General features: G+C 49.0%; 1 protein-coding gene across 1 annotated transcript; it reads right to left on the minus strand.

Annotated features, from left to right (window-relative positions):
* Positions 1-29,240: 29,240 nt before the first annotated feature.
* On the minus strand, positions 29,241-50,734 carry LOC123022632 (TRPM8 channel-associated factor homolog). The gene is made up of 8 exons (XM_044428490.1): positions 50,581-50,734; positions 49,010-49,648; positions 42,413-43,410; positions 41,503-41,597; positions 39,681-39,894; positions 34,934-35,173; positions 32,968-33,305; positions 29,241-29,871 (listed from the first exon to the last, which is right to left on the minus strand). Exons 2-8 carry the CDS (start codon positions 49,624-49,626, stop codon positions 29,620-29,622), a joined length of 2,754 nt encoding a protein of 917 aa, XP_044284425.1. The 5' UTR covers positions 49,627-49,648; positions 50,581-50,734; the 3' UTR covers positions 29,241-29,619.
* Between the last annotated feature and the right edge of the window lie 12,217 nt (positions 50,735-62,951).

The following is a 62,951-nucleotide window of genomic DNA, read 5'->3' on the forward strand; positions in this document are numbered from 1 at the left end:
AATATAGGAGGAGAAAAGAGAAGGAAGAAGAAGTTGCCCTGGCCAGATCATATATTTTAACAATTAAAATGATGTTTAAATTAAAAGGTCTTTACCTGGCGCCGAAAAACCAGTAACAACGGTGCCAGGCGGACCTCTTTGGGGAGTGAATTCCATAGGTTGGGCGCCACTGCAGAGAAAGCCCTCCTCCGAGTACTTACTCTCCTAATTTCTTTCATGGAGGGTTCCCGGAGAAGGGACTCTTCTGCAGATCTCAAAGGGCGGTAAGAATCCTGCCTTTCTAGGAACATTCTTGAAGTTTGCCAGGGCTGCAAAATATACTCTTCCTTCTCTTGCACCACAATGAGCGGTACTTGGAATGTGGGGTGGCCAGGATGGCAGAAGCATTTGTTGTTATTATGTGCCATTGAGTCACCTCTGACTTAGGGGGATCCTATGAATGGAAGCCCTCTAAAATGTTCTGTCCATGAAATCCCTCTCAGCTCTTCTAAAGGCAAGGCTGCGGCTTTCCTGATGGAGTTGCTCCATCTCTTATTGGCTTTCCTTTTCTTCTTTTGCCTTTGCCTTTACCTAGCACGGTCTCCTCCGGGGAGACTTGCCTTCTCACGAGGTGTAGAAGAACGAAGCTGGCCACCCTACGGCTGAAGCAGTGGTTTGAGGAAATTAATTCAGGGACCCCTGAAGCAATATTCTCCAGCTCAAAATATACTTCCTTTTCACCAGCGGCTCCAAATGCAATTTGGAAGCCTCTTTGCTTAATTCCCCAGAGTTACACTTGTCACCGTATTTTTGGCCTGTGGTCTGGAGCTCTTTGGTTGAGCCCTTCACATACATAACACTAAAGGTCTTTAAAGCCTCCAGGTGAAAGCTATTTACAAAACTGACACGTGAAAGAAAGAAAGAAAGAAAGAAAGAAAGAAAGAAAGAAAGAAAGAAAGAAAGAAACCCAAAGGTTAAAAATTTCCAGCTTTGCCAACAGACTTCAAAAGGTTAAGAGAACATGCGCTGTCTCTGAGAAATGTCATTTCTTACCTCTGCAAGCCGGGGGGAAGCGATACATCCACTTGGCATGACCAGACTCATTCTTGCATTTCACAAGGTTGCTTTCTCCAGCTTTCCTACTGTAGCCTTTTTCACAGACGTAACGCACCAGTGTGCCGATGGCATAGCGCTCAGTGAAGAATCCTGCATAGTCAATCGCCTGGGGAGGAGAACATTGTCCTGCGAGGGGAAAGATGGATGTGCAAAGTTTGCATGCCAGAACCCAAAGCAGCCTGCCAGATCCGGGCAAGTCCGAAGAGTCCCACGTCTAATGTTCCAACCAGGCTCTTCTCTCGCTCTCAAGCCAGGCCCTTCTGGCTCACCCACTCCAGGATCTAGCGTCTGTAGCCAAAACAGCTGTACCCACACACAAGAGGGAGGCACTGACAGCCTGGGGGAGCCACCAAAGCTTGTTCCTGTGCAGAGGAATTCTAAACGGAGGAGCGAAGGGGCTGGAAAGCAAGAGAAGAGTGAGGCAGGGGCTGGAAGCGTGGGGAGCCAAACAAGAGGAAAAGCAGTGTTAGAGGCAGGGAGGGCGGGCAAAGGAAGACTTGTGTTGACAGACGGAGTTGGATGGGGCCCAGACGCCATACTTTGGTTTTCTTTCTGCCCACAGAACAACTGCTCAGCAGCGGGTTGGGGACAGGAACTTGGTGCCCGGACAGTTGTCGAGGTTTTGATGAGAAATAAGGATCTGTAACAAGCTACGCTGGCAGCCCAGGAGTCCCACTGAGTGGCTCCATAGAGCTATCTGTGAAAGGAAGAGGGAGTATACTTCCAAAGTGTGCACACTTTGGGGTGACTTCTTGAAAAGCACACCGTTTTCTTCTTACAAACTGCCGGCTTCAGAAATGCAGGGATTTCGGTGGCAAAGTGCACCCCGGTTCATGTCGCCATGTTCGGAAATAAGTTTGTGGGAGCAAGCTGGCCTCCCACTGGATGCCTAGCCACTGGGAGGATCTTTTCAGTTTGGAAAAAATGCAGCTGTATGGGAGGCGAACATGGCCAGGACATGGGGTTTCTTGACCCTTTTCTTTAAGGCACTTTTGCCATCCAACCCCCATTTCTCTGTAAGCTGCATTTCTCTCCATGTTGCACCTGAAGATCTCGGGAACTGATGCGGGTGGGGAGATTTTTAGTGAGAAAATAAGCAGGGAAGTCAAGGTGAAGGAGCACAGACGCACACCTATGCACTAGTGCCCTTTGGTAGCCTCTGTGTAAGCTTGCAACCTCTGTGAATGCGTATTTTGCCAAGAAAATAGCTTTGCACAACCTCGCTTTCCCTGGAGAACGCCTGTTTCTGCTATTCCCCTCCCTGACCTAGCCCAGAGCTGTCTCATCTTGGCCAGCGCATGATGGAGTCATGGTACAGTTTAAGCTGCCGGTTAAGCTCCCCAAAGGCACAGTCCTGGAGTTCAATGCCGTAAAATGAAAGGACGGTAGTCCCCTCCCAGCCTTCCAGCACAGTCGACAACCAGAGGGCAGGAATGAGAAGCATTAAGGGTGCAAAGTCATACTATGTCAGTTCAGGAAAGCTGGTGCTGAAGCACTTTTTCCTGTCTGACGTTCACTGCTTTAAGTGCCTTTCACTGCTGGTTGAGAAATCACTGAGATCTGACCCCACAACTGTGGCATCAGACCCTTGTGACTCATCTCATTAAGGTTTGCTCGGCAATGGAAGTTTCAGACAGAGAGGGCTGATCATTATTCAAAGTCTGCAAGTTTCAAGAGCTGATAAAACGCGATTCCATCTCCCGTCTGCTTCAAAGAACAGTTTGACGTTTTAACAGAATCCTGTCCAGCTTTCAGAGAAAGTGTGAGTGCCCCACCGATGAGTTTCTTTCCTTTACTAATCGCCCACCATCTCGGCTGAGGTGTGTGGTTAGAGTTCATCTGTCTTGCGGAAGTCTCTGAAAGACTGAAGAAGGTGCGGAGGAGGGGGGAATACGCAAAGGCGCTCTTCCCGGCCCAGGCCACCGCTCTCAACATTCCCCAGCCGGTTCTCATGCTATCCGTGGGACTAAGGCTTACGATGCGACTTTTCCTGCCAGCATGGTTGATGGGAGATGTAGTCCAACAACATCTCCAGACACTAGTTCCTGTTTGTCTACCCTGCCTTCTAAGTTGCATGGATGGTACTCCGATGGAAGATTTATGTACTAGAGTTTAGGCCGAGTGGTGAGTAGTAACACCAGTTGCACTTAGAAAATGTGTTGGACTAGTTCTGCTCTTTTAGAGTTGTTTTCAGTGTTTTGAATTTAGGTATTCTAAAATACTTTTAATGATTTACTTTTGTACACCCTGTGCAAGTTTTAATTGTATATGTTTTTAATGGGGTGAGCCGCCTTGAGTCCCAGCAGTTGGGAAAGGCAAGATATAAATATCAATACATCCATTGCCTTTCTAAACTATTCTGATTCTTTGCCAGTGTGGAGTTCAATGCATCATTATTTGTATTTTTATTTCATTTCTGAGAACCAGAGTGGTGTAGGGATTAAGTGTAAGGGACTGGGACTCAGGAGATCTGGGTTCTAGTCCCTGCTAAGCCATGGGGCCAGCTGGGTGACTCTGGGTGACTCCGCCCAGCCTAACTTGCAGGGTTGTTGTTGCAGAGATAGACTGAGAGCAAGAGGAGGAGAATGGAATCAGCTGTTTTGAGTTCTTTCAAAATAGAAAAAGGTGGGAAATAAAGCTAATAAACAAGTAAACTAAACTAATATAATATAAATTACTTGTATGGCTGTGAGAGTTGGACCATAAGGAAGGCTGAGCCCCAAAGAATTGATGCGTTTGAATTGTTGGAGAAGACTCCTGAGAGCCCCTTGGAATGCAAAGAGATCAAATCAGTCAATCCTAAAGGAAATCAACCCTGACTGCTCTTTAGGAGGACAGATACTGAAACTGAAGCACAAATACTTTGGCCACCTAATGAGAAGGAAAGACTCATTGGAAAAGACCCTGATGCTGGGAAAGCAAAAGGAGAAGGGGACGGCAGAGGCTGAGGTGGCTGGATGGGGACACTGGAGAGGAGGGTGTGGGCTTGGGTGGACTCTGAGCAATGGAGTGCACGATCTTGTCCATGGGGTCGCGGAGGGTCAGGCACGACTTCGCGACTGAACAACAACATAAATTACAGATGGCCCGCGGCATCTCAAAGGAGGCATTCCCATTTCCTCTCTGACCGCACGGAATGCCTCTTCCAAGAGCCTGCAATGCAACAATCCATGCGCAGAGCATCCACGACGGAGCTTTCTGCTTCAGGCCCCTCACTTGCATGCCTGTTCACCCCCATCCCTCATGCCACGGCCTTGAGCCTGTGCAACTGGTCAGCAGAGAATTTCGCCATGGGCTAGCAGGCAGCTGCCTTTACCCACCTTGCAGGTCGCCAAGCAGCTACTCCTTACCTTGCCCAGAGACATCAGTGCCCTGGAAAACTCCCCACAAGAGAAGCCACCCGACTGGAGCACGGAAACTGTTCATGCCTTCTTGATCCCCCAGATGGGTTTGGAGAGGGTGGGTGTCTGAGCTCGCCGACTGCGAGCTGCAACTGCAGAAGCAGCCGAAAACTGATAACGCTTGTCTGCACTTCGATCTGACTGTCTTTCTAACGTGACATCTCTTTCCCACCCCCCACAGCCACCGCGGCTGTTGCCCTGAGCACTCTGAAACTTCTTTCCTCAGGTGTGAAGAAAAGTCATGCAGGAAGTCACTTTTTGATAAAGTGTTAGATAGATTTGCTGTAGCACGGAGGAAGTGCCTCTCGCCTCATGGGGGAGTTTGGCCTGTGCGGTGGACATCGGCGGGCACCGCTGGCACTTTGCAAACGAGCCGGACCCGCAGCAAACATCCCCAGGCCGTGCACCAAGCAGCGTCGGCATTCCCAGAGGCGGCGTGCCAGGCAGCGTGGAAGCCACGCTGCCACGCCGGATCTCCCTCGCAGGGTGTGCGGAGTCCCTGTGCCGCCAACATCCTTCCTCCACCCAGTCAAGGAGTAAGGATGCATCTATCCTCACTTTTTTGCCCGAAATCTCCAAATTCCAGGCAAGGCAACGAATGCTTATCTCCCTAGCATGCCGGGAGAGAAGCCTCTGCACATGCTAAGAATGACTAGGGGCTTCTCCCAAAACCCTTCCAGTAACTCAATGGCTCTATCCTCGAAGCAGCTCCCGCTGTGGTGAGACATACTTTCAAAGAATTATACTGAATTAAAACAGCTTGAATTACATTGGAGTGGGCATTGGCGGTAGGGTCTTAATATAACATTTTTCTATCCCTATGGTTAAGATTGGGTTTGAGAGCACTGTGGATTCTGGGAGCTGGAGTCCTATCCTTCCTGTACCTGTGGACTACAGATCCCAGCAGGCTGTGGAAGGGTTTGGCCTGGCTCCTTGTAAAGAGGAAGATCTCTGGACATGGGCAGAGATTTGGAACCGAAACCTTTCTGGAGTTGTAAGGATCTTAAGTACCAAAACACAAACTGAGCTCCCATTTCCTTATTGCTCCGCAAACTCCCAATGCCAGAAGGAAGATAATGTTGCTCTTTTTTTAGGCATTGCTTTCTTTTCAGAATTACGCAATCCAAAGATTTTCTTCCGCAGAATGTGAGGTGTTCTGAACATGTCTTGTGAACTGGTTCGTCCCAGGTTCTGCCTTGTGCAACTTGGCTTGGGGTAAGGAAGGCCCCCCGGCTGCCTGAACCTCCGCGGGGGGGGGGGGCAGTTGCCGGCCCACGCCGCTGCTGCTGAGCAGGGGGCCTAGGCAGCCCCTCGCAGCCGAGTCTGCTTGGCCAGCACCAGTGACCAGGAGTCAGGGCCCACCGCATCCCCCAAGGGCTGGAGCTGGGCACCGGGGGGAGCAGCGCTCCGGTGAGCGCTCCTCCGCCTGGCATCTCGGGCAGGTGGGTGGCCGGAGGGCCGCAGCACCCGTGAGCAGCCGGACCGTGGCTGGGCCAAAGCCCCGTCCTGCCACGGCCGGACAGTCCGGAAGCCGGGAGGCGTCCTTGCAGATGTTTGAGTGTGAGTCGGAGGGGGCTGTGGGGGAGCCGCTGGGAAGGGAAGGGAAGGAAATGGGAGCAGGTGGGGAGGACGAGGCCTGGGCCACGTTCTCGCCAACGGAGCCACGGACGGTGCTGCCATCCAATGTCCATCCACTGTCCAGGTCAATCACCAGGGGAACAGGGGTGGAGTGGATGGAGTCGAGGGCAGCGGGAGCAGCGTGCTGGGGAGCCAGGTGCCGTTGCGTAGTTGAGAAGATGCCTGCCTGCACGCAGGAGGCCAAGAAGGGCTGTGTGTGTGTGGTGTGTGCTTCCAATTTTAATCTGGAAAGCAACACTAAATGCACCGCAACAGGAGTCTGGGTTCCAGATGCACGGGAGGTGCTGACTTGGGATGTGGGCAGACCGGAAGAGGAGGCGCAGGGCTCCCCCGTTTCTTCAAGAACAGCCTGCTCTGCACAGCTCAGCTGGTGAAGGTTGTAATTAATTTGCGCCACCTGCAGATCTGGCAGTTTTTAAAGCATGGAAGTGGCAGCTAGATCCCAGGGGATCCCGGGAAGCTGGATTCTAGTCCCTGTTCAGTCATGGCGCCAACTGGGTGACTTCGGACAGTCACAGACTGTCGCTTTGAGTTCTTTGCAATTAAAAAGGTGGGATGGAACTCTAGCAATAAACAAATAAATCCAGGCAGCCTTGAGTTCTGCTCAAGAGAAAAACGGTGGGCTGTAAATGCAATGCAATCATAATAATAGATTATGATTTTTAAAAAGCATTGTGCATGATGGGAACAATTGCTTTCCCCCCGCAAATCTTTGTTCCTCATTTGATCCACCCTCACCAACGGGGCCCTTTTCTGATCTCTCAGAAGAATTCCTGCGATGCACCATGACTGTGTGTGGGAAGCTCTCTAGGAAGGGAAACAAGAGCTCCCCTTTGACTCCCCTGTTGAAAGGGAGCAGAATTTGCATTACAGCGATGGAAAGAGCCAAGACGGTGGGATTTGGTTCTTCCCAGGGGCCCAACATCCAGCTGCCGAGGACAGTGGAAAGTAGTTTCTGGAGATGCCTGAGGCAAATTGCTGGCTTGGGGCCAGATCTAATTATCTCCCGTTCTAGTCTTCTGGTACCTTGTCAAATATATGCCACAATGTACTAGTACGCTGCTACTACAGGCCACCAAGTTATTAGTACTATTAATTCTTCTGCGGCTGCTTTAATGCAACTGGGCACGAACTGATTTGCTCTGATCCACCAACAGATCCTGATGCATTTTCTGCTCAGCCCCTCGGCGTTAAACTCTGTCATCTGTGCCAGCAGGGGGGTGGCACCGGAACAGCTTCTCTATATTCTCCAAGAACTGGTTTCATTTTGAGTCCCGTACTTCCCATCCGACAGAGAGCAAAGGAGCTAACCTCAATCATCGGAGCCCTAATTATTCAGATTAGAAGTATACTTCCGCCTCGCACTCTATCGCGTCTGCTGGCACCATGAGTCAGATGCCTTCTGAACCCCTGCAGGAAGCTCTTCTCCGCATGACTGAATTGGAAGGAGGCAGCTGTGGGCACCAACTCTTTGGCAATAAGCTGCAGAGAGTGGGCTGGCTCATCATGGGTTGCTGGCCCCTCCTCCCACCTCTGTCCTCCTGCAGGTATCTCAAGGGTCACCCTGAGAGGAACAAGCCTTGTATTACTGCCACTCTATAGGACTCTGGTGCGCCCGTAACCGGAGTACTGTGTTCAGTTCTGGGCTCCACATTACAGGAAGGATATAGCCAGGTTGGAATCGGTGCAGCGAAGGGCCACAAGGCTGGTGGCTGGATTGCAGGGAAAGCCGTATGAGGCGAGACTGAGGGAGCTGGGTCTCTTCAGCCTGGAGGAGACTCAGAGGGGAGCTGTTGGCGACATGCAGGTGTGTGAGGGGGTGTCACACGGAGGTGGGTAGAGACCTGTTCTCCCCTGCAAAGGAAGGCAGGATGCGCTCCAACAGAGCAAAGCTCAGGGAACCAAGATTCAAGGTGGGTAGCAGGAAGTTCTTCCTGACGGTTAGGACCCGGAGGGTATGGAATGGGCTTCCAGAGGAGGTGGTTGAGGCCCCATCGGTGAGGGTGTCCAAGGACAGGCTGGACATGCACATGTTAGGCATGTCATGAGTGGAGCTGGCTGGAGCCAGGGGTCAGACTAGATGGCCCGGGAGACCCCTTCTGACTCGCTCAGTTGCTATGGTCCCCTTGCCATGGAGGAAGACAGGAAACCAGCTGCCCCCATGTGCCGCTTGGGCACTTCAAGGGATGGTCGTCACTGCTGCTCTACTAGGAGCCCCATGGGAAGAGCAGCACAAATATATTGTTGCTTGTTCTGTGGGTCTCAGTGGCCACTTCCCCAGACTGCTATGGGCTCGGTCACCCAGGTGCAGCTCTTTGCCTCAGGTGGCATGACCTCTCCATGGGGTTTCTGGCCAGGCCCTTAACTCTACTGAAGCTAGCAAATATAACCTGGCTTGATCCCTGTACGGGATCACAGTGTGTGCTTTTAGACTTGCCAAAGCTAGCAAATCCTAGAACCCTGTGCTGACAATGACTAATCATGCCCACCTCATCAACACCTAACGGCCCAAACGCACCCAGCTCAATTTAGCTCTGTTGCCCAACAGCAAGATGTACCCTGCTGTACATTTGGACCACAACAACAGGAAACATAAGGCAGAGCTCAAGAAAATTGCAGCGGCTTGCGCTTTTCAGCAAGACATGAGTAGGGGTGGGAAAGGAAGGGGCTTTTTGCTTGAAGGGGGGGGTGGATGAGATAATGATTTTGCAAAAGGTGTAAAAATTATCTGAATTTGTACTGTGGTGTGCCAAATTTAGGTTGCATCCCCTGGTGTCTATTATGCACATGTTTAGATTAAAAATTTGTTGCTATCTGTTCTCTCTGCTGGGCGTGATTCCATTTGGGCTGTGCTTACCCAAGCTGTCCATTCCTGATTCGGAAGCCCGCCTGGGACAAGTGGGAGCAGACAGGACGCAACAAGATGACGCGACAATCTTGGGTATGACAACCTTTAGAACAAACTACTGGGGGTGAGGATCCGTTGTCCATCCAGAAGCCCCCCTGGGGAAATTGGGGTGGACTCGCACTGCAAGGCAACCTATTGTGGCCTGTGGTGTCAGGTGGATCCAGTCACTGAGAGACACGGTGGGCCGTTTTCTCAGACAATCTATTTTTTATTTAACAAATGTATGTATGGCCTGCCTTTGTCCTTCCAGGAAGTCAAGGTGGCTCACACAATTCTGCTCAATCTGGTCCTCACAATCACAGCCCTGTGGGGTTTGGGATTGGCTCAGAGCCACCCAGTGAGAGGGGCCAGTTAGATGCAGAAGAACGAGGGGATGCTTCCCCCCTGTGGAAGCAGTGGGACCTCTTCATGTAACTCTGCAAAGGAGACAAAAAGCCTGTCGAGTAAGGAAAAGATACTGAGGTTTGCCCCAGCAAAAGGGGAAGCGTGATAGTCGTGGGAGATTCCCCGTTGTGCGAGATGGAAAAATAGGTATGTTGTGACGACTCAGAAAATCACCAAGCGTGCTGATTCCCCGGAGCCAAGATTAAAGATAGAACCAGTAGAGCTGTACCTGTTGAATTTAGGCAGCAGTCCTGCATGAGAATTTTATTCAATCTAGTTATGATTAAGATTTAAATACCAGACTAAAACAATATGAGTTTTTAAAAATGTGGGAGAAAGTGTAACTTGCAGATTCATCATTTATCCTTCATTCCATACTGGATTATTTTCCTGCAGTTCTAATTTGTTTTAGCTTTAATTTAGATTTTGGGGTGACAGCATCTTCTTGCTGTTCATCTCTGGCAGTACTTTTCCCTAGAGAACTGAAAGTATTGCGTCGTAGACTGTGGGCAAGCACACACTCATTTCTTTTTCCCATTCTTGCCTACAGTGAATTGTATTTTGTAGGATTTTGTGGTGCACCGAAAACCCGCAGACTCTGTTGAACCGGAGTGGGATGGAAGAAATGAATCAAGCCACCACCGGCTTAATTGGCGAAGGGCATTCTCCAACTCTTGACGACCACTCCAGAAACAAAGCAGGAACAAAGAAGGAATGTTGCAAAACATTCCCAATACTTTGCTCTAATGAAGCAAAAGTAAAGAAGAAAGAAGAGAGAGCATTCTATTCATGGCAAACATCCACTGGGCTTTTTAACTAGCATTGTTCTCAAGAAGTAAAATCTCGCCATAAAAAATACACCAAGGAAATTTGGGTCCATATTCCTCCTTGGATACAAAGCTCAGTGGGGTGACATCCGCTTAAGCATTCTCACAAGGCAGAGTAAGAAAACCGGGTGGCCCATCCCAAACTCCTTCATGGAGAGAGTGGATGCTAATGTGACAGTCGATCAATAAATAAAGCCAGATGCCACAGAGTCGATGTAATTCTGTACAGTGCAGTTTTCTATTTCCGAGCAGCATAAACAGCATAAAGCAGCAGCAGCAGCAGCAGTAAAAACCTTTTTAATTCCTGTCCTTCTAAGAATTAGAAATTTTAATCAGTTTTAACATCCAGGCATTTTTTTTTGTTTTGCTTTTGTTGATTCTGATTTTTAATAATATTATGTTTTTCCTGTTTATGGTGGTCATTTGCTGTTACAAATTGTTTTAATTCTTGTTAATCCTATCATTTTAATTGTTATAATATTGTAAGCCATCCTGGGCCATTTTTCTCATCAAGAGCAATAGTCACCAGCCTTTGGCAATTGGTGTGGTCTTTGGAATTCTTGCAGAGTTCATGGGCACTCTTGGAAGCCACTGCTGAGAGGCAGAGGGCTTGCTTATTTGCCAAGTGGGACCTTTCCCGAAGGCCAACAGGTGAAGATAAACACAAATGTCAAAGTAAAAATAAAACCAAACATGTTTGACCCCCCCCCCCAACTTTTGCTTCGATGCTCCTTTTGCAGAAACTGAACTGGTGAGAATCAGAACAATCCTCCAGCTAGCGGACGGTTGGGCTGGAGGGCTGAAGAACTGCAAGATGCATCAGGAGAAGGAGTTGATCCACAAATATGAAATGTTTGGGCCTCATGCAAGCTGCAATAAAATACCAATGCCACGCTCAAAGAACCTCTCTCTCCCTTCTCCATACCCAAGCACACCCACAGCAGGGCACTCACCCGGCCAAAACATCCACCTACTCTATTTTGTTTTCTAAAAATGTCTCTGAAGCACGGCAGTTGGTGCTTGGCAGCATGGTCGCTTCCCAGCGAAGATGAATCCTTTAACAATACAGTTGCGACAAAGGAGGGGCTTGGTGGAGGCCAATGCAGGGATCCCACTTGGAGACCCCCGGTCAAGGTAAGAGGTCTTCTGGCGTTTCCTGGCACAATTCATTCACTCTGCTGTGGACCGTGTTCTGTAGACCATCATCATCATGATGGCCCATGGGCAGCTCATGTTTCTTGCTTCGCCTGGTTAATGGACACAGGATCCAGCCCATTGTGGGCATCACTCTTTTCTCTTTATGCAGTTGAAGTCTGCATTATCTAGAAGGTGGTGGGCACTATTCCGCACATTTATCAATGTCTAGGGAGATCATCAGCATGTTAGCTGGATCCAATTGGATCGGGAACTTTAAAAAAGTGTATCAGCTGCAGTGTAGGGCCAGCACAGGTGTGAAACTGGTCTTCTCTGAATAGTCATCCAGAGATCAAAAGGTAGCCGTTGCTAAATGAGCACAGCTCATTTTCCACCTTCCCTTCTCCACTAATGTAGTCCAGGAAGACATGGGGACATTATGTAATTATGCAGGCCTTAAAAATCCCAAACTTGCAGCATTCCTCAACCGGTCATACTAAATGAGCTTATTGCTAACTCATTTAACTGGGTTTGAACTTAACTGGACCTTAATGCATTCCCCTGAGAGGCCAGTTAAGCGGAACGTGGTGCAGTTGAACCCGGGTTGGGAGGTTTTGCAGGAAAAAGCCCAGATTTCTGATTCCTAGATCATGGCTAAAAGAAGCCAGACCTGCATTTCCTTCCCCATTCCCAAGGAAGCTCTCCTTGAAAAGTAAGAAAAGTTTGTCTACTCCGTTAATGCATCTCAAGCTTTTAGACACAGACACACAAACGTGCACGCACACGCACACACACCCAAGTCAGGTTTGAACGTAAGAAGAAAGTTGGCAGTACTTTTTTCTCCCTTATCCTCTCAGATAAGGATCGAGTTCTCTTCACATGTCTGTTATGATTTTGATAATGACAGAGCTTGCTTGGCATGTAATCTGATGTTGCGGTAGGGCTAATGTGAGCACATCTGTTGCAGCCGATGCAATGGAAATGTGCTACAGAGTTCCCACCATACAGATCAGAAACATTTATGCCCATAATGCAGAGAAGAGCTGGGTAGCTCGTTTGCTCTGGATGCGCTCATGGCTTTTATGTCCCTTGCATTCTTCTACCCTTCTTCGTCTGACTCACCTGTTCGACCTGATGGAGGTAGCCTTTGCTGCTTCGCACTAAGTCGATTTCCCTCCAAGGAAAACAACCTGGGGAATGGAGATGCCGTGTAATGCAGGGCGTCTGGGGAAAGGGAGAGAGAAAGGAATGGAAACCCTCTTCTCATGGCCTCAGTGTTGGAGCAAGAGCTGAGAGAAAGCGGCAACCTGTCTTTCCTCTGCAGAGCTGAAGGGAAGCAGTCTAGAACCATCCACTAGTTGGAGGCCAAACGGCTGTGTGAATGCGAGACCAAAGCCTGCCTAGTGTTCACAAGGTGGTCTGCGTGTAGTCCTCAGATAGGGCATTGATGCATTTATCTTCCCACGTGTGTTTCCCAGCACCTGGTATCCAGGTACATACTCTCATCATAAATAGCTGTGATGGCTACTGACCTGTGCAGGTAGGCTAACCTGCTATGAATCTGCCTGATCTCCTTTCAAAGCAGCCTGAAATGGCAGCTGCCTTTGCAAAGCCACGTCTATCCTGAGAAGCCTGCCAATCCTCTTAATGGAATGGCCCTCATATGCTATATATTATTCTTTGCACCATGCATAATTCTATCCATCTAGGTGGTGTATCCAAAAAGTAATGAGAATGAAGTCCCTGCACTCCAGAAGGGCTCTGTGAAGGGAGAAGCTGGCCAAGGCCACTCGGAGTGGGGTGCCAGGCGTAGTGAGAACACTCCCCAGCTGCACGCCAGCCCTGCCAGAGCCAAGTCCTTCTCTTTTGTGACACCCTGTTCAAGTGCCTCGTATTAAGAAAAATGCAAGTGCATTTGGAGCAGCGGCACGTGAGAACATTATGTGAAATTAGGTAAAAGTGCATCAGAAACTTTGGAAATGGAGAGGAAAGCTTATGGAGAAGCTGCGCTATCACCTGCACAAGTGTACCGACCGCACAAGTTGAGACCAGTACTCGTTGAGTAATCGGAGGTGCGTACTCTCAAGCCAGTGTATGCAAGACTGTATCCGTGCATCCAATTCTCTCCAAATTCAATGAGATTTACCCCCAAATGCACATTTCATACTTTACATTTATATCCTGCTGCTTTTCACCTTGTAAGGCAGCTCACGTGACTTCCCCTCTCCCCTCCATTTTACCCTCACAACCACCCTGTGAAGTAGGTCAGGCCGAGTCTAGGCGCGGGCCGGAGACTTGCCCACTTTGCTCAGTCGGAGTTACTCTCCGAGTCGGTGCGAAGAGCATCAGGTGTGATGAAGGACGCTAATTTAAACTGGTCTAGGATGGATCCCTTGGCAAGTCTGGACAGAAAAGGGCCTTCAGCTCCCAACAGTCTGGGAGAACTGCACCTGTGGGGCTCCTGATTCTGCACAGGACCTGGCTGCGAAACGCTCCGGGTGCGCGACCCTTGCGCAACATCCAGGGAGCAGCAGGCCAGCGGGGCCCCTGCGGCCCCTCCTGCGCCCCAGGGAAGCCCCGCGCAGCCGCAGCTGCTGGGCGGGGCAGGGGCGATGCCTGCAGATACTGGCCAACAAGCCTGGGAGGGGGTTGTTCCAACGAGAGAAAAAAGCGGGGGGAGCAGAGAGATTTGGATGAGAAATTGCCGCTAGGGGAGTTGAAGCTATGACGTGCTTGAATAATGGCTCACAGTGACATTTTCACAAGAATGGGCTGAGATGCCCAATGAATAATTTTTGGCTGGTAATGGCCCTTAAAGCAGAACTTCCACGCACTTCTACTCCCCTCGAATGTGACTTGGTATAGCCCCCCGCACTTTTCTCTGGGCTGCTCCGGGGCGCAGCGTTTAGAAGGGCTTTGCACTCTGCGGGGAGCGGTTCGGTTTAGTGTTAGGGCTGTTTCGCTATTTATCTTTGCCTTTTTAATAGTTTGAGGATGGGTAGTGGGAAAGGAAATTAGCATTTGGAATTAGAGCAAGAAGCTTATGTGTTAGTATTTCCGCGTTAGTACGTACCTGTAGTTTATTCATCGTGTTTTGGTACCGCTTGCCTTCAAAGCTTAGTGGGCAGTTCATAGCAACCAGAACCATAAATGCAACGTAAAGCTCATGATAAAAGGCTTGAATTTCGGAATAAGACTGCAAGAAAGAAAAGGGCGGAAAAGCAGCAATGCAGTATTTAAAATTAGACCATGGGTTTAGAGTAGAAAGACTAGAATACCTGGGAAATGGGAAGTTTTGGAAAAATGGGTTGTATGGAACAGGCTTTTTATTTTCCTGTTACTTTAATGTTTGATTAGGTCTTAATGTGGGTTTTATTGGAATTATTTGGTTGCTGTGCTTCATTTTACTCAATGCTGCTTTTACTGTGAGGCCATCCTGAGATGCTAGTAGTTGGATGGTATATAAAAGCTTTCAATAAATACAGTGCTTTTTGTTGCCCTGTATTTTTAATTTCATGGAAGGCTTTGTAGCAGTAGGGCTTCTCTACATGCCCATGTTTGGAGGTGCATGGTGCAAAAATTGGAGGTAGAAACAGGAAAGGAAAATTATCCATGCACCAAGTGCAGAAAACATTGTTCTTCGAGGGGAAGGTGGGAAAATGGGACCGGTATTAAAGGTTGTTATTGTCGTTGTTATTATTATTATTATTATTATTATTATTATTATTATTATTATAACATTTCTATGCTGCCCCTTGCCGAAGCCTCGGGGCGGCTTACAACACAATAAAATACATTGAAATACAATAGAACATAATAAATTACCACTAAATACAAAAAATACACTGAGATACAAACATAGTATAAAATTACTTATTTTATACTGTTAATCTTAAATAAAGAATATAGGAGGAGAAAAGAGAAGGAAGAAGAAGTTGCCCTGGCCAGATCATATATTTTATAACAATTAAAATTATGTTTAAATAAAAAGGTCTTTACCTGGCGCCGAAAAACCAGTAACGACGGTGCCAGGCGGACCTCTTTGGGGAGTGAATTTGATAGGTTGTAGGTGATGGGTGCTTCCAGACTTGTGCCTGGAGTTGGCTGTCTTGATGTTTTTCTGTTTAGATAGGCTCTCTGACAGACTCTAGAACTTCAAGAAATAGGTGGCCTTTTGAGGTCGAGAATGAGATGTGGTCAGGAAGCTACATGGCAGTGGACTTCAGCTACAGGGCTAGTAGAGACACTGCTGGTTTGCTTCCAGACCACCACCACCACCACCACAAAGGGGGTCACACTTCTTTTTGTTTGCCATATTTATTTATTTGACTTACATGCCACCCATTAGCCTGTGGAACAGCCTCAAAGTAGTTCACCTGACACCCACATTAACAGCCTTTTCTGTGCCAGGAGGAAACAACTCTATTGTCTAGGCATTTAAATCATTTTATAGTTTTAAATCAGTTGCCCTTAGCTGTGTATTGTTTTGTTTTATTGTCTTTGCTTGTATTTTAGCTACTTAGAGTTACTGATAAATTTTAATTGATCCTAGTTAGAGGTTTTTTAGGCCAATTTAGTTAAAAATAAGTTTAATAAATAAGGCTCTCTGGGTGTCTACAACATGCTGTTGCAACAGTTGATACATTTTGTAATTAAAAACATTTTGTAATATCAGTATTAAAGAGGACATGAAATTAAACAGCAAGTAAGTTTTAAACTACTTTAATAAGTTTAAACACGTAACAAAAGATAACCGGTGCAGGCAGGCTGCAGTAATTAGCAGTGTAAACCATTAAAACTGAACCAGAAGCTCAACCACCCAAAATGATGGTGAAAAATAAATGTTTTTCATGGGTGCCTAAAAGAATAAAGAGGTGGCAACAGCAGTTCTTCGATGGAAGAGGTTCATAACTGGGGTGCTGTTGAAGAAAAGACCCTTCTTGCTGTCTCCCCCTTGACCTCACTGGGGGAGAAATGTGGAGGAAAGTCTCAGACAATGGCCTCATTGATGGAGTTTGCATATATGGAGACAGGCACTCCTTCAGATACCCCAGCCCGAATCATTTTGTTGTTCGGTTGCAAAGATGTGCCTGACTCTACTGCAGAGTTCACGAAGTTCATGCTCGTTGTATCAGTTATACTATCTCATCCTCTGCCGTCTTCTTTTGCCTTCAGTCTTTCTCAGCATCAGGGTTTTTTCCAATGAGTTTTTCACTATTTGAGCTTGAGCATTTTTTCAGTATTTGAGCTTCAGCATCCGTCCTTGTAAAGGTCAAGGTTGATCCCCTTCGGGTTCGGTTTGATAGATTTGATCTGGACAGTTCAAGGGACTTCTCCAACACGTAATTCAAAAGTGACAAAGCCATTGAGGGCTTTGTGTGTTCGCATGAGTGCTTTGGGTTGGGCCTGGGCAGACAAGGCCTCATGGACAGCTACCCTCTGTTGAAGTAGCTGAAGTTCCCGGACCACATTCAAGGGCAGCCCTACATAGAACACACTGCAATAATTCAGATGCTAGGTTACCAGTGCATGGATAACCATGATGTCCAGCTCATTCAGGTAGAGATACAGCTGATACGCCAGATCAAGCTGGTAGCAAGTGTCTCTGGCTACTGAGTCCACCTGAGCAGCAAACGACAAATTGGGGTCCAGAAGCACCCCAGGCCTGCAATCCTTGTCCCTTAAGGGGAGTGAACCCGCATCCAGGACAGGTTGAAAATTCCCTAGCTGGACAGGCAGACTTCTCTCAGCAGTACCTCCATATATTCTAGACTGAGCTTCAGTTGATTGGCTCACATCCAGTCCATTACTGAACTCACTCTGGTTCAGAGCAGTCACAGCCTCAACCAGATTTGATGAGAATCGGGTAGAGCTGAATGGCATCGTACTGGTGACACTTCAGCCCATACTTCCTGAGGATCTCTCCCAGTGGTTTCATGTAGATACTGAAAAGTATGGGAGACACAGCAGAGCTCTGTGGGACACTTACTTCACAAAGCCCATGGTGCCAAGCAGAAGTTCTCCAGCTCTACCACTTGGAGACAGCCAGATAGGAGCAGAGCCACTGCAGAGTGGAACCACCAGCTGGCAACCCAGCAAACTGCTCCGGAAAAATCCAGTGGTTGATGTATCAAAAACCACTGAGAGGTGTCCATATGTGATAAACACTCCCAACAAAAACGCAGTTAAACTTAGCCCTACCCCCACCACATTTGTATATGGAAACCCCCTTGCCCATCTTCAGGAGATGTTCTCCCTGCCACTTCAGGCTTCTGGGAAAGGGGGGGGGGTGAAGAGGAAGCCTCTCGTGTACAGACCCCAGACACCTACTCCACCCTACCAAATCAGTTACATCTTTTTATTCTATGTTCAAGTTTTACTTCTATTTCAGTAATAATTTCAACACTAACAAGTACAATATATTCTATATTACATATAATCTTTTCATCATTTCTTCTGAATCTATAGAGAGGATGAACTTTCTGCTGTTGTATCCAGCTTCTCATCCTCCCTGTCCCTTCTCTTTCTTATTTATTTAGAAAATTCCTATGCTGCTCTATTCGCCAAAGGCTCGGGGCGGCTCAGAAACATAACTTCAATTAAAATAATGTGAATTAACAGTATAAATTAAGTCGCCCTGGTCAAAAAATAAAATAAATACTATTAATAGTTAAAATGACATTTGAATAAAAAGGTCTTTGCCTGGCGCCGAAAAACAAATAACGGCACCAGGCGGACCTCTCTGGGGAGCGCATTCCATAGATTGGGCGTCACCGCAGAGAAAGCTCTCCTCCGAGTACTCACTCTCCTAATTTCCTTCACAGAGGGTTCCCGGAGAAGGGCCTCCCGCAGATCTCAGGGCAGGTGGGCATATATGGACGTAAACGCTCCTTCAGGTAACCAGAACCCAAGCTGTTTAGGGCTTTATTAGGTCATCACCTACACCTTGAATTGGGCCTGGACTTCAGTGGGAAGCCAGTGAAGCTGACGGAGGACTGGAGTCATAACGCCCAGTCCCCGTCAGCAGCCTGGCAGCTCATTTTGAACCAATTGAAGTATCTGGACCGTCTTCAAGGGTAGCCCCGCGTAGAGTACATTACAGAAGTCAAGTCGGGAAGTCACCACCGCGTGTGTCACTGTTGCCAGGCAGTCGTACTCCAGATAGGGGCGCAGCTGTGATGGATCAGCCGAAGCTGAAAGAAAGCGCTCCTCGCCACCGCTGTCACCTGAGCTTCCAGTGAAAACTCCTTGTCCCTAAGAGGGAGTGCAATCCCATTCAGGACTAGGTTCAATTCACCCTCACCTAAGCTCGATCCGCCAGCCAACGGGACCTTCATCTTGTCTGGACTGAGCTTCAGTTTATTGGCCCTCATGCAGCCCATTACCTCAGCCAGGCACCAGTTCAGCACAGCCACTGCCTCACCTGGATTGGTGGAAAACGAGAGGTAGAGCTGGGTATCATCAGCGTACTGGTGATTCCGCAGCCCACACCTCCTGATGACCTCTCCCAGCGGTTTCATGTAGACGTTAAACAGCAAAGGGGACAAAATGGACCCCTATGGTACTCCATGGCATAGCTGCCATGGTGCAGAGCCATAGTCTCCCAGCACCACCTTCTGGAATCTGCCATTGAGATAGGAGCGGAACCACTGCAAAGCAATGCCTCCGACCCCCAATCCTGCTAGCCTATCCAGAAGGATACCATGGTCGATGGTATCGAAAGCCGGTGAGAGGTCCAGAAGAACCAGCAGGGACGCACTCCCCCTGTCCTCCCTGCACAGGTCATCATATAGGGCGACCAAGGCAGATTCAGTATCGTACCCGGGTCTGAAGCCGGACTGAAATGGGTCCAGATAATCAGTTTCATCCAAGAGTGCTTGGAGTTGTCCCGCCACCATCCGCTCCAACACCTTGCCCAGAAACGGGATGTTGGCCACTGGTCTATAATTAGTGGCCATCTCTGGATCCAGTGACGCCTTCTTCAGGACTGGTCGGGCTATCGCCTCCTTTAAAGGGGCAGGTACCCAACCCTCCCTCAGAAGCGTTAACCACTTCCAAGATCCAAATCCCAATCCTGTGCTTGGTGTGGTTTGTTAACCAAGATGGGCAAGGGTCCAATAGGCAGGTGGTGGGACGTACTCTTCCAAACACCTTGTCCCCATCATCAGACCGCAATAACTGAAATTCATCCGTCAATTTTGGACCAGACAGCGACATTGGTATCTCCCTAGAAGTCTCTGAATCACTAGTAGAGTCTAGCTCCTGACGAATCTGAGTGATTTTCTCCCTGAAATGCTTGGCAAAGTCGTCACAGCGGGCCTTCGAGGGTGGAACCACATCTTTCTTAGGGCCAGGGCGGACCAGGCCTTGTACCACTCGAAAAAGCTCCGCCAGACGGCATTTTGAGGAGGCAATGGAAACAGAGAAGAATTTCTTTTTCGCCTCCCTCATCGCCACAGCATAGGCCTGATAAGGGGCTCTTACGTGTGTTCGGTCAGATTCATCCCGTGATATCCTCCACCTACGCTGTAGCCATCTCCCCGCCTGCTTCATCGCCCGCAATTCAGATGTATACTAAGGGGAAGAGTGGGCTCTGCCCAGTGGGAGAGAACGCTTAGGAGCGATCGTGTCAACAGCCCTAGTCATCTCTCCATTCCATAGTTCGGCCAGAGCCTCGGCAGGAGCACCAGTCTTGTCAGCCGGAAGCTCCCCCAGGGCCTTCAGGAATCCGCGGCGTGGCAGGTGTTCCAGAGCGCGGAGAGCTCCAAGCTAGCCCAGCCCCAGGCCGCGTCCGGCAGGTTAAGCCCGCCCGTGCGCCCTGCCCCAATCTGGCATTGCTCTCACCGACGCCAGGGGGGGGGGGGGGAGCAGGGAGGGGTGTGGAAACCCACCCGGCGGCAAGATGGCGGCGCCCTTCTCCGTACCGTCGGTGGCCCTGGCGTTTTCCGTGCCCAGGGTGGCCCAGCTGGCCCCTGGCTCGGCGGTGCGCCTCAGGTCTGCCAGCGGCGGCAGCGGTGACAGCGTGGCGTGGCAGGTGTTCCGGGGGGGGGAGGAGCTCCAAGCCAGCCCCTTCTTGAAAATGTAGACTCCGTCTTTCTTCTTGAAAATGTAGACATGTCCTTTAATTTTTGCAATTGCGCTGCATCTTCATTATCAAAGATAACCCCAAGCGCCTTCGGTAATTCCAGTACTTCCTCCTTTGTGTCAACTTTTAAGATTTTCCATTATATGAAAATCTTATAAAAAAATCGGGAACCCCCAACTATATTTTATGGAACTCTTGTGATATTTGGCAGACTTGGGACATTTCTCCATTGCAAAGTCTCATTACATAAAATCAGGAAAGACGAATCTGATGATCTTTGAGCATAATTGATGTCATATTCCGTAAATTCTGCTCTTTTTTTGCATATGATCAAAATCTGACCACAATATGTCTTATTTTTCTTCCTGGGCTTCTTGGGCCAACTCCATGTATTGCGTCAATAGGCTTCGGCAAGGGGCGGCATAGAAGTGTTATAATAATAATATAATAATAAATAATATCTTGTAAAAGAAACATCTGGGAGAATAGATGCTTTCTCTTTCCCATCCTCTGGATATCCTTCAATGGTGCAAGTTCGATTTTGGTTGTCCATCTCGGATCTCAAATCACGCTTTTAGAGACATGGTCTACCTTGGTCATCTGATTTTTTTTACTTTATCTTTTTTTAATAAGTTTTATTCTTAAAAAGAACTAGGAAGTCATCATCAAAAACATCAGACATACTGGGTCAGCCCTCCACATTTTTTCTTTTTATGTTAATCTATAAACATATCTAAATCTATGCATAGTTCCATTTCTTTAGCCAATAATAAAAGTCCCAGGCTTGGTAGAAGTCTGTATCTTCTTTCTCCTTAAGAGACAAAGTCAGTCTATCCATTTCCGCACAGTCCAAGATCTTTTTTAGAATCAGTTCATTGGTAGGTGGCTCTTCACTCTTCCAGTGTTGGGCAAATGCAATCCTTGCCACGGTAGTTCCATGTAGAATCCTCATCAGGTACAATGCCTATGAAAACTTTCAGGTTTAAATATAGAGGTTTTTGTAACATTTCCTCAAGCCATTTGTGTATTTTAATCCAACACTTCTCTGCCTTATCACCACATATGATAAAAAGTACCTGGTTTGTGTTTACATTTCTTTATCTTGTTCTTTCACCTGAGCTTTCACTTCTGTAATTATTTGGAGATTCTCTTGATTTTGTTTAGCTAATTTTTATTCTATCCAAATTGTCTATTTCTTACTATCCAACTTCTTCAGATCATTCTTCATCTCTTCTTTTGCATCATCAAATCTTGACATCATTTTTGTCTTTGTTTCTCTTATTTCTTGTAGAAGTATAACAATTGTCCAGTTGTGTTGATGAAGTTGTTGATTTTTCTGGTGATGTTTTCTTTTTTCCATTCATCTCTTTTCAACTGCAAATCTGATGGATGAGGTTTATAAGAAGAGTCTTGTTTTACTTCGGATCTTTGCCAAACAGTCTTCGGCTCCTACCTTAGGTTGTCTGCATTTTTACTACATTTAGGTTGAAATTTTTTATTTAAATAAAACCATACTACAAAAGGTACAAAACGTGCAATGTTACAAAACTAGAAAAGTACACCATCCAATATCTACAAGGTATCAAAATGCCAAATGTACACACATTTACAGGATTCCCAAAATTTACAAATCAAATTTACAGAAAGAACATTCTACAGACTTCTCCTTGATAGGTTCATGCCATGCGTCTCACCGAAATTTTCCATGCAGGAGCGGTATACGTACATTATGTGATTGGGGCATGAGCCCCACACAACCACGGCCACAATTTCCTCCATCGACTGGGCGGCATCCTCCCTTTATCCTCGCGGCTCAACCAAAAGATCTTCTGTTGGACAAATTTGACCGAGCCGGCCATGTCAGCCACCTTTCGCGTCTTTATCTCCCTGTGGCGTTGGAGCGACAGCGCCAACAGAACGTACAGATTAATCAGCCTAATCGTGGACCACGGCACAGTCCAGTACGTCTCGGGAGCCGTGGTCTCTCTCCACAGCCGCTTCCTGGGCACTCTCCTCCTGGGTCCCTTCAATGGAGGAGTGGGTTCTGTGCCAGACACGACCGATTCCCAGTCCTGGGAGCCCAGGTCCGGCCAGTCCAGCACTTCAGACACCGCCTTCCACGTGGCACGTGCTGCGGGGCAATCGCTGACAAAGTGCCTCACTGTCTCCTTTTGTGCCGTCCCGCTCGCGACAGCCCCGCTCTTACACTGCAGTCTGGGGCAGGCCTGCGCCCTCTCGGGAAGCCAGGGTCTGGTCCCTTGCAGGTCATACACCTGATGATACAACCTCCACCTGATGTCCCACAGCCGGAACGGAACCCTCCTGTCGTGAAAATATTCTGTCGGGTAAGTCTGTTCCCTCAAGTATCGTAAGAGAGGTTCTCCCTCCTCGCATTCTTGACGACCTGCGGTCTGAAATAGGCCACCTCTAGCAGCTCGTCTATACACTGCTCGTTTGATACTCCGCAGGTCCCCCTGGCTAGTACCAAACCATTCTGCCTGGACTTTATGCTGCTTAATGAAGCTGTAGCGCTCCCTCAGATATTCAGGCCCCGTGCACTGCATCATGGCCGAGACGGCAAAGTCGAGGCAGTGCTCCCCGCACCAGGTTTCCGCCCACGGTTTACCCACCCAGTGCTGCGCAAACAGGACCACCCACGTGTGAGGTCGCCCCCCCCCTCCTCCCATTGAGCGTATCTACCGAAGTTGTAACTCAGGAAGGTGGTGAACATCCTCAGACGGAGAGCCGGGAGGTCCAAACCCACCTGGTCTATCTGTTTATAGGGCACCACCCTCACCAGAGGGAAGGTGGCCATTCCCCAGAGGAATTTGAAGAACTCCTTCTCCAGTTCCTTCATCACGGCTCCCGGAGGGGGGTAGACCACCGCTATGTTTACTACTATTTTCAACTAAGAGGAGAGAACTCTTGAATTTAGTGCATTTATTTGCAGTCCACAGTTGCAATTGTATTTTCAAGCATTATATGAATCTGTAGCTGCAATTTAACATCTAGTCAGCAGAGGGAGCTCAAGTTGCTATTCTTTACGGTATTTTCTTTGTTTATTTCACTTTATTCATTTAAAATATTTATATGCTGTTCTGTTGCAAAAAGCGTCAGGACGGCTTACAACATAAAATATAAATAAATTCCCGACCCAAATTGGCTACAGTTAAAAACAGAAAAGACAATATTAAAACTTATTAAAATATTGCTGGAATAAAAAGGTCTTAACCTGGTGCCGAAAAACATAACGACACCAGGTGGACCTTTCTGGGGAGCGCATTCTCTGGGGATCTGAAACACTTGTGGAGTCGGGCCAATGACATGTTGAGACAGCCCCTTGGCCGTCATGGGGGCCATGAAGTCCTGAGCTGCCCCGGTCAGAACCATCTCGGCGTGGAGATTGAAGTCCCCCAGGACCAACATCCTGGGAATCTTCAACACCAAATCGGAGACGATCTCCGTCAGCTCAGGCAGGGAGTCTGTTGGGCAGAAGGGTGCACGGTACACCAACAGAATTCCCATTCTGTCTTGGTTGCCCAACACCAATTAGAGGCACTCTAGTCCAGGCCTCGAGAGGACAGGAAGCCCCATGAGAGAAAGAGGCTTGGTAAACCCAAGCAACCCCCTCCCCTCCAGGCGTGGTCGGTGCGGGCACAGTTGAGAGAGGGAGACTTACCCTCCCTCTCCCGCCCAGGCCTCTGTAATGCAAGCCTGGTCAGCCCCCTTGTTCACGTAGAACACCACGGTAATATTGCCTGAAGTTATCAGAATAGTCTGATGTCGGAGCATATCCTTGAAGGATTGTAGAGCTTTGAATATTGTCAAAAGCTCGAGGGAGTTGATATGCTTCTTCGATCCTTGTTGGTCCCAAGCACCCTGAGTGCAAAGAGTGGAACACACTGCTCCCCAGCCAACCAGCGATGCGTCGGTACAAAGAGTCACTGTAGGTTGCAGGGGTCTTTCAAATTGGCTGGAACTGTCCACCATATCAGGGAGTGTAGTATGGAGAACGGAAGTCGGGTTAGTTTGGTAGGCAGATCTTGTGGTCGAAACATTTTGTTGAAAAAAAGTTGAAGAGGTCGAAGTCGAAGCCTGGCATCTGGAACAATAGCCACCAACACGGCCATATGTCCCAAGAGTCCCTGGATAGAGCAGGCAGGAACTGTTCTGTCCCGTCAGATTCGATGAATGTGCAAACCAAGGTTGCGCTGTGGATCCTGAGGGAGAAACGCCCTCGCCACCATGGAATCCAAGCGGGCTCCAATGAAGTTGATTATCCAGGAATAAGAGGATTTCTCGAGGGTAATACAAAGTCCAAGGTCCTTCAGCAGGGCACAAGTTGTTGTCGGGACACTAACAACCAGTTGTCTAAATAAGGATATATTTGAACACCCGAGTTGAATATATGCGTAGACTGGAGCCATACATTTTGTAAAGACCTGTGGGGCAGTAGCCAGCCCGAAAGGGAGCAAATTGAATTCAAATATTTCAGAGGCAACAGTAAATCGGAGGAAGCGCCTATGACATGGATGGATGGAAATGTGAAAATAGGCGTCCCTCAAGTCCAGTGAGGCAAACCAATTCTCTCTCCTCAGCAACAGAAGGATATTTTGAAGGGTGGTCATTCTAAATTTCTTTGGTGTAATAAACTTGCGTTTCGTAGGTCCAATACTGGGCAGAGACCACCATCCCGTTTAGGGACTGTAAAATACCTCGAATAGAATCTGTGAAGCCCTTCAGATTGGGATAGCTGACGAATTGCTTCTTTACGAAGAAGCTAGTAAACTTTGTCTAGTACTACCTGCAAGCATGGTGTGAACCAGATCGGGCTCGATGGAGGAACGATGTTGAATTCTATATCCGTGCTGTATGATGGATAAAACTCACCAATTTATTTATTTATTAAAACATTTTATGCCGCCCCATTCACCGAAGCCTCGGGGCGGCTTACAACACTAAGCTAAAATAATTATAAATCAAAAATATTAAAAGTACAAAAATACAGTATAAAATCAGATGTGATGGACTCCCAAATGGGGAGTCGGCTTTGCAGCTGGTCCCCAAATGAAAGAGGGAAAGGTGGGAGTGGGAGAAGAGGAAAGGTCCGCCCGGCCCGTTAGCGTTGGCGCTTGGTCACTATCAAAATGGTGATGGCCTTGTTGGAAGCGCTGAGAAGGCTGTTGCTTACGGCGTTGCTGACGTCGGTGGTACTGTTGCCTGGGCTGGTAATGTTTAACTTGTTTTGGCATTGAAGAGTTCTGACCCATCAAAAGGCATCTCTTTGATTCTTGTTTTCATCTCCTCCGGGAAGTTGCAACTGCGCAACCCAGCATGCCTCTGGAGGGAGATGGCACCGACCAGGGCCCTCGAGTCAGTATCTACATGATGCTTAGCCGTGGAAAGTTTATTATTTATTTATTTTATTAAAACATTTTTATGCTGCCCCATTCGCCGAAGCCTCGGGGCGGCTTACAATGTTAAGTTAAAAAATAATAATATTAAATTAAAAAATACAAGCATAAAGTTAAAATGCAAAAATAACAATATAAAATAAGTCACCCTGGCCAGATAAAATCCAATAATATTAGCAATTAAAATGCCGTTTAAATAAAAAGGTCTTCACCTGGTGCCGAAAAACAAATAACGACGGCATAAGTTGCTGGATTGCAATTTGCATGGCCTCTTTAATGAAGACCTTTGCCAGATCTCCTTGATTGTCTGGAAGAGCGGAGATGATGTTACCAAGGCGCTGCATGATAAAATACTGGTAGCGCGCCAATGTCGCCTCATAATTGGAGATGCGCAGGCCGAGCCCAGAGGCCGCATAGACTCGACGTGTGAGGAAGTGGATATTTCTTCCCCCCCTTATCGCGGGGAGCCGTGTGATCTCTTGACTAACTGCCCTGTGAGAACTTCACCGCAACCAAGTTCGGTTTAGGATGTTGTAGGAGGAACGGGGTGTCCTCCTCCCGAACCTGGTACATGGATTCGTACCGCCTGAATGTAGCCTGAGGATGGGCGGGCAGATCCCATGGCTGGACCATCACTTGACGCAACGTTGTCATCAGCGGCAGGGCGATGGAAGTCGACTGTTCACCTCGGACCACGTCATAGAATCTGTCGGTGCTGGGACTGGGCTGTGGCTGAGCCTCAGTCTTCAGTGACTGGACCAATCTAGACATTAACTCCGCAAAGGAGCTGTAGGGCCTGGGGAGGTAATGGCTATGTCTAGACAGGTGGAATCAACTTCGGACTCGTCCGAGTCCACTCGGTAACGTGCTGGAGCGCTAGAGGAGGCATCTCCTGGCGACATGGACCGACGCCTTTCCCTAGGCTCCGGTACCGTCGGTGTGCCCCTCAGCACCGATGACGAAGGTCGATCCTGAGGGGTCGGGTATTTTTATTTATTAAAATATTTGTATGCCGCCCCATTCGCCGAAGCCTCAGGGTGGCTTACAACAATAAATTAAAATAATTGTAATCATTAAAATATAAACATTACATTAAAAATACAAAAATACAATATAAAATAAGCCGCCCTGGCCAGATAAAATGCAATAATATTAAGAGTTAAAATGCTGCTTAAATAAAAAGGTCTTTGCCTGGCGCCGAAAAACAAATAACGACAGCGCCAGGCGGACCTCTCTGGGGAGCGCATCCTATAACTTAGCCAAATGAATGGTAGTCCCCCCCATCCCAAGTAATAGGAGTGTCGGGGATGGTCCCAGTCATCGGAATGCCTCTCGGATGAGCGGCTTCAGCGCCCTGGGGGAGACATCTCCGTCTCTGCATCCAACCGCGCCAGTGGCGTAGGTGTAGGAGATCCAGCTCTTGCGGGGAGTCACGGATCTTGCCGTCTGAGATCGACTCACACTGCAGAGCCTGAAGTGGGTGAGGCGACTCGCTTTTCTTCCTGACCAGACGTCGAGGGGATTCTGGAGGGGTAGCCCTCATGGCCGCCTGAAGTGTCGGGCCCGATGGAGTCGGTACCACGGCAGCGGCCGGGACCAAGGGCGCTGACGAGCCCGATTCACGGTATTTGGCTTGCTCGGGCTTTTTGGTTTTACGGGCCAGTTTCTCGGCCTTATCCTTCTGGCCTTCTTATGTGTAGACGATTTTTCAGAGCCGCTATGCTTTCTAATCTGTTGTTTTTTGGGATAGGAAGCAGGCTGTTCTCCCATGGCTGATGTGCCTTCCTCTGAAGGGCGTGAGGGCGGAGTGGCCGAGGAAGAAGCAGGGCTTTGCGGCGGCACACCCGAAGTAGGAGCCCCGCGGGCGGCAAGTAGAGGCAGTCGACGTGGAAGTAGACCTTGCAGCCAGTTGGTCCGATTGCATGGCAGCCTGGTCCCAGAGTAGCTTTCGCAGGCGATTCTCTCTCTCTTCTGGCCTGCTTGGTGAAAGCCATACAATGGCCACATCTATCCGTCCTGTGGCCTTCCCCCAAACAGGAGGCACAGGTCGTGCAGGTCCGCTGGGGACATCATAGAACTGCACTCCATACATCTGCGAAAGGCTGCCCGTTGCGCCATCGCGAAAGAGAAAGGAGAGGATAGTGCAGAGAGGGTTGAGAAGAATATATATATATATTTTATAGAACAAGAAGAACGAACGAAGAATAATGAGAGACGAATATAATGAGATAATAGGATACGTAAACTTGGAGAAGAGAACAAGGAAGCAATAACCAGGAGAAAAACGAGCAACGATATGATCTAAGCGAGAGCGAAAGCGTCACGAGGCACAACAAACGGCGGTCGCAAAGACTGAGTAAAATGGCGGACACTCCGCTCTATATATACTGGGGACCGTTAGCTTTCAAACTTCCAGCCTTAGGCACTGTGCAGGCGCAGCACCCCGTATGTGTGATGCACAGAGGCCACGACAAAGAACAATCAATCAGATGAAACTGATGCATAGCAAAACCCACCAGTGCAGAAAGTTGCTCATTATATATGTTTATTTTTTAAATTTATATACTGCAACTTAGAGGCCAGTTTAAGGTTCTCTGGGTGGTGTACATCCATTAAAATCAACAGTAAGGAGACTTGGAAACGAGCTTTAAAAAAGGCTGGGCAGAAGATGGAAGATAGTGGAACCTATACAAGAGCTTCCACAGAAGCCTTCTATACTGGGAAGTCGATCTCAAAGGATACCTGAGAAAGTAGTCTCTGTTACCTTTAATTAGGATTCACCCTTTTGCCTTGGCAAAAAAACCCATGCTGTTTGCATGTCTGGCTCTGCCAAGTGATTCACAGATGGGAAAAAAAGCATTCAGCACCATCTATATGCAAATATGATTTAATCAATGGGAGAAGAATGTGTATGTTTCAGAAAGATGCCTATTTGGAAAAACAAATCCAAAGGTAAACAAAGGTCACGATTCCATAGGGACTTAAGTTGGAGCAGAGTGTGAGTTGGAATCCTTGGAACTCAAGTTTTGGAGTTGCACAGCTCCTGAACTATCATGTTGCTTTAGGAAGTATTTATTTAGTTATTTATGAAAAGCTTTTATACCATCTTATCACAGATGATTATACAATATGGATGATTATACGATAAGGGGAACAGCATCATTGCTTCTTAAATAAAACCAATTGAAACAACAATTAAGACTTGAAATGTGGAAAGGTTTTGGCCTGGTGCCAGATGTATCGCTGGGGAGTATATTCCATAACCAGGGTGCCACCGCAGAGAAGGGCCTTCTCCGGATAGCCAGTCCTGATCTCCTTCAAAGAGGGCTCCCAGAGCAGGACCTCCAACCCAGATCTTAGGGGTGGGCAGGTATGTATGGAAGGAGGCACTCCTTCAAATATCCAGGTTCTAAGCCAGTTAGGGCTTTATAAGTCATAAATTGTGCCTGGACTTCAATTGGAAGCCAGGGCAGATGGGACGAGACCGGTGTAATATATGCATATCTGCCGGTCCCTGTTCGCATCATGGCTACTCTGTTCTGAACCAATTGACGTCTCCGGACCATCTTCAAGGGCAGCGCAATAGCCAAGTAGGACTATTGTTGTTTATGCCTAAGGGTCTTATTTATGTCGGCTGAATCTCAGGATTCATTTTTCCATTTCTCTGTTCCCCCATAGCTGAAGCACTTCAAACGCAAGCAATTCCATGTATGCAAATTTCACTCTTGGGCTTTTAGCAACATCTGTATTGGCTCATTGGATCCTCTGCCCATGGAGGGTAGCTTGTGGCCAGCTTGTGGGAAATCTCGACCTTGATGGGCCACCCCCAAGCTTTGAAGAAAGGTCCCAGATTTTTCTGCACTTGCTGGGAGAACATTTCAGCCCAGAGATTCATCTTTGATTTGTTGTCAGGTGGGATGTCAGTCTTCGTTTGGTACTTGGCAAAGATGCGGATGTAGGGCTCCCATCCAAATGCTTCCTGCAGCTGAAGAAAAGCATTCATCGGTCATTTTCCTGAATGCTTCAGAATGGTTTTATTTATTTGCATTTATATACCACCCTAATAGCCCAGAGGGCTCTCTGGGTAGTTTATAAACATTAAAACCCCACCAATCTTAAATAATTGGCTATATCATAGCTAAGTATAAAATAACATAGTTAAAAGGATTATATAAATAAATAGGCTATTAAAATTAATTAACTTTAAAATATTGGTTAAATAAAAAGGTCTTGACCTGGCTTCGAAAAGCATATAATGAGGGCACCAGGCGGACCTCTCTAGGGAGCACATTTCATAGTCGGGGTGCCACCGCAGAGAAGGTCCTTCTCCGAGTGCTCTGTCTCCTGACTTCTTTCAAAGAGGGCTCCCAGAGCAGGGTCTCTGCTGACGATCTTGGGGGTTTAGCACATCAGAGCTTCTGCATGTATACAAATGTGTCAGATTTACACGACTTTCAGCTCTTGTGGCTTCTGGAGGATCCTGGGAAGAAGAAACAGGACCCACAGGAGCAACTCCTGCAGTCTCTCCCGGGACTCGAGCTTCTCCCAAACATCACTTAGCAACCTGTGGCCAGGAAAGCATCTTCAGTCCTTTTGGCCTGTTTCAGTGGGATCTCTCTTCATTGCATGTTTTCCCCTTAATGAAATTTGGTTTTCAATGTCCTTAGGACCTTTTATCTAGCATAAAAGTGACCACTGGAAATAAAAGAACCAGTGAGGTGCTGAGAGACCAGCTGCTATTTGGACTTTCCGCTTTTTGGCCTCAAGCTGATAGGCTCATTTAAACATGCTTTGGAGTAAGTTCCTCACGACCTTGGGACATAACATTCAAAGAACTATGCTGAATTAAGACAGCTTGAATTATGTTAGAGTGGGCAGTAGGGGTAGGGTCTTAATAGAAAATTCTCCTATCCTTATGGTTAAGATTGGGTTTGAGAGCACTGTGGATTCTGGGAGCTGGAGTCCTTCCTCTACCTGTGGGCTACAGATCCCAGCAGGCTGTGGAAGGGTTTGGCCTGGCTCCTTGTAAAGAGGAAGATCTCGACATGGGCAGAGATCTGGAACCGAAACCTTTCTGGAGTTGTAAGGATCTTAAGTACCAAAACACAAACTGAGCTCCCATTTCCTTATTGCTCCGCAAACTCCCAATGCCAGAAGGAAGATAATGTTGCTCTTTTCAGGCATTGCTTTCTTTTCAGAATTACACAATCCAAAGATTTTCTTCCGCAGAATGTGAGGTGTTCTGAACATGTCTTGTGAACTGGTTCGTCCCAGGTTCTGCCTTGTGCAACTTGGCTTGGGGTAAGGAAGGCCCCCCAGCTGCCTGAAGCTCTGGGGGGGGGGGCAGTTGCCGGTCCATGCCACTGCTTGCAGCCCCTCGCAGCTGAGTCTGCTTGGCCAGTACCAGTGACCAGGAATTGGCCCACCGCATCCCCCAAGGGCTGGAACTGGGCACCGGGGGAAGCAGCGCTCCGGCGAGCGCTCCTCCGCCTGGCCTCTCGGGCAGGTGGGTGGCTGGACCATGGCTGGGCCAAAGCCCCGTCCTGCCACGGCCGGACAGTCCTGAAGTTGGGAGGCATCCTTGCAGATGATTGAGTGTGAGTCGGAGGGGGTTGTGGAGGAGCTGCCGGGAAGGGAAGGAAATGGGAGCAGGTAGGGAGGACGAGGCCTGGGCAGCCACTCTGGCGAGCTCATCAGCAGCCTCGTTGCTGGGATGGCAGCCACAGCATCCGGGGCATGAATGGCCGACTAACAGAAGGGCACCAGGGCCCAGGCAAGCAGGTTGGGGCACAAAGGCTGGTCCAAAAGCACAGCCAAACAGGCCAAGAGCAGAACTGGGGCTTGAAGCACTGGGCAGATGCTGTTCAGGAGGTTAGTGTGGCCAAACAAGCCAGGAGTCGGGAAACCGAGGGGGCAAGCTGAGGAGAGCTGGTAGCTGGAGTGGGAGAAGGAGCCGGTGAGGACCAGGAAGGCAGGCAGGGTCCGAGAGCAGGATCATCTTAAGCAAGGTCCAAGAGTAGCAGGAATACGGTCACAGGTGGAGCAGGTCACAGGCAGAGTTCTGGGAGCAGAGACCAAGAGACCAAGAAACCAGGAGGACTTCGTTGGCAAGGCAGCTTCCGCAGGGAAGAGCCCGTTCTTATCTAGTTCTTCCCCCAGGGCTCCCAGGTGGAGCTCGTGAGAGCTCTGGCAGCTGCAATAGATGGGGTAGTGGTCCCGCAACCTCAAGGGCTGCTGTGCTGGTCCATGGCCAGCAGAAGGAGCCCCAAAGCTGCCTTGGGTCTTGGCAAGTGGACGGGCGTGTGTGTCAGCCGGGCGCTGGGTCCGGTGAGCAAGTGGTAATGGCTGAGAGGAGGGCTCGGCCGTCTGAACGCTTCTTGGTCACTGTTGCAGGATGCGGCTCCCCAGCCAGGGCAGGGCCAGAGCACTCGGTTCTGCTTTAGTGTAAGATTCTCTTCCTTGTTCTTGGATTTAACGGCATTTATACATGGTGTGACTGTCTTTTCAACGTGCTTTTGGTTACAGCAATGCAAAAATATGCGGGGGGGGGAGTTGTTTTGGCTGCATCGGGGAGAGGACCCTGTTGGGTTCTGAGTGGGCCTTTTCTGGCCCTGCAGAATTTTGGCCTCCCAAGTCTTGTCAGCCCCTTTCAGGATTGCCAGTGGTGAGCAATGCCGGGAGCTGTAGGGCACAGCTTACAGGCGCCGTGCTGTCCGCTCCGTCTTCAGTGTGGCTTATTCCCAGGGAAGGGACCCCAGATGGCAGTCGGCCTGCACGGGCTTGGAAGACCTCCTAGACACCCTAACCTGAACTCGGGATGCAAGGATCAGGCTGGACTCAGGTTCTTGGGCTCAACCAGGAAGCAAACTGAGTGGAGATGGATGAAATGCAGTTCCTTGCGCTGGTGTGAGTGCACGTTGGCCTCACAGACTTGCTTCCGGCCAGACGCCTGTGTGGACGCTCAGCCCAAGACAGACTCAAGGCAGAGAAAGGCAGACCAGAGTGTGGGGAGGATTCCCAACCCCGAACCGAGTTCTTCCCCACTCATTCCTAACCCCAGTGCACGCTCCCTTCCCGTTACCTGCAGGTAAGGCTCCAGAGCAGTGAACACTTCGAAGTCTTTCAGCTGCGCTCCGTTTCGAATGTAGTCCTGGATCCTCTTCTGCCTTAGATGCGGTTTAAGGTCCGGATGGGCTTTGTGCCTTGGAATATTCAGCACCGTCTCATTGGCATAGACGGACCAGAGATTGCAAGTGGCTTCAGAGGTGTGAGGCCAGAAGTCCCATGCCTCCCTTTGCTGGTTGTGACCGAGCTCGTGGATTGGGCCCCAGGTCCCTTTGGCGAAGAAGGCCTGCACATCTGTGATCTCTTGCAGTGCCCTCACGTCGGCCATGATTGGGTAGCCAGCGTGCATCCAACCTGAGAAGAGAGTTGGGTTGCTGAAGGCATATTTGGGCAGACACGTGCTTAGAAACGGAAGCCGAGGGAATTGGCTGTAGGTCAGGCACCCCCGAAGGGAAGGCAGGGCTGTTCTGCGGGAGGCATTATTGCTCTGTCCCCTGCCTCATCCAGTTCCAGTTTTGTTGCAGCACTGGGACCCCAGCGACACACGCGAGAGCTCTTTCCTCTTGCTTTCCCAGTCGGTGCAGCTTGCACTGTACCGAAACAGTGTGAATGTGGACCCTCAGTACTTCTGTTCTTGAAATGGGAAAGTACAGTAAAGCCTTGGATGGCAAGCGTAATTTGTTCGGGAACGTACTTGTGATCCAAAGCACTTGTCTATCAAATTTCCCCATGAGGTTCAATATAAATAAGGTTAATCTGTTCTGTAACTTTTCTTATTTGCAACAAATTGAAGTGGGCGCGCTCGGGGGGAGGCGGGCACGATCACAGGCGTGCTCGGGGGGTGGCGGGGGGAGATGCCGTACTCACACCCGCAGCGAGAGAGAGAAGAGCCGGCGCTCAGTTGTGACGTGACGCTCGGAAGGCAAAGCAAGGGTAATACTCGTTCTGCAAGACTTTGCTCGTTTATCAAGTTAAAATTGAGAAAAACTTTTTGCTCATCTTGCAAAACACTCGCAGACCAAGTTACTCATAATCCAAGGTTTTACTGTACTGTGGAAAAATACGGGGGCCCTTCTTCATGAACCTGTCCCCCCAAATGAAGAGAGGGGAGAATTATTTTCCCTTATTTTCCCAATATTTTAACAGTTAATTGGTTTTATCTTTGTTTTTACCATGTTTTATCGGATGCAGTGTGTTTGTTGTATATGGTTGCTTTGTTTTTTGTAAGCCATCCAGAGACCTTTAGTATGGGGACAGCATAGAAAAGCTTTAAATAGATAAATAAATAGGTGAATTGTTAATGCAGACTGTTGGTGCGGGACCCAGGTCAGAGCAATGCAGCCCCCAAACTTGTGTGAATTGGCTGTGCCTGTGCTTCATTTAATGGTGTGTATCGTTGTTCCTTTAACTCACCTTAATTATTGCCACTACGATATTTTATTATGAAGTTTTTATTTACTTACTTATTAAAACATTTCTATGCCGCCCCATTCACCAAAGCCTCGGGGCGGCTCACAACATAAAATACAAGAAATAACAATATAAAATAAGTCGCCCTGGCCAGTTTTTATATGGTGATCTTACTGTTTTGCTGTGTTAAAGAATTGTGTTCTGTTTTAAAAATGGGGAAAGGGAAAGGATTTGAGCCTTCAAAAGGCTCATCACAGTTGAAATGTTTGAAAGAGGGTTTTTCCCCCCTGAATGGAACATGCATCATTGCGGGTGGGAGGCACTGTATTGTAATAATTATTTTAATTGTATGTTTGTTTCTATTTAAAAAAATAAAGTTAATTTTTTAAATATATTGCTCTGATTATTTTAAGTTGTCTCGAGATTCCCGTCTGGATAATTGGTGGCATGCAAGTGCAGAAATGCTCGGTACAGTAGCTCATTTAGCATTTGTGGGATAAGAACCTGCCCTGTCCCCTACGTTAACCAGTTTCTTCCTGTTCTAGATCGTGATGGGCATCGCGTATACTTGCCATGAGATATTTGAACGTCGGTCACGATTCTCTCCGGTCTGGGAAACACTGGTGGGATGGATGCCAGTTTGGCTACCGCCTTCATGATCTGGGCCCAGGTGTTGAGCAGGAGCTCGGGGTCGCTGATGCTGCGCGCTTCATCCGAGGGAAACGTCAAGATGATATTCTCGGTTTCTAGCTCAGCCCACGGAGCAGGGTAGTGGCAGATGGTGCTCTTCCAGAAGTCCAAATTGGTCTCGCCTAATATTTAAAACAGAATAACTCCAAACACCATATTCTAGAGATATTGGTGGTGGGTGGAACTGCTGCCTTCTCTGGTGTTCTGGAGTCCAAGTGGACTTGCTGGCATGTTCAGAGGTTGATGCGCTGTTAGTCTCAGAGTCGGCCCGTTACACCGATGGGACTGTTTTAGCTTGCCATCTTTATGCTACTTGATTTTATTTATTTACAATATTTTTACCCTGTCCTTTACAAACGTCCCAGTACAGTTTAGTACATAAGTAAACCATAACAATAAATGAATATAACAAAATACAATAACATATCAAGCATATTAGAATGTGATTGAGAGTGACCATATTAAAAACCTTATTGAGATGTTTAAATATTAAACTACTGGGCAAATAAAAAGTTTTTTTACCTGGCACTGAGAGGAATATAATGTTGGTGCCAGGCGAACCTTTCTGGCAAGCACATTCCACAGAGCACCAGTCAGCGCTCCTTCAGGTAACCAGGACCCAAGCCGTTTAGGACTTTATAGATCATCACCAAGACCTTGAATTAGGCCCGGACTTCAATGGGAAGCCAGTGAACCTGACGGAGGACTGGAGTCATGTGAACATAATGCCCAGTCCCCGTCAGCAGCCTGACAGCTCTACTTTGAACCAATGGAAGTATCTGGACCGTCTTCAAGGGTAGCCCCATGTAGAGCGCGTTACAGAAGTCAAGGCGGGAAGTCACCAACACGTGTGTCACTGTCGCCAGGCAGTCGTACTCCAGATAGGGGCGCAGCTGATAAATCAGCCGAAGCTGAAAGCACTCCTCGCTACCGCTGTCACCTGAGCTTCCAGTGAAAGCTCAGGGTCGAGGAGCACTCCCAAGCTGCGGACCTTGTCCCTAAGAGGGAGTGCAACCCCATTCAGGACTAGGTTCAATTCACCCTCTCTGAAGCCCGATCCGCCAACCAACAGGACCTCTGTCTTGTCTGGATTGAGCTTCAGTTTATTGGCCCTCATCCATTCCCTTACCTGGGCCAAGCACCGGTTCAGCACAGCCACTGCCTCACCTGGATTGGTGGAAAACGAGAGGTAGAGCTGGGTATCATCAGCGTACTGGTGATTCCGCAGCCCACACCTCCTGATGACCTCTCCCAGTGGTTTCATGTAGACGTTAAACAGCAAAGGGGACAAAATAGACCCCTGCAGTACTCCATGGCATAGCTGCCATGGTGCAGAGCCATAGTCCCCCAGCACCACCTTCTGGAACCGGCCGTTGAGATATGAGCGGAACCACTGCAAAGCAGTGCCTCCGACCCCCAATCCTGCTAGCTTATCCAGAATGATACTATGGTCGATGGTATCGAAAACCGCTGAGAGGTCCAGAAGAACCAACAGGGATGCACTCCCCCTGTCCTTCTCCCTGCACAGGTCATCGTATAGGGCAACCAAGGCAGATTCAGTACCGTATCCAGGTCTGAAGCCGGACTGAAATGGGTCCAGATAATCAGTTTCATCCAAGAGTGCTTGGAGTTGTCCCGCCACCATCCGCTCCAACGCCTTGCCCAGAAATGGGATGCTGGCCACTGGTCTATAATTGGTGGCCATCTCTGGATCCAGTGACGCCTCCTTTAAAGGGGCAGGTACCCGACCCTCCCTCAGGGAAGCGTTAACTACTTCCAAGATCCAGATCCCAATCCCTATCCTGTGCTTGGCGTTGTTTATTAACCAAGGTGGGCAAGGGTCCAATAGGCAAGTGGTGGGACGTACTCTTTCAAACCCCTTGTCCACATCATCAGACCACAATAACTGAAATTCATCCCTTAGTTTTGGACCAGACGGCGGCATTGGTATCTCCCCAGAAGCCTCTGAATCACTAGTAGAGTCTAGCTTGTGACGAATCTAAGCAATTTTCTCTCTGAAATGCTTGGCAAAGTCGTCACAACGGGCCTTCGAGGGTGGAATCAGAGCTTTCTTAGGGCCAGGGCGGACCAGGCCTTGTACCACTCGAAAAAGCTCCGCCAGATGGCATTTTGAGGAGGCAATGCAAATGGAGAAGAATTTCTTTTTCTCCTCCCTCACTGCAACAGCATCGGCCCGATAATGGGCTCTTATGTGCGGTCAGGTTCATCCAGTGATCTTCTCCACCTACGCTCTAGCTGTCTCCCAGCCTGCTTCATCGCCCACAATGCAGGTGTATACCAAGGGGAAGAGTGGGCTCTGCCTGGTGGGAGAGGACGCTTAGGAGTGATCGTGTCAACAGCCCTAGTCATCTCTCCATTCCATAGTTCGGCCAGAGCCTCGACAGGAGCACCAGTCTTGTCAGCCGGAAACTCCCCCAGGGCCTTCAGGAATCCATCCAGATCCATCCGTGTCCGCAACCTTACAGAGGGAGAGGCTGCTCTCAAGCACAAACCTCACGAGGAAGTGATCTGACCATGACAGGCATCAGACATAAATTCCTCACTCTCAGACCACTCTCTTCCTGCCCCATTGAGAAAACCAGGTCCAGAGTGTGTCCATGTTCATGGGTCGGGCCTGTGACATGTTGAGATAGATAGCCCCATGGCCGTCATGGAGGCCATGAAGTCCTGAGCTGCCCTGGTCAGACCAGTCTCGGCATGGAGATTGAAGTCCCCCAGGACCAACATCCTGGGGGGTCCTCAACACCAGGTCTGAGACTGTCTCCTTCAGCTCAGGCAGGGAGGCTGTTGGGCAGAAGGGTGCACGGTACACCAACAGAATCCCCAATCTGTCTCGGTCGCCCAACACCAAGTAGAGACACTCCAGCCCTAGTCTCGAAGGAACAGGAAGTCCCGTGAGGGAGATGGAGGCTTGGTAAACCAAAGCGATCCCCCTTCCACTCCCCTCCAGGTGTGGACGATGCTGAACCAGATACCCAGGCAGGCACATTTGAGAGAGAGTATCATCCTCCCCCTCTCCCGCTCAGGTCTCCGTTATGCAAGCCAGGTCGGCTCCCTCATCCACAATCAAGTCATGGATGAGGGAAGGTTTATTCCTGGCGTGCTGGGGGAGCAGAGAGGGGTGCGGAAACCCGCCCGGTGGCGAGATAGCGGCGCCCTCCTCCGCAACGCCTGGCGTGCCCTGGCGTCCTCCATCCCTGGGGTGGCCCAGCGGTGGCCGCGGGAGTGGCATCAACTGGCCCCCGGCTCGGCAGTGCGCCTCAGGTCCAGCGGCAGCAGTGGCAGCGTGGCGCGGCAGGTGTTACGGGGAGGGAGCTCCAAGCCGGCCCAGCCGCCTGCGCTCCCCGCCCCAATCTGGCATTGCTCTCACCGATGTAGGTGGTGGGTGGGGGGAGCAGCGGTGGCGAAATCAACGGCGGCCCTGGCGTGCTCTGTCCCCGGGGTGGCCTAGCGGTGGCCGCGGGAGCGCCTCAGGTCCGACAACGGCAGCGCGGCACGGCAGGTGTTCCGGGGGCGGGGGAGGGAGCTACAATCTGGCCCAGGCCCAGGCCGGATGCGCCCACCCGCACGCCCCGCCCCAATCCGGCGTTGGTCTCCCGGTGTCGGTTGCCCAACACCAAGTGGAGGCACTTTAGACCCAGCTTCGAGAGGACCGGAAGCCCCATAAGGGAAATAGAAACTCGATAAACCAGAACGGCCCCCCCTCCCCTCCAGGCGTGGTCGGTGCTGGACCAGGTACCCGGGCGGGCATAATTGTGAGAGGGTAACATCTCCCCTCGCACCCACTTAGGTCTCTGTGATGTAAGCCAGGTTGGTCCTCTGATCCATGATCAAATCAGGGATGAGTGTTGCCTTATTTTGGACCGACCTGTCATTAAGCAGCAGCACCAACAGTTGACAAGTCTACCTGGAACGCGCCGGCTGGGGGAATAACCAGAAAGAGGGACAGGTGTTAACCATCTGTTCCCCGTGCTTCTATGCTGACCCGTTAGACCCCCAACGCCATAATGCCCGTTGCCCATCACCACCCCAATGGCAGTGCCCACACGCTCCCTAGGCAACATCATAGTAAAGCATGAGATGCAACAATTAAAAACAATCTAAAACCAACAATTAATACCATTAAAACATCCTACCGTCATCCACTGTAATCCACCGCTAACCCACAGATAAAACCAACAGATAAGACCAAACCACGGCCAAAGCCCCTGGCCAGCCCAGCCCCCTGCTTGGCTCCCGAACGGCGACCGCCCTTAGGCCATTGCCCCCGGCTGCCGCCAACGCCTTGTGGCCTGCAGGGCCCCTCCCCGTGCCCACCCCGTCCTGGCGCATCTCTCACGCGCGCCGGTGGTCCTGGCCTCTGCGGCAGGGCAGCAGCGGGCAGCGGAGCAGTGGAGAGGTCCGGGCGGCGCAGATGGAGGTGGGGCCATTCAGCGCACTGGTTTCCTCCCAGGGGGCCGGCCTGGCCGCCACCGGCACTCCCCGTGCCCCACCCTGTCCCAGCGCGTCTCTTGCACGCGTCGGGGAAGCAGGCCGGAGCAGGGTCCTGGGCCGGTGTTCCCAGCCTGTGCTGCAGGCAACTGCGTGCTGTGTGGGTGTTGCTTTTACCTTGCTTATAATAAGGAGCCAGTGTGGCCCCTTTGATGGTGACAGGCAGAGAGCCGAGGGAAGACTTTTCTGGCAATACGATGTACAGCAGGCCGCCCCACAGACTGGAAACCTCCATCCTGCAGCTCTTGACTTCAAATCTCCTTACCATCACGGGAGGGCGTCTCAGTTTTTTGGCTTTACTCAGGTTATCGGAATGACAACCGATCTGTACCTGGCGAAAGGTATGCTGGAGTCAAGACACACCAATGGTGGGGGATGCTACCTGCTACAAAATAGGATGCGGCCTAAGAAAACAACTGATCACAGCATGTGTTCTGAGGGTTTGATACGGGCTCACCTCCCTTGCATTTTGCCTCTGCGAGCTGGCTGGACATGCCGCATTTTGACCACATCTTTGAGTGGAAGAGAAGGAACAGAGTGGATGAAAGAGAACAGGGTGAGTTTCCGATGCAGGAGGTGCCTTGCCATTTATTCTTTTCTTAAACAAGTTTCTTTTTCTCCCCTCCCTTTCCCCCTCCCTGCAAGGGCCATGAGCTTCCCTCCCTCCCCTGCCAGAATGCTCCCCCCCCCCACAAAGCTTTTGGTGTGTCTGGCGGTGAATCCCTGATGCTTCCGAAGGGACAGGGAATCAGGATTGGGCCTTTCAGCATGTGGCTGCGTTGCATGGATTCACAGGGAAGGGGGAATTGTAGAACGCCAGCTCGGTATCAACAGGTGGTTGTAGGTGGTCAAGAAGTGGAGGTGAGTGGGTAGCGCAGGCATGGGGTGCCTCCCGTGGAGCACATTATGGTCTGGGCCAAAATGTCTTAGCCTTCAAGATTTATCATTGGTTTCGTGAGTTTGTGTGATGTATTTTGGGTGCTTTTAGAAAGGGGGTCCAGCCCGAGCAGGCTACAGTTCGCTCAGTTAGATCATCCGATTCCGAGGAGGAGAGGGCGTTGGGCAGAGGATTTGGCAATGTCAAGGGTACCTGGTGAAGGTTCTCAGGCAGAGCATGGGGAAAGGAGGGAGGGTTTTCAGAAGCAGCAGGAGAACAGATTTGAAGGGGATTCCTTGACCCTTTCAGGAGACAACAGGCAAAGCAAACAGACCAGTTGAGCGTCCAGCGTTCCACAGTCTAGCCCCGAAAAAGCAGGAGCTTCGGAAAGGGGAAGTTTCCACTTGGATCCAGCTTTTTCCATGGGCAGAGGTTTCTTCAAGGGATCGTTCCTTTGATTTGTGCTGCCTTGTTACCTGTTGAGCTTTAATGAAAACACTGGTGCTTTTGAAGTCTCAGTGGAAAAGGGAAGAGTTGCTCATGACAGTACTTAAGAAAAGAGCTGCATAAACCAAAGAAACGCAGATGATGGCAAGGCACAGTTCTCAGGGTGCTTCTAGACATGGTCTTTCAACCCTTTGCTGGGAGAGGATGTTCTGTCTGAGGGCCCCCCCACAAATTTTTATGGCTAAGTAGAAATCCAACCCGGATCACCTGTCCAAGACCTGCTTTCTAGGCATCGTGTTGTTCGTAGATGCCTTGGGTGGCATCTACAGGTATGATCCAGGTGACTTGATCCTTGTTTACTTACTCATTTTTTGTTTTTAAACTTACATGCTTCAAAATAGTTCAGCAGCGCATAGCAGTGAAAATGAGAAAGCATTTACAATACTCAGGCGAATAAATCATTGTAACAATAGCCTAGCAATGGTCTTTAAAATTATATTGAGGGGGTGAATGAAGGACAACAGTTAATGAATCATAGAATATAAACAGATGAACATTCTTTAAAATTGGTCTTTAAATATTGGTGTTTTTCAACCTGCTTGACAATCAGCTCACCTGTAATTTAGCCCCAATGGCCGTGGGTGGGAAGTCCAAGGTGGCAGTTTTTGCTGGAGGAATGTACATGCCGGTGCTTCTCCACGCTTCTGGTCCTGTAAGGCGAAACCATAATTTTGTTCACCTCTGCTTGAACATATCTCCTCTTACCTGCCTTGCTTTCTAAGCTAAGCAGACCCAGATCTTGCAGCTGTTCTTCACAGGGGAGGGACTCCCATCACTTCGTCCTTCTAGTGGCCCTTATCCGTTTTTAGGTGCTGGAACTCTGGAGCGCTACAGACTTCAAGAAGAGCACCAGGAGATGAGTGTCCAATTAGGCAGTGTCAACGGCGGGATACCCAGCCTGTGCTCTGCCATTCATGTCTTGGAACTTGAAGGGTCCATCAGAACCCTTCCCTAGAATGTTTGTGAGAACTCTGCTTCTTTGGATCTAGCGTTTCCCCAGAACGATACCTTGCTACACTCGTGCAGCACTCTCCCACTCGGGAATCTCTCTCACGGTGTTCCATAAGGTGGATTTTTGTTCTGCTGGAGATGCAAGCAAGACTTGATGCACGCTGATTTGAAGATACCAAACAGGTGGCACAACGGCTCAAGTTTGCTGGCAGGCTCCAGATGATCATACAAAGGGCTGCATTACTGGGCACAGCCCTTCATCCTGGACTACATTCCAGAGACAGCAGAAAAGGCGGCATACGCTCAGATAGCTCCATATGTGGGCTTCTCAGCAGCCTTCCAAACTTCCTTTAAGTGTAACCCACATGGTCATTCTGGTCTGTTTACGTTAAAGTTGCCAACTAAGCTGAGGGCGCATTTGAAGCTTGGACTTCCTGGACCAAAAGATAGAAACTCTCAGCTAGCAAGTCAGTTCATAGCCAAAGCGAGCAGAATAAATCAGCAGAGATCGTACCGTCATTCTTCCCATTTATCCAAATGGTTTGAGGAGCCGCTGTGGGGAAAGTTTCCACGAGGCTGGGCACGAGGTGTTGGAACGCCGGTAGGATGTTGTAGATTGTCCAAGCCAAGTTGAGTAAAGCTGCTTCAGCCGAGTTGGATTTGACCGGCTTATGTGCAGAGACATCAGGAATCCCACAGAGTTGGACTACCTCAACTATCGCCATGTGGACTGAGGAGAAGGCAGGCAAGTTGGCAGCTGGGACGTCTACAAATGCAGCAAAATCTTGTGCCACCCTGTTGAGATCCGAACAAGACTTTGGCTGTAGAATGTGATTGTCGTGAACACATTCCTTCAATTGGGAGAGCGCTTTCCGGAAGTGGTAGCTCAAGGCGACATTGCCAGCCTCTCCTGCAGGACAACTTTCGCTGGATACATCAAGCGTCTCACCCGTGATCGCGATTCCAAACTTGTTAAGTATCTTGTTTCCTGGGTACCCCTTGATGGCACTGGCATTGGGGTATCTGTATATCCAAGCTTGCCCTCCAATTAGGAGACCTCCTCCTTCGGAGACAAACTCGTGGATTTTCTCCCTCTCGGCGTCACTGTAGGCCGTGCAGCAATAAACAGCCAGGCCGTGCTTGAGGTTAGTGAACGCGCATGGAATCGTGGCCTTGTTCAAGATGGAATACAGATTCTGCAGGCTCTGTGTGATGCCAACCATGCCTCCTTTTCCATCAGTAAGCCAGCGGATGGCATTGACCAGGAAAGCTTCCATAGATGCTGCCTCTAGTAGGGCTTCGTGGGAGGCCACCACAACGCGGCCCCTGCCATAGTACGCGGCCCCGAGAAAGGCCAGGTGGGAATCGGTTATGCCGACCGGAAAGGCTAAAGTTCCATGGATGAGGAGGCGGGCAGGGATCGCGCGCCCTGCAGGGTTGTCACCGTGTATGTTGAATTGAGTTACTCCATTTAGAAGAATCTTTAAATCCTCTTCAGTGTTCAGTCTGTGCCTATTCAAAAAGAGAGAGAACGGTTGTGAGAAGTGTGTGTAAATTTCCTTGAATGGGATTGCATCAGCCTTCACTGGCCTCGTGTCGTCCAGACATTTTGGCTGGCCGAAACTGCCCTTATAAAGCCTCTGATTCTGAGCATAATTCTCTGTCGTGTGGATCGGACAAGGTGCTACTCACATCCTAGTGGATGTGCTGGGAATAGTAGCTGCATGAGCCAGGTTTGGAAAATAATTTGGGTGGCTCATGGAAATACTGTCTTGCCTTTGGACTTCACATCCCGTGACCTACAGTGTGTTCAGTAAAGTTGTTTTTCCCGAGTGCTTGGATGGGCGTGTGCTGAATCCAGTGAGCCTGGTCCCTGGTTGTTGGGATTGGGGGATTCTGGGTGTGGGTTCATTCAGGGAGCCAAGGGAGGTGGGGACTCGAGCTCCGGAGACTCCCCTGGCCTGCTTGGCCTCTCCACAGCACCCAAGGTCTTCACAGCACGCATGGAGGGGCTTTGCACACACCTGCGGCTCCAGGGAATCCCATGCCTTCCCATATCTCGGTGACTAACTCCTGGTGCCCCTGGCCAAGATGAGACTGTGCCACACAACTCACACCACCTGCTTTCTGCTACAACACACAATAGGAATGGAGGATTTCAAAGGCAGACACGCAGCAACACAGTCATACACGCAAAACGGAAGGGAAGGAAAGGGGAATCGGAAAGAGGTACAGAAATAGAGTTCAAATCCTAAACACAATTCCCCAGCCATCGGACCGTCTCAGACTTAAAACAACCAGGCTAGCTGACGTACCACTAATACAGAATAGAATACTTAGCGGAGGTTTCTCAGGTAGTCCTACACACAACTGGCTTATTTTATTTTGACTTATTCATTCAATTTCTAATCTGCCCCATTATCCAAATGGCTCCCTGGGCAGGTTACAGCAATAGAATACAAAATAGAATATAATACAGATTAAAATGCAATATAAAACAGCAATTGCAAATGAAAAGCATCAAAACCAACACGAGGCACAGTAATGACGCTCCTGCAGCTACTTAAAACAAGTTAACAATTACCATACTGTTGAAATAGAAAGGCTTTCACTTGGTGCCTGAAAAACTGCAAAGAGGTGGACGAGCTCTCAGGAGCCCGTTCCAGAAGGGCTGCAGGAAAGGCTCTTCTTTGTGTTACCGCCTTAATTCCTGAGGGGGCTCCTTCAGAAGTGCCTCAGATGCAGATCTAAGGCGCCTTCCCCAAATCTTCATATGGGAAGACGTTCTGCTGGCTGCAAGCCATTTAGGACTCTAAATGCCAGTGTTAACACCTTGAATCGGGCCCAGACCTCAACCAGAGGACTGGTGTGAATATGCTCGGATCTGCCAGTCTCCATTAACAGTCTGGCTGTCCTGTTCAGCACCAATTGAAGTTTCTGGACCATCTTCAAGGGAGGCTCCATGCACAGCACGTTGCAGTAGTCCAGACGAGGTTCCTAGTCGGGGATCCCTGTTGCCAGGCCCCTTCCGGTTTCTCTCCGAAGAGGGAACCACCACCAGCCTGAATGGCTGCCTTTTATTTCCTCCCCGAGCATTCAGAGCCCTCAGTTCTATGGGGTGACAGCTCCCGAGGGTGAGGGCCGGGCTGTGGGCGGCAGCATGGAGGGGCAGAGGGCCGGGTCCACGCCTCGAGCTCTGGCAAGTCAGCGGATCCGGGTCAGACACGCGGATGAAAGCAGTTTGAGTTTGGTACGCACAGAGAGAGGGAGAGTCAGAGCACAGTTTCAAAGTCAGGAAGGGCGCTGGCTGGAGCAAACTGGAGCAGGCCTCGAACAAGGCAGGAACGGGCACATTCCACGGCTACAATCATGGTGGTTTTGAAAAAGTCCCTGTGCCATCAAGGGTGGGATGGGGGACAGAGGAGAGAGAGATGGAGGTAGTAAAGCAGGATTAAAAGAATGTCTTTTCAAAATTTGTCGTTTCATTTGCAGGAAAAAAGCAGGAGGAGGAGAAGAAAACTCACAGGGTTTATTGAGAGAAGCAAGGTAGGATTGCGTGGGATCATGCAGGGGGGAAAGGGTGGGGATAGTGCTTAGGGAAGTGGAGGGAAGGCAGTTCCTGGCTACACTGGATGGAGCTCTCCAGGGGCTCCCGTTCGCAATTGAAATGAGCTTTCGAAGCTTTTCCAGTTCTAGGCTCTGCACAGTGGCAGCATCCAGGGCATGGGCAGCTGCCTGGCAGAGTGGAGCACCGGGATAGTCGCAGAGGTCAGAGCCCGGGGCAGCAACAAGTCTGTTCCCGAAGAAAGCCTAGTCAGACAAGCCAGGCATCAGGAAATCGGAGACAAACCCAGGGCTGGAGCAAGCCAGGAGCACTTCAGCAAGTCAGAGAGACCTTGGTTATCAAGGCAGCTTCTGGGAAGAAAAACCGGGTCTTATGTAGCTCCTCTTCCGGGTGGAGCTCATGATAGCCCTGGAAGCTGCAGTAGATGGACCAGGACCAGGGCTGCTGTGCTGGTCCTTGACTGGCAGAAGGAGCCCTGAAGCTGCTTTGTGTCTTGAGACCCCGGTGGGGAACCCTTAGTGTGAAAGCAGAGACACCACAGAAAAGAGAGCTTGGGAAGTGTTTAGAAAGGCTGCATGTTGGTGAAGAACTCGGAGCGTAAGGAAGGGCACAGAAAGAAAACTAGGACAGAGAACGCACATCAAGGAGTGGGTCTTAATCCCACAGAGAACTCAGAAGCCTCAATAAAATGGTGGTTTCGGAGAAAAGTGCCTATTACACTCTGTGTTTGGTGATTCCTCTCCGCTTCTCTACGTTATACCTGTAGCTCATGGACTTTGTACTCTGCTTATTTGGTGTGATTTAAACAAATCTAAAGATCTTGGTTAAACTGTTACCTGGGAAGGGCAAAAGCACTCCCAGGCAATTTGTGGTCTGGAAATGACCTGAGCAGTTTCTGCCTTTTGAGGGTGGCACGCTCCACTTTCTTCTGAGCCAACTGATTTGAGTTGTGGGAACGCTCTTACCACTAAGGCAGGGGTGGGCAATTAATTTTCCTATAGGGCCACATGAGAAACTTTGACAGTTGTTAAGAGCTGGACCAATACACTTACAGCTCTGCTCAATATATATCTCTATAAAAACAGTAAATGAAACATTACAATGATGCAATGAAAATGTGGAGCACAGAACAACACTATTTAATGAATATTCACAAAAACATTAACATTACATGAAAAGAAATAAATTCAATTCAATTTTACTTACATAGCGCAAATTTACAACATATGTAATCTCCCAGCGCTTAACATAGTAAGGTACAGACCTTACGAATTAGAACAGAGAAACAGAAAACTCAACAATCCAAGTTGCCTTTGGATTCCCTATAAATGCATCCAGCTTTGTTTGTTTGCGTTACCTCAGTTCTTTTTTGTTGTTGTTCAGTGAGAGAAATCTAGTCTGTTTTGGGCTTGAACAAGTGCACCGAAGTCAGGTTGAATATCTGGTGGATATGCGAAGAACAGCACTCAAGTGATCATCCCTTAGGATCTGTATCTGGATTTGTTGAACTTCATCACTGAGAATGTTTGTTCACATGTGTAAGTGGATCCAAAGAGAACCAACATCTGAGCATGCCTCCTTAGGTTTGGAAAGCTCTCCTCTTTGAGAGAAGAATAAAAAGTCAGCAGTGATTCTGACTTAAAGTGCTCTGTCTGCAGTTTATCAGATGGCAGATCAATGAGTTCAAGCTGGACATCGCTGGGTGCAGTATTCACACTGCAGCTGAAGGGAGAGGAAATCATATGCATTTCACTCTCAGCTGTTTGGATGTCTTCAAATCGTCTTGAAAATTCGGCACACGGTGCCCCCAACATGGATGAGTACCTGTGGAGGTGATCAGCTGATGGCGTGACTCCCTTCAGTGAGGGGATGCGGGTAAGAATGTTTCCCTCGTCACCAGGCTGTACATTTCATGTGCAACGAGGTCCTTGTCTTGCAGCTTGGTATTTAGTTCATCAGTGCAGTCACATCAACAGCAAAAGTGAGGTCTGCCATCCAGTCTGCACCTGAGAGCTCGGTGATGCCCCTGCCTTTCTTTTCACAAAACGCTCGAATCTCTGCTCTTGGATCCCATACTCTTTTAAGCACCTTGCCCAGGCTGAGCCATCTGACAGCCGTCTTTTAACTGAGGTCACCATGTTCACTCTCGTGCTCCTCCAAAAAGACAACAAACTGACTGTGATTGAGTGCTCTTGCCCTGATGAAGTTAACTTTAGTTACAGCATCAATCACGTGGTTGATTTTTAGCACTGACTTGCACAACACCTCCTGATGTATAATACAACGCAACAATATCAGTTTCTATTCTGGGTTTATTTCAGTCGCTTTATTTTGCATCCGCTTCAAAAGTCCGACATTTTTCCCTGTCAAATTTGGACAGCCGTCAGTTGTAACACCAACCAAATTTAGTTCCAGCTTGTTCATGCAGGTATTTACCTCTGTGAAGGAATCACTCCCTGTCATGGTCCCTTTCATCAGCCACATAGCTGCCGAGAGCTCCTCCGTCATCTCAAAGTTTTTAGTTAATACATGTGCAAAGATGAGTAACTGGGCTGTGTCACGGACATCAGAGCTCTCGTCCAGAGCCAAGGAGAAAGCGTCAAAATTGTCCACTTTGTTTTGCAGCTGAAGCTCCAGATTTTCTGTGATGCTCTCCACCCTCCTCGTTACGGTTTGCCTGGAAAGGGGCACATTAACGAACTCCTTTTTTCTCCAGGCATAGAAGCGCTACAGAGTTCACCAGGCATTCTTTGACAAACTCCCCATCAGAGAATGGCTTTTTTTGGCGATTTTGTAGGCTATTAGAAAGCTCGTCTTGACTGCTGCATCCCCTGATGTGTGAGCTTTGATAAAAAAAAAAAAAATCCTTGCTGCTTTTGCAGCTTAGCTAGCAAAGCTTCAGATGTCCGTGTCCGCTCTGCATCAGTCAAATGTTTTTACTTCTCCACATGTTTGGTCTCGTAATGTCGATTCAGATTATAATCCTTCAGCACCGCTATCTGTTCTCCACAAACTAGGCACACAGTTTTGCCTCTGATTTCAGTAAAGAAATACTTGGAAGTCCGTACCTTGTTAAAAATTCTACATTCCAAATCTTTCTTTTTTTGGCATTAGCTGACATCTTCATGGTCTGAAGCTAACCAACAAACAAATCAGTGCATAATTCTTCTGCAAAGTATGGAAAGTAGGCCCAAAAAACATTAATTTAGCAGATCTTTCAAAATAAAAGCAGTGCAGTTGTATTGCTTGCATCTATATTACAACGATATATATTTACATTGCCTTTTAATTTGCCAGTGACCTCATGCGGGCCAGTCAGGGTCAGCCATCGACGTGGGCCGTACAATGCCCAGGTCTGCACTAAGGTGTACAGCCTCCCTGCCTTTGTTGATTCAAAGCACTAAAGTATTTGGAATGTCAGCCCAGCAAGTCAGAATATCTGGGACAAATATTTTTGTGGTAGGGCCCATCTCTGGCACATCACATTCTTCTTAAGAAAGATGTGTCCAGTTCTAACAGCAAGGTTATGAATAAGGAAGAACTTACCGGGTGATCAAGGGAATACTTGGCATTTCCTTGGGGACCGGGAAGTCCCCGTTCTGTCCCTCGTTGGCCGTGAAGTAGACTCCACCCACGCTGGTCACCTTGTTTCCAGGAAATGCGGTCACGACTTTCTTGGCACCGTGCGTGTATGACCAATACCACGCTTGCCCTCCGATGAGCAGTCCCTTGCCGTTCTTGATGAAGAGCACCAGATCCTCGGCGAGTGTGTCGTCATAGGCATCAATGCAGTACACCCCTAGAGAGTCGGCCAGCGTCATGTCAGCCTGCACCTTGACACCGTTGCTAAGGAGCATCTCAGAAAGGGTGTGCAGGCTCGGGTGGACACCCACTGGAGCTGTTGAGGATGGCTTGAGCCACTCCAGAGCATTTTTAAGGAACGGCAAGAATTGGGGAAGCTGGAGAATTGACTCGTGTGCAGCGACCACCATCCGGCCTTTCCCATACTGCGACGCAGCGATGAGGACCTGCCCGTTTGTGCTCACAAGGACTGGGAAAGCTTGGTCACCTGTCAGCAGAAGTTCACAAGGATTGAAATCTCCCTTGACTTGAAAAGACTGGATTCCTTTCACTAGAGATGCATAAGATGTTCTTGGATCCATGAGGAGATGCTGGTCTGCTCAGCTGAAAAGAAAAAAACACAGTTTAACGGGCTTGGGGTATTCATTTGCTGTTTAATCTGCCCAACGACCAAATAAAGGTTTGTGTCATTTTGCAAACTGTTCAAAACTGAACTGCTTGAACTTGAGTGTACTCCGCAAAATGAACAGGTGAGAAATGGATGACCCTATCAGTGGCACCATTTAAAAAAATACAGAATTGTCCCCAAGCAGAGAAACTGAAAGAGGTGGCATTTTATTTGTTCATCGTATGGCACACTCACATCACACTTCAATTAAAAAAACACAGGCATAAAAGCATGACATACAAAATACAAGATTCAAAACATTATGAATGTATATCGAAACTACAGATAAAAATCTGACATTCCTTAAGTCAAGCGTGTGCCCTGGACACTGCTAAAGAACACTCCCTGCAAGGCAAGACATCTGAAGCCTTGAAGATGCCGCAGCCAGTTAATCCTAGTGATTTCCTGGTGGTGAACTGGCTATATCACATCCTGTTTCGTAAAATATATATCATCCCTATTTTGCAAATGGGATGGGATTGTGCTAAACTGAGCTGGGAAGTAACATTTGGAGACTTCTTCAGCCTCCTGGGGGTTTTGCCTTTCAGAATGGGGGGAAATGCACAAAAGCCAGAATTTGGTGGCTGAGGCAGAGGAGGAGGGGAAAGGGATGTAACCTGGGGAAATTGGTTGCTGGCCAGATCTGGATCCTATCAGTCCAGATCTGAATGAGACCCCCAGGGCCTGTGGTTCTATGTCGTGCATGAAGCCCCGACAGAAACAGTGACTTACGAGGAGGCCTTGCGCTTGGCACCCAGTACCCAAGAGTCGACCCCACAACCCAACGCAGGGACGGCCGAGCCAGCCGAGCCAGCTGCTGCGTCTTCCCCTGAGCCCCAGCACGTTGAGCAAACGCCTGGACCTTTACCAGAGACAGAGAGTCCTGAGAAAGAAGAAGCTGCAAGTTCTACTCAGAAGGAGGCAGAGCAAACTGCCTCTTCCCCCTCTGATGCTGATCTCTCTGAGCCGGAAACTGCCGGAAGACACAATAGCTGTTGTGGTTTCTCAAAAGCCGAAAACAGACGTTATTTACGCAGATATGAACAGCGGCGAAGTTTATTACGTAAGAGGGAGGAAAGGCGTGACTTGGGAGAGTGATCCCACGTGGGCTTGGGAAGAAAAGCCATTAGAGAGTTAACAACTGCTTAGCAAGGACCGCTATTAGGGAACTTATCTATAGAGTTGTAAATCTTGTAGACAATTAGCATTAAAGGACTTGAGTTTTATTGCTCTAGAATGTGTGGATTGTTTACATACCAGGCTGCACGCCTCGACAGCCTCGACATTCTACACCGCTGAATGATTCTGTAGTGTAAAACTGGGAGATGGTGGTGATGGTGGTTATTTTTTTAGTCAAAATTCATGCAGCTCCAATTGGATTAATACTGCGATGCACCTGAAGGGAAGGGTTTACTCTTTCCCCTCCATGCGATTTCCTTCTCGAAATTCTCACTTTTGTTTGTTTATCTCATTTATACGCCACACCATAAATTAAATAAATTTTATTCATTTAATTTATGAAATAAATTATTAATGATAAATAAATACAATAATAAATTGCTATAATTAATAAAATAAAATAATTATTATTATTAGATTTTTAACTCACTCTATTAGCCACATGGCTCCCTGGGCAGGTTACAAACAATAAGATTGTATGATAAACTATGCAAAATATTAAATACTCAATATGAATCACCTAAATAACAAGAAAAGCACACATATGTCACATCTTAACCTGTGTTTACTTAAAAAGCATAAAATATATCACCATTAGGACCAACTCACAATTAAAATACTGGAGAAATAAAGATTTCTTTGCCTGGTGCCAAAAGAACAGAGGGCAATAGCTGAACCTGTCTGGGGCGCTTGTTCCAAAGTTGGGGTGCCACTCCTGGAAAGCCCCTTACCCTTGTAACCCTTGTAGGTTCCCTTCCCCATGGTGGGTGTAGTGAAAGATTTTTAAAGGTCTCTGGGCCATTGGGGCTCTCACTCGGGGATTCATGACCCCCCCAGGGTAGGAGGGGTTCTTGGAAAGCAAGCGGGGTGTGTGAGTTGAAGAGTTAACCCTTTAGTCCCAGTGTGTCCTGGTCGCACATTTACACTAGAATATGGAAAAAGATGGTCATAAGATACATCCAGAATCTCTGGGAAAGCTGCGACCATACCTCATTCTACATCGAGCGCTAGACAAAAAGCACAGACATAATTCAAATTCATATTCTGTATTGACCAGTATAAACTACTTGAGTCCTTTCTACAGTGCCCTAAACAAGATAGGATTTGAGTATATTAGATACTACAGTTATTAGCCCAACATTAAAAAGATGGTACCGAGTTAGGGATGAAAATAAGGCATAAAATGTCAATAGAGAGGCACTGACGTAGCCTTATTGTCTTGCTATGGAATTCCCTGTAGAACATTAACTTAAAAACATCAACAACTGTATTATAATGAGCGGTGCAGTATAACATCTCTGATGGTCCAAATTAAAAATTGTCATGGTCTAAACATCTTTTTCCAGGTGTTAATCGTGGTCACAAAAAACTTAGCGACGCAGCACGTAAGTGGGATTACAGTCTGATAGCAGCAGATGGCTGGAATACTGATTTGTATGCTCTGGGATCCTATTCAGCAATGGGGAAATGAAATCGGCACAAATGTATCTATAGAGCATACAACTAAACAGAACATGCTCCGTGGTTTGAGTTCGTCCAGAGCTGCAAGGGCCCTGTAGCCACTCTATGAACGACATCATCTTGTACTGGCCCTCTAGGACTGCTGAAGGAAGTCCGCCATGGCAAGCCAACATTTGGGAACTTCCAGCGGAGCAAGAAGGGATCTACGGACAACAGTATATCTCCAACCCTAATATAAAATTCATTTAGGCTGCTCAAATCTCTATGATGCACCGTGTCTACGACTCGCCATTTAATAGCTGTCTTAGCCTGATCAAAACCTATACGTAACACAGTTTATTCATTAAAAGAGCAGGTTGCTTACTTGTAACGGATGTTCTTCGAGTGGCCATCTGTGCAGTCACACATACAGGTTCTGTGCCTGCGCAGTGCCGTTGGCCGGAAGATTAACAGCTAACGGTTTGGCCGGAAACTCCGCTCCCCCTCCCTACTAGCAGTATATAAGGAGTGGAGTGTCCGCCATTTTCCAGTCTTTGACAGACCAGACGTTCGCTCCCTAACAAAAAGTTGTAAAAAGAACTAAAGTAACAGGAATTTTTTAAATTTTTTTTTGGTCGGTATGTAATAAAACAAAACCTCTCGGTGATACAACAAGCAGAGAAATTAGCTCGGTACCGAAAAAAAGTGGGACCACCCATGACAACAAGTGGGGCCTGCGGGTGGGTTGTGTGACTGCACAGATGGCCACTCAAAGAACATCAGTTACAGGTAAGCAACCTGCTGTTCTTTGTCATGGCCTCTGTGCGTCACACATATGGGTAGAATAACAAGCTTACCCGAAATGGCAGAGGGAGGTGTCATCAGCGAAGAATAGATGAAAGATTGGCTCTGGCGAAAGAACAGTCCTGTCTAGCACGAACATGTCTTGCAAAAGTACAAGTGGCAGCTCTGCAGACATCCTCAGTCGGGACTCCTGACGCGAAAGCTGAAGAGACAGCTACAGCCCTAGTGGAGTGGCCCCTTGGAGTTGTCGGTAAGTCTATCTTGGCTAACTGATAAGATAGAGTAATAGTGTTAACTATCCATTTAGATCGTCTCTGAGGAGTAACTGGGAAGCCTCGGTTTTGTTCCGAATATTTAATGAAGAGTCTGTTAGAGTGACGAAAAGACGCAGTCCTTGATCTGTAAAAAGCTAGGGAACAAACATCTAGCGTATGCAGAGACTTCTCAACTGGATTCGAAGGAGCCAGAAAAAATGCAGGCAAGATAATTTCCCGATTCATGTGGAAAGAGGTAGCCACCTTTGGGAGAAAAGACGGATCCATTCTTAACACTACCTTCTCCTTGTGAAAATTCAAAAACAGAGGATCTACTCTGAGGGCGCAGAGTTCACTAGATCTACGGGCTGAAGTAACTGCTATAAGGAAGGCAGTTTTCCAAGAGACAAGACGTAGATCAATTGTTGCCAGGGGCTCAATTGTTGCCAGGGGCTCAAAAGGAGGCCGTGTTAGTGCCTGTAGTACCACTGAGAGACTCCCAAGTGGGCATAAATGGCCTAATTGTTGGATGGAGATTGCAAAGTCCTTTGAGGAATCTCTTAATCAGTGCTGAGAGAAAATGGAAAACCCCAGCACAGTCCCGTGGTAATAGGAGATTGCCACCGTATACACTTCTATGGAGGAAGGTTTAAGACCAGAATGGTGAAGCTCGAAGAGAAACTGGAGGATCTGATCTATAGATGCGGAGGGCGCTGAAATTCGGCAAAACTGAAGAATTTATGCCACTGTGCCACATAAGATTTTCAAGTGGATGGTCTTAATGCGGAGTCGAGAATATATTGTATATCAGGATGCAAAGCTTGCGAATCCGACAGCATATTCACTGGATCTGACGAGGCAGAGGCGGTAGGCGAATTCACAGCATGGACCTGTGTGTCGGTGGTAGGAACGGAATGAGGAAGGACTGCAGATGGGATCAATACCGAGCCAGCGTGCAATGCCATCGAATTCGCCAGACGGTCAGTTTCAGCGACGGTAGGTCCGGGTGTCGGATCGAGCCCTCCCGCTGAGTTATATGATAGGGGACAGGTGGAAGCTGAAGGTATTCCTCCCGAGAAATATGAAGAAGTGTCGAGAACCATGGCTGGCGTGGCTACCAAGGAGTTACCAGTAGCCCCGTGGCCCCGTCATGAATCACTTTTGATAGTACTCTCATGATGAGGGGAATTGGGGGAAAGTGTAAAAGATCATATCGCTCCAGGGAATCATGAAGGCATCCCTGGACGACCCCTGCCCGATTCCCGTCCTCGAACAAAAATTCTCGCAAACCCTGTTTTGTTGGGTGGCGAACAGGTCTATATCTGGGAGGCCCCATTGCTGGAATAGCCTGTCGCAAATCTGGCGGTCCAGTTCCCATTCATGTGACCGTGACATGTGACTGTTCAAGAGATCTGCTTCCACATTGTCCGTGCCGTGAGATGTACTGCAGTAAGAGTGATACCTCTCAGTATGCACCACTCCCAGCTTCCCATTGGCAAACGGGCTAATTTCAGGGACCTTGTCCCCCCCTTGTTTGTTTAAGTAAAAAACTGTGGGTATGTTGTCCGAGGTTACCTGGTCAACCTGACGGTGAAGCACGTCCTCGAATGACTGTAGTCCTTTGAACACAGCGAGAAGTTCCAGGAAGTTGATATGGTTCCTGGAGTCCTGACAGTTCCAAACCCCCTGGGTGCGTAGGCCAGAGCACAGGGCTCCCCATCCCAGAAGGGATGCGTCAGTACCGAGAGCCACTGTCAGATATCAAGGCCGAAACGGGACTCTGATGTTTAGGTTGCTTGACTCTGTCCACCATGGTAGAGACTGAAGAATGGAGGACGGGAGTCAGAATCTGCTTTGTAGGTGGATCCTTTTGTGGTCGGAACCTCCCATTGAAGGACAATTGGAGGGGGCACAGTCGAAGTTTGGCATTTGGGACTACGGCGATAGACGCTGCCATATGTCCCAACAGTCTTTGAACAGATGGGGCAGGAACAATTCCTTCTCGTCGAATCCGGCGAATGTGTCGAGCGATAGCACGTTGTCTGTCTCAAGGGAGGAAGGCCTTCGCCACCATAGAATCCAGTCGGGCTCCAATAAAGTTGATTGTCTGTGTAGGGAGAAGAGAAGGTTTCTGATGATTAATGCAAAGTCCAAGGTCTTGCAATAAGTCACAGGTCATATTTACAGCGGAGCTAAGTCCTTTCCTAGTCCAAGACACCAACAACCAATCATCGAGGTATGGGTATATCTGAGTTCCACGTAGTCGAAGGTATGCACAGATGGGAGCCATACACTTTGTGAAGACCCTCGGTGCGGTGGCCAGTCCAAATGGCAGCATCTTGAATTCATAGATTTCAGAGGCTACCGCAAAACGGAGGAAGCGCCTATGTTGTGGATGTATCGAAATATGAAAATAGGCATCCTTCAAGTCCAGCGAGGCAAACCAATCTCCTCTACCCAGCAACGGGAGGATATTTTGAAGTGTGGTCACCTGAAACTTCTTTGGTGTTATAAATTCATTGAGAACTCTCAAGTCCAATATCGGCCGAAGCCCTCCATCTCGTTTCGGGACCGTAAAATAACTAGAATAGAATCCGTGGAGTCTTTCCGATGAAGATAAGCGATGAACGGCTCCTTTAGGCAGGAGTTGGTAAATTTCGTCTAACAATACTGAGTTGCATGGCGTACACCGGATAGGACTCGATGATGGAACAACGTCGAATTCAATTCTGTGTCCGTGCTGGATGATGGATAACACCCACCCATCAGATGTAATGGACTCCCAAGCGGGGAGTCGGGTTTTCAGCTGGTCCTCAAATGAGAGGGGGGAGGGTGGGGGGGGGGAAGGTTCGCTTGTCCAATCAGCGCTGGCGTTTATCTCCGTTGAAGCGGCCTTGCTGGAAACACTGAGGCGGTTGCTTGCGGTGCTGCTAGTGATGCTGTGGCTGTTGGCGGGGTGGATATTGCTGCCTATACTGAGGCCGAGTCCACGACCACTTACATCGAGGGGGCGGTTGTAGTTCCATGTGCCGGGCAGTCATCCTCGACTCGTGGATCTTCTTCAACTTGTGATCGGTTCTAACGTTGAAGAGCCTGGATCCATCAAAGGGCATCTCCTCAATCCTCCTCTTCATTTCCTCGGGAAAGTTGCAGTTGCGCAACCATGCGTGTCTCCGAAGAGAGATAGCGCCGACGAGAGCCCTCAAGTCCGTATCCACGTGGTATCTGGCGGTGGATAGTTGTTGCACGGCGACCTGCATTGCCTCCTTTACGAACACCCTCGCTAAGTCGCCTTGATCATCAGGGAGGGTGGCGATGATGTTGTCCAGGCGCTGCATTATAAAGTATTGATAACGCGCCAGGGTCACCTCATAGTTAGAGATTCTTAGGCCCAGACCTGAAGCCGCATAGACATGGCACGCGAGGGAGTCGATCTTTCTTCCCTCTTTGTCCCGGGGCGCTGTATGACCCTGTGCCTCCCGACCCTGAGACGATTCTACCACCACCGAATTTGGCTTGGGGTGGCGGAGGAGGAACAGAATGTCCCCTTCACGGACTGGATACATCGCCTCGTATTTTCTAGAGATCAGTTGAGACTGGGCCGGGAGGTCCCACAGTTGGGTCATTGCTTGTCAGAGGGTCGCAATAAGTGGCAAAGCGATGGCGGTCAAGTGTTCTCCCTGCACGACATCGTAGAAACAGTTAGTGCTAGGCCCCAGTTGTTGGCTCGCTTCAATCTCCAACGATTTCGCCAGCCTGGACATCAGTTTGGCAAACGTGATGTGTGGCTCTTCCGGTGAAGTGAGCGCAGCATCAGGTGAAGTTGAATTGATCTCGGACTCGTCCGAGTCCACCCAATATGGAGGCGGGACGCTGGAGGAAGAACCCCCTGGTGACTGGGAACTTTCACTTTCCCGAGATGGTGCATGCCTGGCGTCCCTCAGAGTCGTAGAGTGGGGTCGATCCCGATGTTCAGTTGGGGGGGATCGAGCTCTAGCAGCCGGGTGGTATCCGACGGATGGATAGTTGGACCATCTTGGTGCAGACGAGTACCGGGAACGGTACCAGTCATCACAGCGGGGTTCCGAAGAGCGGCTCCTCCGATCTCTCAGTGGGGACAATCCGGTACCCGGCCCGAGCCCAACAGGTGGCATAGGAGTGGGGGATCGAGCCCTCGGCAGAGAGTCTTGGATCTGATCATCAGAGATTGAACCATGAGGTGGATCTTGGTATAGCTCCGATCCCATGCGACGTGGGGAGGCTGGAGGGGTGACTCTCATCGCCGCTTGAATAGTTGGACCCGATGGTGTTGGTACCGGGGCGGCAGTCAGAACCGAAGAGGCTGCGGAACCCAAGTGTTTATGTTTCGAATGCTCAGGCCTCTTCGGTTTCTTTGCCGATTTCTTGGTCTTCTCTTTCTTGGCCTTTTTTGCACAGGCAGTTCTCAGGAGCACTGTGCTTCCTCTTTTCCTTCTGTTTCTTGGGTGGAAAAACAGGCCGCTCCCCGATGGGGGAAGCACCTTTGCCCGAAGGGCGTAAGGGCGGAGCAGTAGAGAAAGGGGCTGGACATTGCAGCGGTTCAGTAGAGGCCGGATGGCGGTCTGGTGGGGCCGAGGTTGTAGCAGGCTTAGCCACCAGCCGGTCGGATTGTAGGAGGGCCTGGTCCCAGAGGAGTTTCCATAAACGGTTCTCCCTGTTCTTCCTGGCCTGTTTCGAGAAGACCGGGCAATGGACACACTTGTCCGTCCTGTCACCCTCCCCTAAACAGGCTGTGCGGGTCTGCAGCAGACATTTGAGAGCCACACTCTCCGCACTTGCGGAACGCCACTCGTTGAGCCATCGTGGAAAAGAAGATAGTAAAGCGGGAATAGATAATATTTTTGTTGGTTTTATTTTTTTTTATAAGAACGAGAAACAGGCAAAAAACGAGAGAAAAACGAAGAGAATAACTGGAGTAATATGTTAACGTAAGAAAGGAATACTAACTTGGAAGGAACAAGAGAGAAAGATTCGAACAAGAGAGCACGAGGCACAATCTAAGCGAGAGTGAAGCGGCACGAGGCACAATGAACAGCAGTTGCAAAGACTGGAAAATGGTGGACACTCCGCTCCTTATATACTGGTAGGGGGAGGGGGAGCGGAGTTTCCCGCCAAACCGTTAGCTGTTAATCTTCAGGCCAAAGGCGATGCGCAGGCGCAGAACCCATATGTGTGATGCACAGAGGCCACGATGAAGAAGCTTTTGTTTCCCATCAATTACTAGCGTTTTGGGACAGCTTACAAAAAATGAGTAGAATAAAACACCACAGCATCTAACAATTAAATGCTAAAACCCCAGTTAAGATCAATTAAACAAAATAATGGGAAAATAAAAAGGGTTTTGCCCGAGACCGAAAAGAATATAACATTGGCACCAGGCAAACCTCTCTGGGGAGCGTTTTCCATAGTTGGGGTGCCACCACAGAGAAGGCCGTCCTCCAGGTACTCTCCCTCCTAATCTCCTTCAAGTAGGGCTCCTGGAACAGAATCTTAAGGGGCAGGCAGGGACATCAGGAAAGAGACACTCCTTAAGGGATCCAGGCCCCAAGCCGTTCAGGGCTTTGTTGGTCATCGCCAGCACCTTAAAGTGGGCCTGGACTTCAATTGGCAGCCCGTGGAAGCGATAGAGAACCCCCAGCCCCTTGTCTTCCCATGCCCATGATCGCTCCAATGGGGGCGCCCATCCACTCCCATAACAATACCCAAATATAATACAGTACAAATGAATAACCCAAACTAGGATGCTGTGCATAAGCAATAAAACTGAGCCCTATTACAGAGATGCCACTGGCTCTGTATAAAACAACTATAAATAAGATGGAATTACCAAACTCAAGCCACCCACCCCCATACAAGCCAGCGGAGTCCCCAGCCGAACCCAACCCAACCCTCCCTGGCTCTGAATGGCCCCAGACAGCTATGCCCTTCGGCCACCAGCCCAGGCCATGGCTGGCCAGTTAAGCGCTCTAGTGCAGCTCTGCCCCCCTCCATGGATGCCCCCCACCCTCGACCTCCCCTCTCCCGTGTCAGCGTGGGGGAGCCAAGGCATGGGTGCCGGGGAGCGCAGGACAGCTCTTGGTGGCAGCGGTGGCTTCGTGCGGCCCTCGCGGCAGCGGGCAGCAAGTGGTAAGTCCCAGCTGATGCGGGGAAACCCAAGTCACCAGTTTCAACTCGACCGTCTTTGTCCTGCTAGATTACTTGTAATCATCCTGGAAAATTGAAGAGGCAAGGCGTGCCGGCAAACAGGGCAATCTAAACCTGTGCGAGAGGATAGTTGCCCACAGCTTGGCCTCCACTCTAACCTGACCAGTCTCTAAACAGCCTTATGTTGGAGATGCCCCTGGGCGCTCCTGAAGCTGCCCTTAAAAATCTAGAAGGAATATACTTAATGCCATGATGTCAGGTAGAAGCCCCAACTGGGTGCCATGTAATAGCTGAGTTAAGGTCTTTGCCTGGAATAATTAAAGAGCTGCAGGGAAATAGTGGCCGCCTGTAGAGCACGTAAGTTGTGAATGGCCAAAGAGCTGCTCCGAGCTGTTGTGGGCATGTGTTCTTCATGAGCTCTTCTAGAGCCACTTGAGTGGAAGATTTTTTTTTGGTTTAGTCAACAGTCGTGCCCGACCCATCATGACCCCATGGACAACATTCCTCCAGGCTCTCCTGTCCTCCACCATCCCCCGGAGTCCATCCAAGCCCACTCCCACTGCCCCAGAGACCCCATCTAGCCACCTCATCCTCTGCTATCCCCTTCTCCTTTTGCCATCCATCGTTCCCAGCATCAGGGTCTTCTCCAGTGAAAGTGGAAGATAACTCCCAGATATTTCAAGTATAATACTCACTTGATCTTATGATCATCAATTTTGCACGAATGAATTTTAGGCACCCTAGCAAACGCCATGACATTGTTTTTTCAACAATTGATCGTTAGGCTATTCTCTTGACAATAGAGCATCAGTGCACTCAAGGCTAATAAAATGACCGTATGCCTTCCTGCAATCTTTGGGAGTGAAAACTACTGTTGTTAAGGTAATCCACAATTGAGCCAATGTAAAAGTTAAATAGAAGTGGGGCCAAAATACATCCCTGCTTAACTCCTTTCTGCGTAGGTACCACACGCATCTCAACGGATGTACCTCTGCACAAGACTGAATAAGCAGTAATAACCATTGGTCAATGTTAGAAGCTTCCAGTTTCTTCCATAATTTAATTTGCAAGATGGAATCAAACACTGCTTTAAGATCAATAAAGGCAGCATAAAAGGAGGTCACCCCATTCGAGAGAGACTTCTCAGTGAAGTACTGAAATACCATACATTGGTCAATGGTAAACCGGGTCTCTCTAAAACCTGCCTGTTCTGCTAGTAACTTTCCATGTTGTAACCAGTCTTTAAGTTCACCATACAAGTGTCTTGCATATTTTTTTATTAATTTTGCGATTTATATGCTGCCTTTTTCCTACAAAGGGCTCAAGGCAGCTGACATCATTCTCCTCCTCCGTCTTATCCCCACAACAACAACCCTGCGAGGTAGGTTGGGCTGAGAGTCTGTGACTGGCCCAAAGTCCCCCAGTTGGCTCCATGGCTGAGTGGGGACTCCAACCCAGATCGCCTGAGTTCCAGTCGCACGCTCTTAACCACTACACCACACTGCCGCTCACACTGGCATATAACTCACTGACAATGCTAGGCTGGCTAATAGGTATGTAATTGTTTGGATCATCTCTCTCGCCTTTTAAAAAAAATTGGAATAATAATTGCAGATCCCCAGTCTCGAGGCATTTGGCCACACTTATCGAAAAGTGATGCCAAAACCAGCACCCGGAGTGTCTTTGCTGGTATAAGGTCTTCACCTGCGGCATTGCCCAATTTCAACTGGCAACTCAGCTGTGGATTCCAGAGTCAGACACTAGTGGTCATTACGGTATATTCTCCGGATCTTGTATCAAGGAAATCTTTCTCCCAGATCCCAGGGTAGACTTGGCAGTTGGGGGAAGCTAGCCCATGGTAGGGGGAGATCTTTATGCACTGGCAAAACAATTCAGCATGCTTGGACTTGGGGGCCTGCACCATGGCCTGCCTTGTTCTGTGTGCCAGCAAAGGTTTGTACGATTTTTCCTGGAGGAGGAGATTCTGCATTGCACTCACTCCGTAGTTACATATCTCAAATATTCAATTAAGGTTACAAAATGTATCTTCTATATTTGCATCATTTATGTACTACTCTGTATTCCAGTAGGAAATTTCAGTGTCGATTTTTTTTTTTTAATGAAAAGGTCCTAATAGCCAAGCAGGCCCCCTCTGCCCCAGCACCACCTTCGGGAGCCGCTGTAAGGGAAGGCTGGCAGAAGGAGCCCTGGGGGATCGGGGCTGGCGGTTCCCAGCACCTCTGTGCTCGGCAGCCCCTGCCTGGGGGAGGCTGCTGCTGGTGAACCCGCAGAAGCCGGGAGGGGGTGCTCCGAGCCGTTGGGGGCACCTGGCCCCCGTGGCAGTGAGGGGCCTCCAGGTTCTCCCCACCTTCCACCCGTATGTTCCAAAAGCGGATCAACCCCATTCAGCACAAAAAGGAGTCCCTCCCCTTCCAGGATGGGGGCCACCAGGTTCAGCCCCTGGGCTTTGGCCCTCTCCAGCCCACCCCTGAATCGAGGCACTGGTCCCAGGCTCGCTCAGCCTCCCCGATCCATCAGGGGAGAGGGGAAAGTGTTCCCAGCAGGCCGTGGTTCAGTCCCAGCGAGGGCCGGGCCACTCCAAATAGTCTATATCATATATATTATTCTTGTATCGCCCAAAACACAGAGCTTGATGTGCCCTCCAGAAAGATTGGATGTTGGCCGAAAACAAAGCATGAAAGAACAGATCAAGTTATTTAGCAAACTGTCTGTGTTTGAGGCAGAGAGCTGGGAGGAGCAAGACCTCGGCTTTCTGCATGCAGACTTGCGATTATAACTAAAAGGCTTTCCTCTGCAGAGCAAAGAAATAGATTCTTACTGAGAAAGAAAGATGCCATACCGTTTTCAAAAGAGCCTTTTGCAAGTTGTCAAGGACTCCTCTTTGAATGATCTTGGAAAGGGATGCAAGCAGTAAAGTCGAGCGCCTTTACTAAAGGCTTCCCGCTGAAGAGGCCGGGCTCCTGCAGTGGTGCAACGAAGGGGGATTGCTATGCCCTTTATTCAGGCGGACGACCCCGAAATCCAAGGAGCTGGTGGTGATACAGCGGTAGAAAGGGAAACTGCAGTGCTGCTTCCACGTTTAAGGAAGCAAATCCTCCGGCGCCAACGCTGCTGCTCCATTATATACCCTGAGTGAACAAGGTCCTGTTTCGCTTTCTCTCTCGTCCTTCGAATTCCCTTCCCGCTGTGCCCCTGCCGGGACTTTTCCAGCCCCGCCTCCAGCCAACCCAGCAGGGTGGGAAAGACCCTGCTCTGAAGAGGCAGGAAGCGAAGCCCCTTCATAGCTGACAGCCGCTCCTTCTAGAGGGGGATGTGAATCACTCTTGTCTTGGCACAGGACGGACTGTTGGCTTCCTGC

This window comes from Varanus komodoensis, unplaced genomic scaffold, assembly GCF_004798865.1.
Source record: "Varanus komodoensis strain SLA01 unplaced genomic scaffold, ASM479886v1 scaffold1, whole genome shotgun sequence".
NCBI lineage: Eukaryota > Metazoa > Chordata > Lepidosauria > Squamata > Varanidae > Varanus > Varanus komodoensis.

What these genes read in the sequence shown, in the direction of transcription:
- LOC123022632 (XM_044428490.1), bottom strand. Translation starts at nt 49,626, where the DNA reads ATGGATCCAAGAACATCTTATGCATCTCTAGTGAAAGGAATCCAGTCT. An exon ending in GATAAATGGGAAGAATGACG is followed by an intron (nt 41,598 to 42,412) that starts GTACGATCTCTG and finishes TTCGCCTTACAG; the next exon opens with GACCAGAAGCGTGGAGAAGC. An exon ending in CCATTGGGGCTAAATTACAG is followed by an intron (nt 39,895 to 41,502) that starts GTGAGCTGATTG and finishes ACCTTTCGCCAG; the next exon opens with GTACAGATCGGTTGTCATTC.